Source organism: Myotis nattereri (assembly GCF_964212035.1).
Source record: "Myotis nattereri genome assembly, chromosome: 21".
Lineage (NCBI taxonomy): Eukaryota > Metazoa > Chordata > Mammalia > Chiroptera > Vespertilionidae > Myotis > Myotis nattereri.
This window is the reverse complement of record NC_138097.1, coordinates 9007143-9078135: the sequence shown is the minus strand read 5'-3', so window position 1 is coordinate 9078135 and position 70993 is coordinate 9007143. Positions and strand designations below refer to the sequence as shown.

General features: G+C 45.7%; 3 protein-coding genes across 4 annotated transcripts; 1 reads left to right on the top strand and 2 right to left on the bottom strand.

Moving 5' to 3' along the window:
• Positions 1 to 1389: 1389 nt before the first annotated feature.
• On the top strand, positions 1390 to 9877 carry RAMAC (RNA guanine-7 methyltransferase activating subunit). Of its 2 annotated transcripts, XM_081114810.1 has the most exons (3): positions 1390 to 1427; positions 7300 to 7478; positions 8415 to 9877. In XM_081114810.1, the coding sequence occupies exons 2-3, from the start codon at positions 7309 to 7311 to the stop codon at positions 8599 to 8601; spliced, it is 357 nt and encodes a 118-aa protein (XP_080970936.1). In that variant the 5' UTR covers positions 1390 to 1427; positions 7300 to 7308; the 3' UTR covers positions 8602 to 9877. The 2 variants fall into 2 exon arrangements, with proteins under 2 accessions (XP_080970936.1, XP_080970935.1); XM_081114809.1 differs by lacking the exon at positions 1390 to 1427 and having other exon boundaries at positions 7253 to 7478.
• Positions 9878 to 20913: 11036 nt separating this feature from the next.
• LOC308535824 (UPF0235 protein C15orf40 homolog) lies at positions 20914 to 30994 on the bottom strand. The gene is made up of 5 exons (XM_081114808.1): positions 30872 to 30994; positions 29827 to 29953; positions 26132 to 26259; positions 23793 to 23890; positions 20914 to 22841 (listed from the first exon to the last, which is right to left on the bottom strand). Exons 1-4 carry the CDS (start codon positions 30983 to 30985, stop codon positions 23795 to 23797), a joined length of 465 nt encoding a protein of 154 aa, XP_080970934.1. The 5' UTR covers positions 30986 to 30994; the 3' UTR covers positions 20914 to 22841; positions 23793 to 23794.
• Positions 30995 to 35006: 4012 nt separating this feature from the next.
• Positions 35007 to 68036, bottom strand: BTBD1 (BTB domain containing 1). Its single transcript, XM_081114807.1, has 8 exons — positions 67564 to 68036; positions 58870 to 59026; positions 52781 to 52886; positions 51769 to 51966; positions 47449 to 47641; positions 41905 to 41992; positions 37689 to 37835; positions 35007 to 36762 (listed from the first exon to the last, which is right to left on the bottom strand). Exons 1-8 carry the CDS (start codon positions 67968 to 67970, stop codon positions 36607 to 36609), a joined length of 1452 nt encoding a protein of 483 aa, XP_080970933.1. The 5' UTR covers positions 67971 to 68036; the 3' UTR covers positions 35007 to 36606.
• Positions 68037 to 70993: the final 2957 nt, after the last annotated feature.

Below are 70993 nucleotides of genomic sequence, written 5' to 3'. Positions count from 1 at the left end.
CGACGGGAACTCTGGTAGCGGTTCTCAACCTGTGGGTCGCGACCCCTTTGGCGGTCGAACGACCCTTTCACAGGGGTGGCCTAAGACCATCCTGCATATCAGCTATTTACATGACGATGCATCACAGTAGCAACATGATAGTTACGAAGTAGCCACGAAAACAATTTTATGGTTGGGTCACGACAAGGGGAACTGCATTTAAAGGGCCAGAAGGCTGAGAACCACTGGATTAGGGGGAAGCAGTGGGTAACGTGGATGAATGTGAGAACTGCTGGGGCAGAACCGACCAAATTTAGTCACTGACGGGGGCAAGAAAGGAAATAAATGGCAGCGGGTACTAACATTCATGTATCCACGCTGGAAACTGGTGCTAGTATTAACAAAAAGGGTGCACAGTCTGGACAACCATTGGGGAGGTAAGAGGCCCGGTCATGCCCTCGCTGGTGTGGCTCCGTGGATAAATCGTGGGCCTGCAGACTCAAGGGTCCGGGGTTCCATTCCGGCCAAGGGCACATGTCCGGGTTGCGGGCTCGATCCCCAGTAGGGGGCGTGCAGGAGGCAGCCGATCAACGTTTCTGTCTCTCTCTTCTCCCTTCCTCTCTGAAATCAAAAATATATATATATATATATAAATATATTTTATTGATTTTTTTACAGAGAGGAAGGGAGAGGCTCGGATAGTTAGAAACATTGATGAGAGAGAAACATCAATCAGCTGCCTCCTGCACACCCCCTACTGGGGATGTGTCCGTTAACCAAGGCACAGGCCCTTGACCGGAATCGAACCTGGGACCCTTCAGTCTATCCACTGAGCCAAACCGGTTAGGGATATATATATATAATTATTTTTTAAAGAGGCTAAATCATGTTTGGGGTATTCAGCGTGTATACATACACCTGCAGAACATTGGAGAAGAAACTGGCCAAGCCCCTTGGAGGCTGCTGGGTCCTGACGAATTAGGCTGAAGAGGGTGGGTATGGGGTGTTTGGGCAAAAACACCTACGAAAGGGACTATGAACTCTTACGGCCGAGGCCCAACCTGGCAGGAGGTGAAGGCACCGCGTCCCTGAAGCCACCCGCTCAGCCTGGCGTCCGGCCGGAAGCAGCCTTTCCCTCCCTTCTCTGCAGAGTTCCCATCCTCCGTCCCTACCCGCCACCGGCTCCCAGTCACGGGGACTTAATACCCGGCGACGTCTTTTCCTGCACGGCCGCCCGGCAGGCGCCGAGCGCACAGGTCCCATCATCGCGAGAGAGTCGCGTTCGGCCGTTGGCTCCGCCGACGGTTCCGCTGTGAAAACCGCCACACGCCGAGCCCCACCTATCGCGAGACTTGACAGGCGCGCCTGCGCGGAGCTCGCCGGAAGCGGAAGTCGGGGCTGTCGGATTCCGTCTGACAGGAGTGGCTCCGCTACCTCGGGGAGGTGAGGTGAGTGTGGAGTCGCTCTGACGCGTGGGGGGCCGGAGGTGGGTTTCCTGCGCGTTTCGCCCGCCGAGCTCGGCCCGAGCTGAGGCGACACCGCGCTGGGCGGGTGAGTTGCCGGTGTGGGCGCCGGGAAGGAGGGAGGCGGTCGAGCCGCGGTGTCCTCGGTCTGCGGTTCCGGGTCCGGGCGCTTTCGCCAGATCGGAAGCCCCTTGCCCTTCACGGCCAGTCGTTTCCTCCGCGCTGGACGTCCACGGTGCGCCCTTGGGAGACCGGTTCCGTTGGGCTTTGCGGGGGAGTGACCATCGCGGTGGTTTCCCGTCCTTACCTTCCTCTGCCTCACCTCCTGGGGCAGCGCAACCCCATTCTGCTGAGTCCTTTCCCAGGCAGCCGCCTGCAGCCGGAAGAGCTCGGTGTGGTTTTATTTGTGGTAAATAAACTAATGCTGGGGCACAGATCTGAAAGGCGGCGCGCTTGTATTTCATCGGGCAAGAACGTGAAGTTGTTGCTCGTGCTGGAGCTGGCTCATTGGCGTTGCAGGCCCCGAGGACACGCCTTCGTGTCATCATCAAGCAGCAGCTAGATTCTAGCTCTTCGCTCGCACTTGGTTGGTTTTGTTCATTCTCCCCCGAGGATTTGTTCCCGTTGACTTTTAGGGAGAGTGGGAGAGAGAGAGGGAAAGACAGAGAGAAACAGGATGGAGAGGAACACAGCCATTGGTTGCCTCCTGGTCGCGGGGGAGGAGCCTGCAGCCAAGGTACCTAACCTTGACCGGAATCGGAATCGAACCCGGGACCCTTTGGTCTGCGGGCCAGCGCTCTATCCGCCGAGCTAAACCCGCGAGGGCCTCGCTGGCTCTCGAGTTAGCGTTGGAAGGACTTGAGAGCGCATTTAATCCAACCCCTCAATTAACTGAAGCCCTTATGGCTCCTACCCACCGCTTTTGAGGGTTTCCTTGAGAGTCATGTGTATTTTTTTAAAAAAAAAATTTATTGACTTTTTACAGAGAGGAAGGGATAGAGAATCAGAAACACCAATGAGAGAGAAACATGGATCAGCTGCCTCCTGCACACCCCCTACTGGGGATGTGCCCGCAACCAAGGTGCATGCCCTTGACCGGAATCGAACCCGGGACCCTTCAGTCTGCAGGCCGAGGCTCTATCCACTGAGCCAAACCGGTTAGGGCGAGAGTCACGTTTTGTTTTGTGTTCCCTCCCACGGATCTAGACAACCTAAACATTAAACAGCACAGCCTCAAATCCCGGGGATAAGTAAAGCTTGGATCAATTGAAATTCTTTTTTTTTTTTAATCTTAATTAAATTTCTTGCGGTAACATTGGTAAATAACATCCTATTTAAATTTCATTCTCATGAGTAATGCTAAATATGCTTACTTATGGGAGAACATAAAAATAGAACGGCACATTTGCCTTGCCTTAGGGTTCTTACTGCCCATCTGGTTAGGTATGGGCCATCTTTCTGATGATTTCTGTGATCCCTATAGAAACTCAGACATGAATTTTAATTAGCGGAATTTATTCTAAATCATACATTGGATTTGAGATTTTGACAGCAGTTTGCCAATCCCAGACCCATGGAAAGTCTGGTGTTTAATAGGGATACTCTCTGAGTCAGCAGTAGCCTGAAAGGTAAAACATCTCTGTTTCTTGCATCCGAGCAATGATTTCATCCTAATTTTGTTGGGATGGGATGAAAGTAGTATTACAAATATTTGCATGTTTGGAGGGATTTGGGGGAAAAGACAAACTAATGAAGCAGCCATTTTCCAATATCACATCTCTTTGTCAAAGACTTTGTCATATACATTAAAATACAGGAAGAAAAATAAGTTTGGGGATGTCAGATAAGAGGGAGATGTTGGGTTCAAAGTTTTAGCACGGTGTCACAGGTGCCCCGAATCAGACAACAGGTTTTAGGAGTCTTGAGGCAAAGAGCAAAAGGATGGGTTTGGGTTGGGACAGGTAGAGGACGGGAATACTGACGCTGTTTGGTTGAAGAAGATGAGAGGTGAGGTCCACCTACAGAATCCTGCGAGGGCTGGCTTCCAGGACCTGCGTGAAGAGGAAAAGAAGTGAGCTCTTTGTCCCCTGGTTTTTCAAGAACTAGGCCTGTGCAGCCTAAGCCAAACCTTTTCTTAGATGCAGAGGGCTCTCTGAAAATGTGGGTTATTGAGTGAATCCGTAATTGTCCAGGAAAACCCAGCTGATACATATTGCAGGTGGTTTTTTTTAATATATATATATTTTTTTTAAATATATTTTATTGATTTTCTACAGAGAGGAAGGGAGAGAGATAGAGAGCTAGAAACATCGATGAGAGAGAAACATCGATCAGCTGCCTCCCGCACATCTCCCACTGGGGATATGCCCGCAACCCAGGTACATGCCCTTGACCGGAATCGAACCTGGGACCTTTCAGTCCACAGGCCGACGCTCTATCCACTGAGCCAAACCGGTTTTGGCTAATATATTTTTTTTATTGATTTCAAAGAGGAAGGGAGAGGGAGAGAGAGATAGGACATCAGTGATGAGAGAATCATTGATCAGCTGCCTCCTGCACGCCGCCTACTGGGGATGGAGCCCGCAACCTGGGGCATGTGCCTTTCCTTGATGGGAATCAAAACCGGGGCCCTTCAGTTCGCAGGCCTACGCTCTATCCACAGAGCCAAACCGGCCAGGCCAGATTGCAGTTCTTATAGCCATTAGACAACATCTATAGTAGTTACTTTTCATTCGTCAGCGAATCTGGGACAAGAATACGTTGGATAGCATCCTCAAATACCTACTCTAGATTTTGCATTTTTAAAAAATTAGCTCTTTTTTTCTCTTCCTTTAAATAATCTCGGGTATTTTATCCTGGGAGAAATAAGAGCTAGGCTTCCAGTAACCCCTTAACCATGACCCTGTCTTTTATTCCTTTTTTCAGTCAAGTTCCTGAAAGCTTAAGCCTATAATCAGTGTAGAGTTCTAATTCCTTACCTTCCAATTACTTCTCCATTAATTGTAATCCTCCTTCAATCTGTACTTCTCTAAAATAATCACCTCCTAATGGCTAAACCCAATTAATTTTCTCTTCCTGGTTCTGTCACTGTACTATTCAACACTGATGACCATTCACTTTTTATCCTCGCCTTCTGTGATCTCTTCTGGTTCTTATCTGTGTGTGTCTTTATCAGTGTACTAGAGGCCCGGTGCACAAAAATTTGTGCACTCGGGGTGGGGGGTGGGGGTCTCTCAGCCCGGCCTGTGCCCTCTCGCAGTCTGGAACCCCTCGGGGGATGACCACCTGCTGGCTTAGGCCCGCTCCCTGGGGGATCAGGCCAAGCTGGCAGTCAGACATCCCTCTGGCAGCCCGGGAGCCCTCAAGGGATGTCCACTTGCCTGCAGGGATCAGGCCTAAGCTGCAGTCAGACATCCTTAGCGCTGCTGAGGCGGCGGGAGAGGCTCCCACCACCACCACTGTACTGGCAGCCGTCAGCCTGGTTTGTGGCTGAGCAGAGCTCCCCCTGTGGGAGCACACTGACCACCAGGGGGCAGCTCCTGCATTGAGCGTCTGCCCCCTGGTGGTCAGTGTGTGTCATAATGACCAGTCATTCCCAGTCGTTCTGCTGTTAGGGTCAATTTGCATATCACCCTTCTATTATATAGGATGTTCTCCTATCCCTTCTTTATCTTCTACTGTGATGTTCTCCAGGATTCTGTTCTTTGGTATTCTTCTTATTCCTACTCCTGAGGAATCCATTCATTCTCACAGCATTAATCGCCAACAAATTTGCTGTTGTCCCCATATTCATCTTCAAACCAGTTCTCAGTCCCAAATAGTTAACTTTGAACTTACTCTCCCAAATGGATGTATGTACTTTTTTTTCTCTCATTATTTCAGAGAGGAAGGGAGAGGGAGCGCGAGAGAATCATTGATCAGCTGCCTCCTGCAGGCCCATTACTGGGCATCGAGCCCGCAATTTGGGCATGACCAGAATCAAAACCAGGACCCTTCAGTCCACAGGCCAACACTCTATCTATTGAGCCAAACCAGCTAGGGCGGGATGTATGTGCTTTAGCTAACTTCAAGTGTATATCTTCACCCATCCTTCTTTCTATAGTTCCTATGGCACCATAACCTATCCAATCATTTAGCCAGAAGCATGGGAGTTATCCTTTATTTCCTCTTCTCCTCCCAATATCTAGTCAGTGATTAATGCCTCCTGAAATTCTTTTAAAACTACTCTCACAGCCCCTGCCTCAGATTAAGCCCTCAGCATGTCTCCTGCATTATTGCAGTAATCTGCGTTTAGTCTAATCTCGCTAGTCTATCTCTACCCTCTTAGAAAAGTGATCTTTCTAAATAGTAAATTTGCTCTTGAGACTTCCCTGCTTAAACTACCTATGATTCCCCATTGCTACCAGAGAAAGTGCAAAGTTGTCTGGAATACGAAGTTTTTCACAATTTGACCACTGTCTACTTTTCCAATTTCATCTCTTCATATTCACTTCTCCCTTTATATTTACAACATATTTGTTTCTTCTACTAGACTAAAAGCCCTTTGGGGGCAGACTCCATGATATATTGTTCATCTTTGTATCCCACGATTCTGGTTAGCACAGTACCTGTATTATAATAATCAAGAAATACTCAATTGAATGTCTAGAATACCCTGTCTGAAATTGTTTACTTCTTGGTTTTTCCACTGGTAACATAGTGTTACTTTAAAAAAAAAAAACTCTAATAGAAACTTTTTTTTTTTTTCAAGAGATATATCAAAAGTGCTTTATTCAAAGTAATGTTCATCACTAGCTACACATTTCCCCCATCTTTCAGGTATTTGGTGAATACTGTCCCAATAGAACTTTTCTTGTTTTGAGGCAAACCATTCAGAGACCCAATTTTCCACATCTTTGTATGTTTTGAAGTGCTAAAGTATAATGAAATGCCATCGATTGGAAAAAGTGGTAATCTGAAGGAGCAAGGTCTGATGAATACAACGCATGCATTAATACTTCCCAGGCAAGATATTTTAAAGTGTCTTTAACTGGTTTTGAAATGTGTGATGGTGCGTTATCATGAAGCAAAATTACTTTGCTGTGTCTTCTAGAACATTCTGGTTGTATCATGATCAAAGCGTGGTTCAAATTGATTGTTGTCGGTAGCGATCAGTATTAAAGTTTTAACCTGGTTTTAGAAGCTCATAATACACCACACCTTCCTGATCCCACTAAACACAGAGCATTGTCTTCTTTCCGAAGAGATCTGGCCTTGCAGTCCATGTTCATGGTTGACCTGGATCAACCCATGATTTTGTGCATTTGGGATTCTCAAAGTAAATCCACTTTTCATTGCCAGTCACAACTTGATGCAAAAAAAGACTTTCTTTGGTGCCATCGAAGAAACATTTTACTGATGACTTTTCGGTTTTCCATTTGTCTTTCATTCAGTTGATGTGGCACCCATTTGCCTTCTTTTAAAATCTTTCCCATTGCTTGTAAATGACTGGAGATTGTTTGCTGAGCAATGTTTAATCTTTCTGCAAGTTGTTTTTGAGTTTGACACGCATCTTCACCCAATAATGCTTGTAATTGGTGGTTTTCAAACTTTTTTGGTTGACCTGGATGTTCTTTATCTTTCACATCGAAATAATTACTTTTAAAGCATTTAAACCAGCGTTCACAAGTATCTTGAGATGGAGCATATTCACCATAAGCTTCCCGAAGTGTACAATAACTTTCAGCAGCACTTTTCTTCAAAATAAAGCAATGAATTAAAATTGCCCACAAATGCTCTTCTTTTGGCATGAAATTTGACGTTTTTTAAGCATAAAAATATCTATGAAACTCTAATAGAAACATATTAAACACTACAGAATTTCAGAATGACTGATACTCCTGAAGCTGTTCCAAATTTTGAAGAGATGTTTGCCAGTAGATTCACAAACGATGACAAAGAATACCAGGAGTACCTGAAACGCCCTCCTGCGACCCCTCCAATTGTCGAGGACTGGAATAGCAGAGCTGGTGGGAGCCAAAGAAATAGAGGCAACTGGTATGTACTTCTTCAGAAGAGTGAATTGCAGATGGCTGATCCGAAGAGAATAGCTTTAATCTGCTAGTCCAGAAGACCACTGAGGGCAAGGACCAGTGGTTGTTTTTTTGTTTTGTTTTTTTTTTTTGTTTTTTTGTTTTTTAAATGTATATACTTTGATTTCAGAGAGGGAGGGCGGGAGAGAGAAATATCAACGATAGAAACAAAATCATTGATCGGCTGCCTCCTGCAAGCCCCACACTAGGGATGGAGCCCGCAACCGGGGCACATGCCCTGACCTGGAATTGAACTCTGACCTCTTGGTTCATAGGTCAACCCTCAACCATTGAACCATGCTGGCTGAGCAGACCAGTGGTTTTGTCCAGTATGATATACCTGGTGCCTGGCACTAATTAAGTGGCTGGTAAATATTTGCTTTAATATTTTATCAGCCCATGTATTTTTTCCTTAGGTTTCAATTGTGTGTCCCTATGTGTGTGAATGTTGTTTTTTAAAACATTCCTTCTGTGGACTAATATTTTATATGCAAATACACTTTAGAAACCTAGAGTCTTATACAAAACTTTGTGTACAATTCCATGAAAAGGTAATGTTTCTGGTTTCATTACAGTGGAAGTTACTTCTATTTAATAATTCAAAATAGATAAAAGGAATAAATTACCATACTTTGTTTTTTAAACAATTGAATAGTTTTTAGTTTGATTGAAAACTAGCCTGTTGTAGTCTGCCTGTTTCTCTGCAAAACACGTCCAATGTAACTAGGAGAATGATTTAAATCTTAAGAATGTTTTTAATAACTGGTGCTATAACATCCTATAGAGAAAAATGTTTCTTATTCTTTTGTTTATTAAGTATTCAATTGAGAAGTCAAATGCAACAGGACAGATTTGTCATGTGTTTTCTTAAAAGACAAGTATAATTTTGTTGTTGTTGTAGGTTGCAAGATAACAGACAGTTTAGAGGCAGGGACAGCAGACGGGGGTGGCCAAGCGACAATCGATCCAATCAATGGCATGGACGACCCTGGGGTAACAATTACCAGCAGCACAGACAAGAACCTTACCACCCTCACCAGTATGGAAACTACGGTTACAGCCAACGGCCTCCCTATGGCTATTACTGATAGAAATGTCCGCAGCTTTTAGTAAAACTGTTTCCTTTGTTAACAAGACAAACATTTGCGTGTATTTTCTGTTGGTCATCATTTGCATCTGATTTTAGAAAATGAATTAATTTTTTGGAACTTGAGACATTTTTAAGAAAATAAGATCTTTCTGGAGAGATGTGATGGTTGCTGGGAATAAACACTTCCCTAAAAAAGTTGTGGATATTACTTAACTTCTACCTCAGACTCTTCGTTTCATGACTTAATAGTACTTTGAACTTGGTATATCTTTTCCTTGTTTGACCTTCAGTTCTGTCTTTGTTTTACACAGAAATAAAATAGGAATTTTAAAATAGAAAATGCTTGCTTTTACTTTGTAATATAAGGAAGTATCCATGTACTTGGATGTGCTCATTCCTAAAATTTTGAGAGACTGGTAAAATGAACTAGTGAATGCACAGCTATCCTTCGTCGTAATGTGTTGTACATTAACTTCAGAAGTTGGAAGGTAAAGCAACTGTAGTTACATTTCTTTTTGGGGTCTTGTTATGTGACTATGGTACTTTCTAATTACTCTTTAGGTATGAGCTCCCCAATCATTTTGGTCTCTCTTTATTTTTAATCTTCACCTGAGGAGTAAGGATATTTTTTCCATTGAGTCTAGAGAGTGGTAGGGAAGGGGGAGGAAGAGAGAGGCGATTGGTTGCCTCCTGCACTCCCCCAACTGGGGGCAGGGATTGGACTTCCAACCCAGGCAGGTGCCCTTGACTGGGAATCAAACCAGCGACCCTGTGTGTGCAGGCCAGTGCTCTAATCATTGAGCAATGCCTGCCAGGGCTTGGTCTTTTTAAAGGAATATCAAGAATAAGACTGTAAAATGAGGAAGGAATCATTCTCAGTTTTAGTGTCTTGATCTAATGATCTAGGGTGGGATTAAGGCACAATCATTTTATACAAACTCTAAACCTAGTAGGTAAAAATGTATACATTATATAAAAGTGTGACAAAAACTCTGTAATATTCCCCTTCTTCTTCAATCTTGTGTAAAATAAGGTTGCATTATTTGACTTTACTTACTTTTATGGTACTTAACGTAGGTTGATTTTACAATGTTATAATCATTTTCAAATGTGCACCTTTCTGCATTCTCTTCTATAAACACTGTGATGCTGTAACGTCCTTTCAGGGTGATCATTATATTTCAAATAATTGTAATGGCCGTTACGTGGTTTTATTTAAATAAAATACTTAGATTAATCAATTTCTGTTTTGGCAGCTAGCCTACTCAATGTGGTGAGATGGGTTTTTGTCTTTATTACTCTGTCCTTCACGTCCACTGAAAACCGTTTATTTGGTTTAAAAATAATATTAAAAGTACAAGTTTCATCATAGGTCGAAGGAATTAAAAGGCGACTTCCTAAATCTGCCTTCTCCCTTAGCATTCTGCTCTCGGCCCTTGAGGCTGACTTCTCCAGGTATCGCTTCTCCATGCTCTGGATCCAACTCTCCCCCGTCTCCCTGGCTCCTGAAGAGCCATCCTCTCATGTAACTCATTTTTGGGACAGCTCTAATGAACCACATATTCACACTCAGTGTAAATAGAGGAGGGGTTTCCTCTGGCCCTCTCATCACATCGGTAGGCAGCAAGCCAGTGCTGCTTCATGATGGTAGGTCTTGACACTTCACCTATTTAGCCTAGAGAGTTAATGGCATGACTGTACCCCAGGATGTTCTCTAAAAGCAGATGGGTTATTAAAAACACTTATCAGCTGACACAGCCCAGTCACTCCCAACGGGAACAGCAGCTGAGCACAGCTTTAGAGCAGGATCCTGGAGGCCCTCTGCTGTGTCCGCTTTTGACACTAATTAGGGAGATCGAAGTGTGCACAGCAGGGTTGGAGGGAGAGGCACCTCAGACAGCGCAGAAGAAAGGTGATTTTCCAACAATATTTAAATATTTCAGCACTGATATAGTAGGGTATATATGACCTGACGACCAGCCCTGCTTGAAAATAGTTAGAATCTTCCCGATGAGTTATTTCTGCATTCTGCATGAGTTATCAACGTTATGTGCTGGCCGTTTTTCTTTTTTCTTTTATAAACGGCAGTCACCATCAGACTGCCCACTATGTGCTCAAAACCAGGAGAAATAAAAGACATGGTTTCTGCTTCCTGCATAGGTACAAAATAACATCAAAAAATGTAATGATACCTTAAGAGAATTAAAATAGTGTCAAATGGAATTAATCTCAAATAGAGTGTTGTCGCAGCATACAGCATTAAGCATAAGAAGTTCTGGCTTCTAGTCCTGCCCTTTCAAGGTATGTGACCTTGAGGAAATCACTTCAACCCTGAGCTGACTTGCTCACCTGTAAAAATGGGAATAATACCTACCCTGCCACTCTCAGTTATAAAAATAAACGACCAAACACAAGAGCTTGAGAACAGAAACTAGAACTTTGTGATCATTAAACCACCAGTGGCACATGACTGATGCTGCATAAACATTTGTTGAATCTATCAATGAGAGGAAAGTATTTGGTAAAATATAAAACGTAGTGTTCATTATAAAGGATGTAGAATAACTGACTGAGGAGGTAGGCAGACTTAAGAGTTGTTTTCCTTACAAGAATTAAAATATTAATTAGCATATGAATGAGGAGCTACGGATGCTGTCAGATTGCAAAAGTGGAGATGAGCTGTGGGTAATGCCCCTCAGGTTTTAACATTTACAGGATGGTATGGGAGGAGCAAGTTAACAAATCTTCCCTCAAAAGTACCCTGGCTTGGCTGCCCCCTTGCAGGATGAAGTGCAAGCACTTACATAGGTGCCCAATGTTCGCTTTGTGCTTCAGAAGCAGAGTGGGGTCTCTCTGGGCTGACACGGGTGCAAGGGCAGCTCTAAAATCTCCCACCAATGTCTCCATGGGCTGATGGGCTAATCCAGTTGGTGTGTTTGCCCCGTCCCTAAGGGCACAGAGACCCCCAAATGTGTTTTAATTACCAGTTAGATCTTCTCTGGGTTTCAGTGACTTCTCCAGCTTCAGGGTAGCATATGACGATCTCATGGTGTTCTTTCCCACTGCCAGTGCCTGTAACGCCCCCTAAAGGAGGTCCCCCGTCTTCGCCTGAATTAAGTAAAGCTGCTCAATTGCTAAAGGCCAAAGCTTTTTCTTTCCTGGGTGCTTTTTCTCATTTTAAAGTCCCTTCTCTACATGCATTTTGTGTGTATATAAATATTATAAAGTGAAACAATACAAACAGGAATAATCTGCACCCAACCGGTGATTATGGTCTGCTGTGTATGTGTCTCTCCCCATGCCCACACAATACAGAACCTCAGTTCTCGACTGTTCGAAAACCAAATCATTTTTTCCCATTAGAAATAATGTAAATTGAATTAATCCAGTCCAGTCCCCCAAATGTTTTCCTGTGTTAACCTTTCTTATATACAGTACATGTCTAATGTACTGCTTAATCTACAAACACTTTATAAACAAAAAGGACATAAAATGAGGTTTGACAGTAAACTGACTCACACTTTCACTCCTTTGTCGCCTGAGAGGGGTGTAACTGATCACACAGTTAATCAGCATGAAAGGGTTGAGAAGCGAATTGTTCAAGATGGGGACATTCGAGAACTGAGGTTTGACTTTACATCTAAATTTGATATACATAAACATTTTCCATTTACTAAAGTGAGATTATATATAAAAATACACGCACATATATGTATTATTCTTTGTTTTTACACAACAGAATATAACAAACAGGTCAGTAGTTATAGGTTAAAAACTAGTGCTTTAATTTTAATAACATTTTACAGTGTGTATTCACCACCGACAATGTAATTATCCTCCTATAGGTAGACAGGCTGTTTCCAGTTTTTTGCCCCTATAGTGCTACATTGCTTTTGTCCTTATATCCTTTGGTGCTTTTATATGTTCTGTGGGGTAGTCTCAAAAGTAAAATTGTTGGGTTAAAAGGACTGGTATTTTTTTATATATATATTTTATTGCTTTTTTACAGAGAGGAAGGGAGAGGGATAGAGAGTTAGAAACATCGATGAGAGAGAAACATCGACCAGCTGCCTCCCACACACTCCCCACTGGGGATGTGCCCGCAACCAAGGTACATGCCCTTGACCGGAATCGAACCTGGGACCCTTCAGTCTGCAGGCCGACGCTCTATCCACTGAGCCAAACTGGTTAGGGCAAAGGACTGGTATTTTTAATTTTAATAAAAGCTGCCTCATTTTATAAAGTACTGTAGCAATTTAGTCCTATCGGGAACACGTAAGTATGCATTTGTTTCTCTCCTTTCCCTCCCTAGGACTTCAACTTTTTGTGTAGGTGGCCACAGGCTTTTTTTAACTAGACGCCCAGTGCACGACATTCGTGCACTCGAGAAAGCGAGGTCCCTCAGCCCAGCCTGCGCCCTTCTGCAGTGCAGGAGCCGTCAGTTGGACATCCTTAATGCTGCTGCAGAGGCAGGAGAGGCTCCCGCCACCTCCGCTGCGCTCACCAGCCGTGAGCCATGCTTCTGGCTGAGCAGTGCTCCCCTTGTGGGAGTGCACCGACCACCAGGGGGCAGCTCCTGCATTGAGCGTCTGCCCCCTGGTGGTCAGTGTGTGCCATAGCAACCGGTTGTTCTGCTGTTTGGTCGATTTGCATATTAGCTTTTTATTATATAGGATCAGAGAACTGTACTAGGTTGTGTCTCATTGTTGATGATTCTTTGTCAGAGTTTCACCTGGGACACTGTGCCGTTCATTCTGTACATTTCTTATTTCTTCAGCATTTTCTTAATATCTTTAAATTTTTGTCTGTTCCATTTCTTTGGTTCTTAAGGGCTCCAATAATGATGTGCTGATATTTTACTTCCGTTCCTGTCATTTTCCTTTCTTTGCTCACCTTTCTGTCCTGCCCTCTAAATCACATGCCATGTTCAGCATCTTTGTTGTTCCCAACATGGCCTTTATTTTTAGGATACTTTTATTTTTAAATGTGATTAGCCACATGTCACGTGTTAAACAGCCACATGTGGCTGCCAGCTACAGTATGGGCAGCAAAGCACTAGAAGAAGACAAAAGGCTTGGAGTTTTACTGACTCAACTCACTTCCTTATTCTCCTCAGTGCTAATACCCAGGGCGTCACTGGAGAAACCTAAGGCTCCAAGACAGTTAGAAAGTCACTGCAACAGTAAAACCACATCATGGGTGAGATGAGTTTCATGTGGAAATGACCAGAGACTGTAACTGGTGCTGCGAAGTGTGGGTACCCCCTGCCCAAGCTCTAACAGCAAGGAGACTAGATGGGCACTGTGGCACACGGCTAGAATCTATATATATAAAAGCCCAGCGACCTTTACGGCAGAACGACCAGCACCACCGGTGGCTATGACGCGCACTGCGGCAGCCCACCAGCCTGATCCAGGCCCCTCACCCCCATCCCCCCACTCGCCCCCCCCCACCAGCCCAATCAGCCCCCAACAGGAGGAGGAGCTGAAGCAGGGAGCAGTTTGGCTGGAGTTGGGGCGCAGAGGCATGTACACTGCAGCTTCCCAAGCCCCAAGTCTAGGGGGGTGGGGGGTGCGGCGGGGGAGGGGGGGCAGCAGCAGGGAGCACTGGCCGGTCCAGCCACCACAGCTCCATCGCCCCAGCTGCCGTCACCGAGCCCGGGACCGCCAGTCATGGCCGCATCTCCTGAACCCCAAGAAGAGCTGCTGCCACTGGCCGGCCCCAGTAGTTTGGGGACCGGGAGGAAGGGGAGGACGAAACGGTGACACCGCAGGCAGGGGGTTCTGGCTAGGGACTGGCACAGGGGCTGGGGAAGCGGTGCCCTGGGAACTGGGCTTGAACCCCAACCAGCCGCTGCCTGTTGTCATGGAAACTGCATCCACAGGTAAAGTGGGCGGGCGCTGCAGCCCGCAAATGACGTCAGGGATCCGGGCCCCCAGACTGCCCCCTCCCTGCAGTGCACCTCTGCACCTTCCTGGCGCTCCCCACCTTGAGCACCAATCTGCCCCCAGCCCCCACACCCCCCCACTTCACCACAGGCAACTATAAATGTTAGCAGACCAGTTGAAAACCTGAATTTCATTTTCCCAAAGATTTGGAAGAAAACAAAACACTATTAATTCTTTTATTTAATGACTAGAGCCCAGCGCACACAAAATCATGCGCGGTTAGGGTCCCTAGGCCTAGCCTGGCCTCTGCCACCCTGCGACGCTACGTGAAGCTCCCTGCCCCAGGACACTGCGCGATGCTCATGGCTCCGCGAAACTCCCCCGCGAGGTCCCACCCGCCCCTGGACTACTCTGCAAAGCTCGCCGCCACCCCGCGAAGCTCGCCGCTGGACGCTGGGCAAAATTCCAATAAACTCCAATAAAACTCCCCCCACCCTGTGACTGCTCTGCTAAGCTCGCTGCTGTCCCGCTGCTGTCCCGGGAAGCAGCCTGCCGCCGCCACCACCGCCACTCAACAGTCCCCAGTCCTACCTGCCGCCGCCACCCCCCATGGCGAGCGGCTCAGGGGCTTGGGGGGGGGGGGGGCGGGACTGAGAGGTGCTCCATACCCTTCATGGTGACCGGTCGTCCGTTCAGTTTTGATGGCACCTGGCTCTTTATGTATTAGGATCATTATTGTTCTGGCTTCAGAGGCAAACGGCAGCACCTGGTGCTGGAGTGCCAAGTTTCTGCCTTCTGCCAAGGGCTGGGGCTGTAAAGGGCCTCTTGGCGGGTTGCAATGATTTTAGGGGGCGTGTTTGTGCACAGCGTGCGCGCCAGTGACCAGGCCGCCCACAACAAAGCAATGGGCAGGCCCGCTGCCCCTAACCCGGCTCTGTCCTAGGCAGAAAGGGGACTACCGGCCCTTACCCATTCCCTCCACAAATCGCCACCCCCTCCTCCCTCACAGTTCCCCACCCCCCATCCTCCATTTCTCCCTCTCCCCACGCAGGGAACAGAAATCCCAGGGAGTGTGTCTAACTCAGCAGGGACAGCGTTGCCAGAGGGCGGGGCGTTGCCTGATGCAGGGAGCACTGAAACTTGCAAGCCCTGCAGGGGGCCGGCCTGGCCGTGGTGTTACGGGACTTGGGTGGTGAGTGGGCGAGGTTCAGCTCGCCAGCAGTCTGGACTCCCTGGGCTTTTGAAAATTGCCCTGGGTTCAGCTTCCCTTCGCCTGACTCCCCCGCTTTCAAACCAGAGCACTGGGTGCCCAGAGGGTCCGAAGCGTCCCGGCCCGGGATTGCGGGAGGCACGTTTGGGGAGGAGCCGCCCGCCTGGTAGTGCCGTTTTTCTAGGGACTGGGGAAGAGGGTGCTGTGCGCTCCGAGAAAGCTTTGTTCTGGTGGGATGGGAGCCTGTGGTTCTGGAAATGCAGCTTTCCAAGGCCTGGGGTGGTGGGCGCTCCCAGCGGAGGGGAGAGGCGGCGGGACTGGCCTTCATGCTCTTGGTAGCTGCTTTAAGGGAACCCCTTTCTTAAGCCACCGCCTCTTACTGGCCATGCGGCGTGGCCTTCGGCAGCTGTAACTCTGCTCCAGTACAAGATCTGAGCTGAGAGAAAGAGGTCTGGGGAATGCACTGAATAAAACGGCAACATGCTGAAGGGAAGAGAAAAAGCAACTATCTCACAAGCAAAGAATGAAAAGACAAGACTTAAATCTGAAAAACCCACTTGTCCTACGTTAATTATGACAGGAGAGGGTGGGGGTGGGGGATGAGGGGAGAAGATGAGGCTAAGATGGCTGCCTAGCCTGTCTTTCAACTTCTTCATCTAAGTGAAAACAAAACTCTTTATCATTGCACATTAAGATGGCAAAAGATAACAGGTAAATAAAGGCACCTTTCTTTGTTGGGTTGCCATTACCATTCTTTGATAAGGGCAGCTCATGGTTCAGAACCTTTATCCACCATAATCAAAGTAAGTCATTTCTTTATAGACATGGCCTACCTCCCATTAGTGTCACCAAGGTCGGGTGGATTAGGGAAAGGAAGCCAAGTGCCCAGTGTTCAGTAATACTACCCACTAAAATGAGTTGCTATTTATACAATGTTTATAACAACTCTGGCTATCACAAAGCAGGCACTTGCAATTTTCAACATCATCATCATCACTGTAGAAATATTGTACTTTGTTAGCTGTCATAGAGGTTTCCTATCCTAAGCAACAAATCTATATCTACACTAATAGAAGAGAAAGATGCAAATTGACCATACCTCCATGATGCCCACCAGCCAATCAGTATCCAGTATGCAAATTAACCCAACAATGATGGGTTAATTTGCATACGCAGGTGCCATGCGGCCTGGGTCCTGGGGTTGGGCGCCACGCCCGCAGGGTCCCGGGACCATCGTGGCCCTGGGAGGTGAGGGTGTCCACGCCAAGCCATGCCCGCAGGCTCCTGGGACCTTCGCCGGCTGGGAGGCGAGGGCGGCCACACAGCTTGATGGCAGACAGCAGGGCCTGCTTGGCTGTCCCCATCAGCAGGCAAGCATGGCCCATAGGCAGCTCTCAGCACAGCCTGGTTGGCCATACTGCAGCCACCCAGGGAGCAGGCAAGTGGGCCCGCAGGCAGCTCCCAGCACAGCCCACTTGGCTGTAGCCATGGCGACCTGGGGGCAGGCAAGCAGGCCCTGCAGGCAGATCCCAGCACGGCCTGCTTTGCTGTTGCCAGGGGAACCAGGGAATTGGCAAGTGTGGCCAGCAGGCAGGGCCCAGCACAGCCTGCTTGGCCATCGCCGTGGCAACCTGGGAGCAGGGAAGCGCGGCCCACAGGCAGCACCCAGCACAGCCTGCTTGGCAGTCACCGTGGTGTAGAGCAGGCAGGCCCCGCAGAGAGCAGAGAACCATAGGGAGCGGGCCTAAGCCATCAGTAGGACACCCCCTGAGGGCTCCCAGATTGGAGAGGGTGCAGGTCAGGCTGAGGGACACCCCCCCCCCGTGCACAAATTTCATGCACTGGGCCGCTGGTGTGTGTGTGTGTGTGTGTATGCACCTAATATGCCAAGTGCCCTCTCAGGAGTTCAACCAACCAGGAGTTCGACCACCATGGGGTGGCGCAGAACTAAGAAAGGCCCCGGCCGGCAGCTGGAGAAAGGCCCTGATCAGCCCTGATCGCCAGCCAGGCCCAGGGACCCTACCCAGGCACGAATTTCATGCACTGGCCTCTAGTCTATCCTAATATATAAAGAGCCAGGGTCCGTAACATCCAAAACGACTGGAGGGACGACTGAACGTCAGGCTGTGTGTGCAGCAGGCACGGGTGGGCGGGGACTTGTGGCAGCGGGGATGGGGGAAGGGGAGGCGAGGCCCTGCGGAGGGCAGCCTGTACTCCCCAGATGGCAGTGGCGGCTGTGAGCGCTCCTGATGGCCTGCAGATGCTGCTTCAGCTTGGCCTGCAGGCTCCACTTGGTACCATTCACAGCCGCCGCCATATGCTGTGGCATAAAACAAACAGTGTAAGTTAACAGAAGCGTAGGTACCACCTCCATGCCACACCCTCACTTCCATCAGTCCCACCGGCCCTGAGGCACCCTCCTAAAGCTGTTTCCAGCGAGGCCAGTGGGAAGATCCCACCCTCAGAGCGCCTGCGGTGGCAGTGAATCCTGGTTTGCTGCAGTGCCCGCGGAGGCAGGGAGTTCTGGGTCGCTGCGGTGCCCGCAGCAGGAGGAGTGTGGGCCCCATGGCAGGAGGGGGCTGTGGGTCCTGGCCAGCTGGGGCACAGTGGAACTCTGGGTCTCCTGCGATCGGGTGCATGGCCGGCCTTCAAACCAGACCCTGACAGGAGGGAGGAGGGCAGGGGAGGGCAGCTGGGGGTGAGATCAGGCAGGCAGAGAGATTAGGGGTGATCAGGCAGGCAGGCAGATGGGTTGGGGCAATCAGGCAGGCAGACAGAGGCAGTTAGGGGCGATCAAGCTGGCAGGTGAGCGGTTAGGAGCCAGCAGTCCCAGGTTGCGAGAGGGATGTCCGACTGCTGGTTTGTCCGACAAACCGGCAGTCAGACATACACCAAGGGGTGCCCCATTGGAGAGGGTGCAGGCTGGGCTGAGGGAAACATGCCCCCCCCATGCATGAATTTCGTGCACCAGGCCTCTAGTATGTGTGTGTGTGTGTGTATGCCTAATATGCTAAGTACCTGACCGTTTGACCAATAGCTATGATGTGCACTGACCTCCAGAGGGCAGACGCTCAACGCAGGAGCTGCCCCCTGGTGGTCAGTGCACTCCTACAGTGGGAGCGCCACTCAGCTGACTGACCTGGCAAGCGCAGCTGTGGCAGCGTAAGCCTCTCCCATGGACACTCCCCCTGTGTGCCCCTCTCCCATCCTGACCAGGACTGGGACTGGAATCGGGACTGACCAGACGCGAGCCCGCAGTCACTTCTCGGTCATGGGTGCACTGTTATCGCCCTAGGATGGGTGCGCAGAGACTGCAGCAGAGCGGCAGCGAGCCTACTGAGTGGCGGCAGTAGCAGACGCAGCAGTACCAAGATGAGCAGGAATGGCCCGGCCCCAGGCTTGGGCTCCTCCCCAGCTGCCTGTCACTTTGCGCACTACTACAACCCTTGGGGGATGTTTGACTGCCAGTTTCAGCCTGATCCCTGCAGGCTAGGCCGAGGGACCCCACTAGTGCATTTGTGCACCAGGCCTCTAGTTTATATATATAAAAGCCTAAGCAACCATCCGACCGTTTGCCCGGTAGCTATGACATGCAATGACCACCAGGGGAAGGTGCTCCGACCAGTAGAGGAGGGTGCCTGATTCCTCACAGAATAGGCCGTGGGTTAGGTTGCTGCTGGAGCACTGTAGGCCCTGAATCTGCTTCACCTGCAACCTGGACTCATCCGGGGATGTCGGAGGCCTGGTGCACAGATTCGTGTACCAGTGGGGTCCCTTGGTCTGGCCTGTGCCCTCTCACAATCCAGGACCCCTCAGGCAATATTGGAGAACCGATTTTGGCCCAATCCCCGCAGGCCAGGCCGAAGGACCCCATCAGGGCATGAATCCATGCACCAGGCTGGTTTTGGCCCAATCCCCGCAGGCTAGGCCGAAGGACCTCATCGGTGCACGAATCCTTGCACCAGGTCTCTTAGTAGGGATTATAAAATGCTGGGGGAAAAAATCTTACCAACTGAATTATAAGGACAGTCTAGAGAAAGCCTATGTGGACAGAAGTAGGTGGGCTCCTCAAGCCTAGAAAAAGGGAGTTCCTATGCCATAAATCGTGAGGGCCCAGCATTGTCCCAGGAGAGGGGTTGATGGGATATAATGGGCCTATTCCTGCGGCAGAAAGGGGATAGTCATAGCTCCCTGACCCAGGTCCATAATTTCCTTGGCTCTGATCCCAAGATCTCTAAGTAGACTCCAAGTAACTGGCTTCCTATGAAATTTCCCAAAGGAACAGAATATACCCACTAAAGGATGCCAGTATGCAGTCTAATTGGCAGGTGTGTTCTTGAATCAAGTTAATAAATTTGGCATCTGGTTTAAGAAATTAGTTTCTGTCAATTGTCCAGCCCAATTCCATTTTCAAAAATGGCAACTAAAAGGGGTTTCTGAAAGCTGCAGAGTTGAGGGAGGCATTCGGGACCATGCTGACTCCACTATGGCAGTGACCCTGAACTTCTGAACACACATTTGGCCTGGGTTAACACCACACTCTGGCCTGAGCTAAACTCAAAGATATGAGGGGACCAAGCCTCAGGAGTACCTCTGAGAGGATGAGATAAAAAGGATTGCTGGTATCAGGCACTGCAGAAGTGATTTCCTAATAGTGCAGTTCAGTTCCTTCAAATTATGTGGCTGCTTTTGCATTATGGTGCCACCTCTTGGATGTAAATTGAAAATCTAGATTTTACATTTTATAGTCTCTAGGCACATTTTAAAAAATAATATGCCCTAGCCTGTAGATAGAGTGCCGGCCTGTGGACTGAAGGGTCCGAGGTTTGATTCCCGTCAAGAGCACATTCCCGGGTTGTGGGCTCAGTCCCTAGTGGGGGGCATGCAGGAGGCAGCAGATCAATGAGTCTCTCTCATTGATGCTTCTATCTCTCTCTCCCTCTCCTTTCCTTTCTGAAATCAATTTTTAAAAAAAATCTGAAGCGGGAGCCATGGTAGATTCCAAAATGTGTATTCTGCAATACAGTTAAAGGAACTACTTAACCCAATCCCTGAATTTGTAAGGGGGAAGGGGGACCCCACAGCCCAGAAAAGAACTGCCTCCAAAGTTGTGAGTTTTTAACTGTTTGGAATTTTGAATGCAAAGGTGTCACTTACACACTCTGGTTCTCTCTCCAACCCCTCGCTGGCGAAGGAGGAAAGGCCCACAGAATCAGGAGTCCAGGTTTTGCTTTCTCAGGCTCTGTCAATGGAGGCAAAACCATGTACATGCCTTAATTAAAAAGTACGTTATTGCTAAAAAATGCTAACCATCATCTGAGTCTTCAGGGAGTCGTAATCTTTTTGCTGGTGGAGAGTCTTGCTTCAATGTGAATAGCTGCTGACTGACCCGGGTGGTGGTGGCTGAAGGCTGGGGTGGCTGTGGGAATTTCTTAAAATAAGACAATGAACTTTGCCTCATCGACTGACTCTTCCTTGCATGGATGATTTTTCTGTAGCACGCGATGCTGTTTGATAGCATTCTACCCACAGTATAACTTCTTTCAAAATTGGCGTCGATCCGCTCAAAGCCTGCTGCTGCCTCATCAACTAAGTTTATGTAATATTCTAAATCCCTTGTGGTCATTTCAACGATCTTCACATCATCTTCACCAGGAGCAGACTCCATCTCAAGAAACCACTTCCTCTGCTCATCCATAAGCAGCAGCTCCTCATCCGTCAAAGAGCTATCATGAGATTGCAGCCATTCGGTCACATCTTCAGGCTCCACTTCTAATTCCAGTTCTCTTGCTATTGCCACCATATCTGCAGTCACTTCCTCCAATGAAACCCTGAACTCCTCAAACTCATCCGTGAGGGCTGGAATCAACTTCTTCCAAACTCCTGTTATGGTTGATGTTTTGACCTCATCCCACGAATCGCGGATGTTCTTAATGGCATCCAAAATGGTGAATCCTTTCCAGAAGGTTTTCAATTTACTTTGCCCAGATCCATCAGAGGAGTCACTATCTGTGGCAGCTATAGCCTTACAAAATATGTTTCTTAAATAATAAGACTTGAAAGTTGAAATTACTCCTTGACCCAGGGGCTGCAGAGTGGATGCTGTGTTAGCAGGTATGAAAATAACATTAATCTCATTGTACAACTCCTTCAGAGCTCTTGGGTGAACAGGTGTATTGTCAATAAGCAGTAATATTTTGAAAGGAATCTTTTTTTCTGAGCAGTAGGTCTCGACAGCGGGCTTAAAATATTCAGTAAACCATGATGTAAACAAATGTGCTGTCATCCAGGCTTTGTTGTTCCATTTATAGAGCACAGGCAGAGTAGCTTTAGCATAATTCTTAAGGGCGGTAGGATTTTCAGAATAATAAACGAGCATTGGCTTCAACTTAAAGTCACCAGCTGCATTAGCCCCTAACAAGAGAGTCAGCCTGTCCTTTGAAGCTTTGAAGCCAGGCATTGCCTTCTCCTCTCTGGCTATGAAAGTTCTAGATGGCATCTTCTTCCAATATAAGGCTGTTTCACCTACATTGAAAATCTGTTGTGTAGTGTAGCCACCTTCATTAATTATTTTAGCCAGATCTTCTGGGTCACGTGCTGCAGCTTCCACGTCGGCACCTGCGGCTTCACCTTGCACTTCTATGTCACAGAGTCGGCATCTTTCCTTAAACCGCATGAACCAACCTCGACTGGCCTCAAACTTTTCTTCTGCAGCTTCCTCACCTCTCTCAGCCTTTATAGAATTGAAAAGCGTTAAGGCCTTGGCCTGGATTAGACTCTGGCTTAAGGGAATGTTGTGGCTGGTTTGATCTTTTATCCAGACCACTAACACTTTCTCCATATCAGCAATCAGGCTGTTTTGTTTTCTTATCACTCGTGTGTTCATTGGAGTAGCACTTTTCATTTCCTTCAAGAACTTTTCCTTTGCATTCACAACTTGGCTAACTGTTTGTCTCAAGAGGCCTAGCTTTCGGCCTATCTCAGCTTTTGACATGCCTTCCTCACTAAGTTTAATCATTTCTAGCTTTTGATTTAAAGTGAGAGACGTGCGACTCTTCCTTTCACTTGAACACCTAAAGGCCATTGTAGGGTTATAAATTGGCCTAAATTCACTATTGTTGTATCTCGGAATAGGGAGGCCTGAGGAAAGGGAGAGAGAGAGGGGAACAGCTGGTGGGTAGTCAGAACACATACATGTTATCAAGTTCACCATCTTATATGAGTGTGGTTTGTGGTGCCACAGAACAATTACAATAGTATTATCAAAGATCACTGTTCACAGATCACCATAACAAATATAATAATAATGAAAAAGTTTGAAATATTGAGAGAATTGCCAAAATGTGTCACAAAGACACAAAATGAGCAAATGCTGTTGAAAGAATGGTACAGACAGACTTGCTCAACACAAGAGTGGCCATAAGCCAGCAATTTGTAAAACACCCTGTATCTGTGAAGTGCAATACAATGAGGTACACCTGTACAAGTCTTGGTTATTCTTTCTTACTTTTTCATAAAATGCTCAAGGGTTTCAAAAAGATGCAGAAAACATTTTTGCATAAAGATAAGCGTTTTATGATATAGAGTACAAAATATATTGGCAAGCTTTCCTGTCACTTGTAAACTGGGTTAGAAGGCAATCCCTAGAATTCCAGAAGTGTTGCGGAAATATTATCATTTTAATTTACAATCAGGATAGAGTGTATTCAAGTGGGAGTCAAGGGATCTGGGTTCTAGCTGTCATTCTGCACAGTGTGATCCTATCTCTCAACTCCGGGATATCAGAAGCACCATCACAAAATGAAAGGGGCTGAATCAGGCCATCTTGAATAGCCTACCCAGCTCTGTTATTCTGCAATGCCATGAAATCAGAGCACCATGTTCCAAGCCACCTGGGGTCAGGGATCTTAGAACCTATATTCAATGTGCAGTACCTTTAAAATTTCTACCTCTTTTTGGAGACCTGTTCTTATTTAAATACCTTTATTTTACATGTTCTTCTGTGCATTTAACTGCATTTTCCTATTTAGCAGCCTCTTCATCATTAGCAATAAAAAAAGTTTTTCAAGGACGTATTTTTTTCTTTCTTACTTTTATTTTTTTTCAACTTGCTTTTCCAATTTCTCCAAGACCTCCTCTGGAGTTGTGGAGGCCAAAAGCTTCACCACTTTTTCACGAGATTTACTGCCCTGGATTAAAAGGAAAAGACAGTGTGAGGATAACATACTAAACTGTCTAACACTATTAGAAACAGACCTCAGTTGTATGCATTGCGGACATTGTGGGGTTCTTACAGGTGACCTGCAACTTTCCTGACGGCTTCACTGCCACTTTCTCCTGGCCACTGTGATCTAACCAAAGACTATCTCTTAGATTCCACCTTATTATAAAATTTATAACTCTCCAGGGTTTTTACCTTCATATATCAATTTTTGTAATAATAAAAGCTGGGCATTAAAATTCTTTAATGAATATGGAATCCAGATGTATAGTATTCTGGTTTCCAGTAATTCTTTTGTTTAAATTAAAAGTGAAAATGAGCCCTAACTGGTTTGGCTCAGTGGATAGAGCATCGGCCTGCAGACTGAAGGGTCCCCGGTTTGATTCCAGTCAAGGGCATGTACCTTGGTTGTGGGCACATCCCCAGTAGGGGGTGTGCAGGAGGCAATTGATCGATATTTCTCTCTCATCGATGTTTCTAACTCTATCCCTCTCCCTTCCTCTCTGTAAAAAAATCAATAAAATATATTTTTTTAAAAAGAGTGAAAATTATTTTTTAAATTATCAAAACAAATATTGCAATTTCATATGAACTTTGTATAAAAATAATTCCAAGATCAACCAAAGGACTTGTATGCATGCGTATAGGCCTAACCAATGGACACAGACACCAGAGGGGTGAGGGCATGAGTGGGGGGATGGGGGGGCTATTGGGGGGGGGGATAAGGACACATATGTAATAACTTAATCAATAAAGAAAAAAATAATAAAAAATAATTCCAAAATACAGAACAAATTGTTACTCTCTATGCTGTTACACATTTCTGAAAATTAAAAAAAAAAAAAATTCACATATTAAGTGCTGTGATTCCATAACCACTTAAGGCAACTATTGAAAACCATTTGTTTTGAAACACATCCTTTAAAAAAGGTAAATCGAGGCAGGGATTTATCTGGTTGGGCAGAAGTTCTTAGGTAGAAGAGTGGGGAGTGCCTTACAAGCAAATAGCAGAGCATGCACACTGGCAGAAAACCAGAAATGACCTGCCAACTATTGTGGACAATGAGGGACCTGGTGTGTAATGGATTTTCAGGTGCAGCCTATTAATCAATGACTGAATGCCGGCTGGAACCTGGATGGGAGCTACAGAGTGTAACACTGGAAAACAAGTTGAGCTTTAAGAGATATAGACAGGGCCGGGTCTCACTACTGCAGATTCTATTTCAGTAATTCTAGGGCAGTGATGGCGAACCTATGACATGCGAACTCATTTTTTTGGTTGATTTTTCTTTGTTAAATGGCATTTAAATATAGAAAATAAATATCAAAAATATAAATCTTTTACTATGGTTGCAAATATCAAAAAATTTCTATATGTGACACGGCACCAGAGTTAAGTTAGGGTTTTTCAAAATGCTGACACGCCGAGCTCAAAAGGTTCGCCATCACTGGTCTAGGGCAGTGCCCAAGAACCTGAGTTTGAGAAATCATTCCCAGGTGGTCGTGATGTCTACCCCTAGTGGAAACCTGTGGTATGAATGACTTCATAGGAGCTTCTCCCCGTGAGCACGGATAACGTGCAGGACCAGAAACACTTGACGGACTCACTAATGGAGATGCCAACCATACGAACCATTTTAGATTGTTTATTACGGTGACTCGAAGGAAGAGAGGAACGAAATTAATCCGACAGAAAAGGTACAGGAGAAAGTGCTGGAAATGGTGGCCACTGAGGAATGTAAGAGGTGTGCATGGCCAGTCTTAATAAGGATTGATGCAGCAGAAATGAAGGAGATGCGATAGGAAGAATTCAGATTTTAGATTTTAGGGGTTAAATGAATATGACAATGAAAAACAACTAGTTTTTCAATTACTTGGAAAAGAAAAAAAAAATCAGTACTTTTTAAATAACTGAAGTGTAATAATCAAAGATATTTAGCCCTGGCCAGGTGGCTCAATTGGTTGTTGCGTCACCCTGTAAACCAAAAGGTTGTGGGTTCTATTCCTGATCAGGGTACATACCTAGGTTGCGGTTTCAATCCTTGGTCACGATGCCGTATGCGAGGCAATCAATCCATGTTTCTCTTTCTCTCTTTCTCTCTCTCTCTCTCTCTCTCCCCCCCCTCCCCCCCTCAAAAAATCTATAATAAAACATACCCTCAGGTGAGGATTTTAAAAAAAGATATAAAAGCGAGAAAGAGATACCTACCTTATCTAAAACCACATCACTCTTCCTGAGTTCTAAGACCTTGGAGAGATACCGACAGAGCTCAGCGTTAGCCTCTCCTTCCGATGGAGGTGCTGCAATGGCGACACTCACAGCTTCGGTTGTCAAATCTGGAAGGGAAGCAGCGTGGACTTTATCCTTGAGGAGTTCTTCTTTGGGAAGTGAGAGCATTTTGTAAAAGAATTTGCATTTGCCTGGCACACAGTAGGTTTTTACTGTTAGATGCAGAAATGAAGAATTAAACTAGTCAGATGTAAGGGGAACATAAACATGATAAATATGCCTTCACTAATACAGAAAACAAATTCAAAGAAGAAAAACTAGGTTGACGCTGACGAGGATGGGCCTAAAGAATCCTGGGCAGCATGGGGCGGTGAGGGCCTGGGGCGGGGGGTGGGAGCAGGCTTAGGGGGTCAATGAGGGGGAGGAAGGGGGATATATGTAATACTTCCAACAATAAGGATTTATTAAGAAAGAAAAACAGAAAAGCCTGGGCAGTATCCTGGATTTAGGCAACTGGAAAACACGCTTATCTGACAGGAAGTGCTCACGGAGGGAGTCAGGAGCTGGGGTGGAGGCCCAGCAAACACCCCTGAAGAAGGATGAACAGAGCAGCTCCCTGGGTTGTACAGGGTTGTTCAGTTTCCTCATCGGGACAACGAGAGCACGGGGCTACATTTGTCTCGTATGTGAAATGCCTCTCTAATGTTTTCAAACCGTAACGTGTAATAAATATTTACATAACACATACACTAATTTTCAGGGCACACAAACATGTTTGAAGGACTTGACAAATATGAACTTGTGTAATCCTCATAACAGCTTTATGAAGGTACGAATACCAGTATTATCTCCATTTTACAAATGAAATAGGAATCAAGATGAGTGACGTTGTGAATCAAAAATAAAGTTAAACCCATGCTGTGAAATCCAGGGACAATGAACGCTGCTTCGGAACAGACTCCCCCATCAATACTGCATTTACAAGAGCAGCCGGCCTGTTCTTTCTGAGAGAGAGAAGTACTTGCTCAAAGCAGTCTGCAAATGAGTTTGAGCTGGTCCTACACCTGGGGCTACGCAGGCATTTCCACACACTCACACCTTCCCTGTGTGAACAACCTGGCCACAGGATCCACAAGAATGAGGAAAAGCCCTCGCCCCGTGGTTGGCAAACTGCGGCTCGCGAGCCACATGCGGCTCTTTGGCCCCTTGAGTGTGGCTCTTCCACGCACGTACAGTGCGACTGAAACTTCGTGGCCCATGCGCAGAAGTCGGTATTTTGTGGAAGAGCCACACTCAAGGGGTCAACGAGCCACATGTGGCTCGCGAGCCGCGGTTTGCCGACCACTGTGCCGGTGTGGCTCAGTGGATAGAGCGTCGGCCTGCAGACTGAAGGGTCCCAGGTTCAATTCTGGTCAAGGGCACATGCCCAGGTTGAGGGCTCAATCCCCAGTAGGGGGCGTGCAGGAGGCAGCCGATGGATGAATCGCTCTCATCATTGATGTTTCTATTTCTCTCTCCCTCTCCCTTCCTCTCTGAAATCAGTAAAGAAATATATATATATATATAAAAAGAATGAGGTAAAACAACTGTCCTCTCCTGTTTCAGATTCTAAGGTGTACATTTTCTCACATTTTAAATAAAGTGTTTGATATAGATTTTGCCTTTCTTACTGGTGCATAAAATACTTGTGTACCTTGCAGTGGATGGCATCTTAGACCTAACGAAACCTGGTATTCCAACAGCAGACAGTGCCCACAGCAATACTTAGAAAACGCTGGCCAAGGCGGGTACGGCCAAGCGGGCATAGTCAATCACACAATCAGGCCTGGCACCCCAATTCTGAGGTCTAATTTTCACAATATATTTTAAAATTGGAATACAGAGCTGTAGAGGTAAAAAAGACCTTCAAGATAATTCAGACCGCCCTAACTGGTTTGGCTCAGTGGATAGAGCATTGGCCTGCGGAATGAAGGGTCCCAGGTTCAATTCTGGTCAAGGGCATGTACCTTGGTTGCAGGCACATCCCCAGGGGTGTGTGTGTGCAGGAAGCAGCTGATCAATGTTTCTCTCTGATCGATGTTTCTAACTCTCTATCCCTGTCCCTTCCTCTCTGTAAAAAAATCAATAAAATATATTTTTAAAAAAATTTCAGAAGATAATTCAGATCAATGGTTCTTAAACTTTTTCCCTCACTCAGAATTTCCTGCCCCCCCCCCCCCCGCCCAATATACCACACACACACACACACACACACACACACAGCAATTTCCCCTGAAATCCCATTTAAAACAGACGTAAACACAGCTTCTCAGAAACCCGGGCTGTTGGCTTCGCCCTTTTGCCCACCTTTTGGGCTCCAGGCAATAACTTAAAAGCTTTTAACTTAGTCCAATGATCCCATCAAACAGACGAAAGACCTGGACCCAGAAATGTTTTCTATCATTCTGATTTAAAACAAGTTCACAGGGGAGTTGATGAACTCTGCCTCCTTGGACCAATGATCCTTAAACTCCACCAAAATGTCTTCTTTCTTTCTCTGGCCAACGTCTCTAGTTCTGGAACAGGACAAACTACTAATAAGCGTCACATGTTTATGTGTCCTTTCTAAAACATTCTAATTTAAAAAAAAAGAAAAGATATGCCCTAACTCAGTGTTTCTCAACCTTCCTAATGCCGCGACCCTTTAATACAGTTCCTCGTATCGTGGTGACCCCCAACCATAAAATTATTTTCGTTGCTACTTCATAACTGTCATGTTGCTACTGTTATGAATCGTCATGTAAATATCTGACAGGCAGGATGTATTTTTATTGTTGCAAATTGAACATAATGAAAGCATAGTGATTCATCACAAAAACAATATGCAATTATATATGTGTTTTCCGATGGTCTTAGGCGACCCCTGTGAAAGGGTCGTTCAACCCCCAAAGGGGTCGAGACCCACAGGTTGCGAACCGCTGCCCTAACTGGTTTGGCTCAAGGGACAGAGCGTCAGCCTGCGGACTGAAGGGTCCCGGGTTCGATTCTGGTCAAGGGCACATGCCCACGGGTTGCGGGCTTGATCCCCAGTGCGTGGGGCGTGCAGGAGGCAGCCGATCCATGATTCTCTCTCATCATTAATGCTTCTACCTCTCTCCCTTTCTCCCTTCCTCTCTGAAATCAATAAAAATATATTTTTAGCCCTAGCTGGTTTGGCTCAGCGGATAGAGTGTCAGCCTGCGGACTGAAAGGTCCCAGGTTCGATTCCGGTCAAGGGCATGTACTTTAGTTGCAGGCACCTCCCCAGTAGGGGGTGTGCAAGAGGCAGCTGATGGATGTTTCTCTCTCATCGATGTTTCTTACTCTCTATCCCTCTTCCTTCCTCTATGTAAAAAATCAATAAAATGTATTTAAAAAAATATATATATATATATATATGTATGTATATATATATATATATATATTTTTTTTTAAAAGGAAAGTATACCACGGTTTGTTTGTTTTTTTCATCTTTTACACACTGGCTTTACAACTGTACATCAGAATTTAGCATCTGGAAATGAAAAGCCCTCTAACTGTCGATCTGGAGAACACACCTGCCTGGACAGGATAAACTCCCAATAACCAAGGCAGAGGGGAGGAGGGAGGAGGGGGCCTCGGCTCCCAGGGGCGCCCACCCCGGCGCTCGGCGGTACCTGTCACGGCATTGTGCTTAGCGCCCGGCTTGGCGTGGATGGCTATGGTGACACAGCCTTTGGCACCCACTGCCACGGGGCCTAAGGGAGGCAGCGCTTGCTCTGGCTCCTTGCTCTGGCTTTTACCCTAAAACGACAACAACAACCACCACACCACAACGTCACAGGTTGCAAAACATGTCCCCACACACGTGGTCCTTCCACCTCGAGCCAAGGCAACCCGTCGGCGCCCGCCCGGGGAATCCGGGCCACATGGCTCCAACCTCCTCATGGCTCCAACCTTCTTCAAGGCTCCAACCAAGGCCGTCCCATCAACCCCAGGCAGGCACTGTCCTCCCGACCTGATGGCCTGGCCCTGGCTCCGCACCTCAGCGCTGGCTCAGGGCCCCCGTCCGCTCGGTCCGCCCCGTCCCGCCGAGGCAGGGACCACGCGTGCGCCACGAGCTGATGAATGAATGAATGCGAACTAAACCCGGAAGCGCCTCTGTATGTGAATGTGGGGGGACCTTTCAAAGGCCTGCTGTGCAACATCAGTTGTTCTAGGACTTTTCGTCTGGCGCACACGGACTCTGCGCCGGGCAGCCTGCAGGCAAAGGCTGTGTGTCAAGGGGAGGAAGGCCCCCTGGCCCCGGCCCCGGCCCCCTGGGAGCTCGGGCTGCAGGGAGGCACCGCGCGCTGGGCGTCACTCCCGGAGGAGGAGGGCTGACCGGCCGGGGCACCCCGGCACCTCGCCGCGGGGTCTCGGAGACCGGCCGGAGTCCGCCCTGCAGAGGGGGCGCGGCGAGTCCCCGACAGGAGGGGTGCGGAGGGGGGGGCGCAGAACAAAGCCTCCGGGGTGGGGGAGCGCAGGCCGAAGGCGCCTCCCGACTCACACCCGCCCGGCGCGGGGGGCCGAGGCCGGCGCAGGCAGCAGACGCGGCCCAGGGAGCCCCCTGGCGGAGGCGGCCGGCGAGCGAGGCGGGAGCGGGCGGCCGGAGCCCCCCACCCGCGCGGCCCGCTCCTCTCCCGCGCCCACCCCTCCGCGGCCGCGGGACTCGCTACTGGCCTTGCTCGTCGCACCAGCTTTCTTCGGCATCTCGGCGCCCGCGGGGAGCCGGCCGGAGGCCCGAGCACCAGGTCCCGCCCCGAGCCGCCTGAGCGCGCAGCCGAGCCGGAGCATCCTCCCCGGGGAGGCGGCGGGGCGGGCGGCGGCGTCGGAAACGCCCTCTGCGCCTGCGCACACCGCGGGCGGGAGCGGCCTCGGGAGCTTTGCCCTCGGCTCCGGCGCGAGGGCGACACCTGTCGGTCGGCGGGAGCAAGACTTCGGGAGCCTCCAGAGCAGCAGTTCTCAACCTGTGGGTCGCGACCCCTTTGGGGGTCAAACGACCCTTTCATAGGGGACGCCTAAGACCATCGGCAAACACATAATATAATTACATATTGTTTTTGTGATGAATCACTATGCTTTAATTATGTCCAATTTGTAACAATGAAATTGGGGGTCACCACAACATGAGGAACTGTATTAAAGGGTCGCGGCATTAGGAAGGTTGAGAACCACTGCTCCAGAGCCTGCGCGGGTCCCTCTTGTCCTGGGATGTGGCCCAGGAAACCCAGAGATGGGAAGCACCCACCTGTGCCAGGAGCTTGGGCTCCCACAGTGTAAGGAGCGAAGGCTAACTGGTGTAGGGAATACTTTTTAAAATTTTTAATATGTTTTTATTGATTTCAGAGAGAGAGGAAGGAAGAGTCATCAATGATGAGAATCATCAACTGGCTGCCTCTAGCACGCCCCCTAGTGGGGATGGAGCCCGGCCATGTGCCCTGACTGACCTTCTGGTTCGTGGGTGGAGGCTCAACCACTGAGCCACACCGGTGGGGCAGGGAGTAATTTGACTTCACTGTGAAGGAGTTAACTGGTATCTGGAGGGGCACATGGCATTGACTTTTTGAAAAAACAAAACAAAAACCACAAAAAAACTGGATGGGAGTTAATAGGATAGGGATATCCTATCAGTGTTGATAGGAATGAAGCCAGGAGAGGGAGGGGAGGGTAAAACAGAGGCAGAGGGTGGGGTTCTGAGCACAACCCTTTTCTTCATAAACGGACAGCCTCGCTGCGCACGTAGGTGTGTTTGTAGGTTTGGTGTGGGGAGCTGGAGCTTCTTTCATCAGCTACAGGAGGGGAGGTGTTAGGAGTGTATAACAGATTTAAATACTCAGGGGAATGGCAAAGAGCTGACTACTGAACCCTCCCCTGGCTGCACCAATGATCTAGTTGAACTTGGAGACCATAAAATCATCACGGCCTCAATGTGTACACTATCATTTTCAACACTTTGGACCCAGCAGCCAGGAAGTTAAAGAGAAGGCGGACCATGGAATTCATCCAGGTGGGTGCGAGGGGGTTCTGGGTTGTTGATGAAGTAGTTAAAGTGATCAAAGGTCAAAAGTGGAGAAGGAAAAATGAAGAATCAAAGGTGGAGTCTAACCGGGTAGAAAATGAAGGTGTTTCATAGAACACAGCGAGAAGGGAACGACACTCTTAAGGTTCAGTAACGTAAGTGGGGTGCGGGGGAGACCTGGAGAGCATCGAGGTTGTGGTCGGAGAGGATGTCTGTACCTTTCAGAGGTCGTGCAATTCCACACAATAAGGCACACCGTGTGAGCCTGAGAAGTGGCTGGCGTGGAATGGTGGTGAAGGTACTGGAGGAGAGAAAGTGGAAAGCCAGGTTCGGATGGGTTGTCTACCCCACATGGATACTGAGGCCACTGAGTATGAAGGCTTTGGTAGTAGGAAGTGAATCAGGTGTCAAACCAGAGACATACTTTGTTTGAAATCAGTTAAGAAATGGGGCACAGCCCTAGCTGGTTTGACTCAGTGGATAGAGCGTTGACCTGCAGACTGAAGGGTCCCGGGTTCGATTCCGGTCAAGGGCATGTACCTCGGTTGCAGGCTCCTGGCCCTGGTCGGGGGTATGCAGGAGGCAACCAAACGATGTGTTTCTCTCACATCAATGTTCCTGTCTTTCCCTCTCTCTTCCACTCTCTCTAAAAATCAATGGAAAAATATTTTCGGGTGAGGATTAAAAAATACAAAAAAACACACAACAAGAATAGCAACAAAGAAACCAATTAAATTTAATATTCATTATACAAAAACATGAAAATAAAGGCCCAGTCTAACAATGTTAAAAAAGAAAAGAAAAAAGGAGCCCTAACCGGTTTGGCTCAGTGGATACAGCATCAGCCTGCGGACTGAAAGGTCCCAGGTTTGATTCCGGTCAAGGGCATGTACCTTGGTTGCGGGTACATCCCCAATACGGGGTGTCCAGGAGGCAGCTGATTGATATTTCTCTCTCATCCATGTTTCTAACTCTCTATCCATCTCCCTTCCTCTCTGTAAAAAATCAATTAAAAAAATATATATAAAAGGAAAGCGGGCACAAAAGCTGAATCTGTATTATATAAAATTGATTAAGTCATGACAGCCTCAATTAGAGCTTTGACAGTTATGATGGATATAAAAGGAGCACTTGCTATGGTGAATTATGAATGGTATCTGGCAGTTGTCTAGATGGTAAAGACAGAGGGTGGAGGAGTCCTAGAAAGAACCATTCAGGGGGCTCTTTGCCCCTCCCCACGTGGGAGTCTGTGCTGTGAAATTCTTTCCCCTTCCCCATGTGGGAGTCTCTACGTGTTCTTCAATACATTTCCACCTTTGCTATACAAAAAAATAAAATAAAAAATTCAGCCTTTCCTAAAGGTATCAGCTCCATCTGCCACGTAACCTGTTTCCCTGACTTGTTGCTTCTGGCCAAAATTTCGGCCTCTAGAGAGAAAAAGAGTGGGGTAGTGCCCAGTGGTGTGGGTAAGGACAGGGACTATAACCCAAATGGCAGGAAACCGATTGTAAATGTTTGTACTGACTCCTATTTTAACTTTTTTCAGTTCTTAGTGAAGTTCCATGTAACAACTCCATCCTGTGTCAACGGATACTACGCAGACCTAAAACAAAGAATACTTAATCATCTCAATTTGTGGGGTAGGTACCGGAATCATCACACTTTTTTTAAAAAAAAGAAAACCCTTTATATTCTATAGTAAATACAGGTTAGCCAGGTCCTATTGTGAAGTTGGAGAAAATGACGACATGTTACTTTGGGACCCAGAAAAATATTGCCCAACTCTGTAGCTTGGGAGATAGACCTGAGCTTAAATTCTGCCTCCCACCAGTTAATTTTTTTAAATGAGTTATAACATTTTTATTTTAAAAAATTTTAAATCCTCACTTGAGGATACTTTTCCACTGATTTTTAGAGAGTGGAAGAGAGAGGGAAAGACAGAAACATCGATGTGAGAGAAACACATCAATTGGTTGCTTCCTGCACAATCCCTGACTAGGGCCCGGGCTGGGGAGGAGCCTGCAACCGAGGTACATGCCCTTGACTGGAACTGAACCCGGGACCCTTTGGTCTGCAGGCCAATGCTCTATCCACTGAGCCAAACCCACTAGGGCAGTTAATAACCTTTTAAACATGAAGTCCTTTGCCTGTGAAGTGGGTATTACAGTAGCACTTACCTCATAGCGATGTTGTGAGAAACAAGTGAGAATGTGTGCTGAGTACTTAGTACAGAGGCTGGTGCACAGTAACCACTCCGGTAGCTGTTACTGACACTAACCACAGCGAGACAGCCATCACTGCCAGAGAGTAAGGAACCAGCCGTCTTCACTTCCTACCTCCTGAGATTAGACCGAGGCCACGAAAACCTCATCAAGAAACAGATGACAGATGTCATTGCTGCAGCTCCTATGACTTGCTTTACGACAGCAGCGAGGCATTCTTAATTTGTGTTGCATTACTTCTATAAATTAAGAAGTTAAACCTGCCCTAACTGGTTTGGCTCAGTGGATAGAGCATCAGCCTGCGGACTTAAGGGTCCCAGGTTCGATTCCAGTCAAGGGCACATGCCCGGGTTGCAGGCTCGATCCCCAGTAGGGACATGCAGGAGGCAGCCCATCAATGATTCTGTCATCACTGATGTTTCTCTCTCTCTCTCTCTCTCTCTCTCTCTCTGAAATCAATAAAAATATATTTAAAAGAAATAAAAAAGTTAAACATCAATTAACTAGAACTCTTGTGCCAAAATGGAATCTTTACACAAAACTTTTAGAAGAAAAAGACAAGTGACAAAAAAAATAAATGGATAATATTTATTTTTTAAAAATTCCAGGGATGCCCCATATCAGTAAACAATCCCGTTTCTTGTGCCTCCGCTATAGCTATCTTCAGTTACAATCACTGTTCAGTGCAACATACTGGAGGCATTTGGAACGCCTCCAACATTGGAAAACATGAACTTATCGCTAGTACACCATCCTGTTTAAGGCAGAAGTGTTTTCCACAGTGGCTGGTGCAGAGTGTTTGCTGGTTAACCAGGACCACACTTCCCACAGGTACTCCAGTTAACTCAGGTTTAGATCCATAAGGTCATGGAACCAGGGAGAGAAAAACGTCTCTTTTCTTCAGCAATGTCAAGGGACCACTGCCACATGCAACCTCACGACCTTCTTAAAAATATACAATGAAATACAATGAAAGAAATGTTACATACTCATTACTATTCTTTGAAAAAATGAATCCTATTTAAGTTGGTACTTTTTGACTTGTGATTTTTAACCATCTTCCACAACTTACACTTAATTTTACGTTTTTATAAGATAATCGTTTTCAAAAGAAAAAACAATGTTATTTATATAAAAATTTTCCTTTATAAAAAAGTGTATAAATATCATTCTGCCACATCTACTTCCTCTCCTTCCTAGTACGGCTGTTCCTGTGACATGTGTGAGGTCATGAATATTAAACATGTTTGACTTCTTGGATTAAGTGTGTAGGTGACAAAAGATGGTGTCACTTCAGCAGGAGTGGCGTGTGGACATCTTTAAAATTTCAAAGTAGTTGTTAGCAATGTTAGTATTTCATTCCATTTCGTGCCGTGTAAGCTTGTCACCCCAATGTTGACCTTGAGTGTGTTTACTCACTCACCACCATCACCACCCCCATCTCAACCTTGGGAACTCTAGGCAGCATCCTCCTACAGACAGACAGGTGTAATGGTGTGGTTCAGTGATAAAGAATCTAATCTTAGACTATACCTCAGATCCTTTATCACAGTATTGTGAATGTGTACAAATTCCATTTGTATTTTAAAACTCTACTATGTAGCACATTACTAAACTATTTCAAAATATCCTTTTCTGTAAAAGCATTGAAAATTTTTCTTGGGCATTTATTAGGCCTATTCCTAGCAATATTCCAAATGTTAACAAACAGGTATTTCAAAACTCCAAATATAAGGTCAGTTTTCTTAATGTCTGAAATTAGAGGAATAGGAATTCTATAGGAAAACTGACCCATGTCATCTCATGTAACCTTAAAAATAATTCAAACAAAACAAACCAGCTATATAACAAAAATCTTTCAATTATAAAACGGTTGAAAGACCATGAGTCAGTTGATCTATGAAATTATACAAGATAAAGCTGAAATAGCTGTGTTTTTTTAAACAAACCCAGTTTTCTTTTCCCCTAACTTTTTAAGAAAAATGGAAAATCTGCCTTTAAATTATGCAGAGATTTAAATAAACATTTATCTATCTCCTCTAAGAAACTAAAATGTTTCTCATCTTAAAATTATAAATATTCATAACACTCGAATTTTTTGTGTGGCCAGATTTTTATGCTGCTGAGATTAGACGGTATGGTACAATTTAGCCAAGATGTATTATAATGCTAAATTAGGTATAAAATATTATTTCTGGTATTTGTCCGTCTTCTATTGAAGTGCCATTATTATTGCCAGGTGAACTAAAAAATGAAAAAACAGTCTTGCTAGCAGATGTTTCATGCACTACTTTCTTCAATCCTTTTGTGCCATAGTGGGAATCTGGACCCTAAATGAGAACAAAAGGTTCATTAGTCATTTCCCTTTAATATACACTCAATTTAAGGTGGTGTTTATATTCGATTGATGATCTACTTACTCTGTTACCTTATAGCTCCTGTATAAAATTTTATGCCAAGTCACTTAATGAAAATGGTATTGTTGCTACAAAGCTAATTAATTATTAAAATTACTGAATAGAGAGCTCAGCTATTAGAGAATAGTGATATTGTTTTAAGAAAATAGTTAAGGCCCTAGCCTGTTTGGCTCAGTGGATAGAGCATCAGCCTGCAAACCAAAGGGTCCCAAGTTTGATTCGGGTCAAGGGCATGTACCTTGGTTGCGGGCTCCTCCCCGGCCCGGGCCCTGGCCAGGGCTCATGCAGGAAGCAACCAATCCATGTGTTTCTCTCACATCGATGTTTCTCTCTTCTTTCCCTCTCTCTTCCACTCTCTCTAAAAATCAATGGAAAATTATCCTCGGGTGAGGATTTTAAAAAAAAGAGAGAAAAGAAAATAGTTATGCCCTGGCTGGGTAGCCCAGTTGGTTATAGTGTCGTACTGAATCACCAAGGTTGCAGGCTCGATCTCCAGTCAAGGCACATACAAGAAGCAACCAATGAACGCATAAATAAGTGGAGCAACAAATCAATGTCTCTCTCCCCCTCTCTCTCCCCCCCTCCTCTATCTAAAAAATCAATAAAGTAAAATAAAATATCTTTAAAAGCTGTTTTACTTTATCTCTGCCAAACACTTTTTCTCCTGCTCAAAGAGCTACCCCCGATGAAGAACCATTTGTCAGAGCAGAGCTGTGCTGAGAGGCACTTCCTTGCCCAGACGTTCTCCCTCTTCCTGAGGGGCTCACTGTCACCAGCTGAGACACGCAGGAGGAACCCTGGGCCCCGACTTCCCCATCCAGGACACTCCGACGACTTACTTTGAGGGTCGCGCATGCGGTGTAGCACACGTTGGGCAGGATCTCGATGGGCTCTTTGAACATGACCCTGAATGTGCTCGCACTCCCATCACAGCTAAATCCAGTATCATTTTGTCCCAGGGTTTGTTTCTTTTCATATTCAATGATCTGTAATTTCAAAAAGAGAATTTCATTTAAGCTAAACCAACTACAACCAAGTCTCATAGGAAAGAATTGTATAAAGCCCTCAGGAACAGCATAGGCCTCTATAGCTGTGTGTTGTCATTTCTCTATACTCGCCTCTAACCGCCAAAAAGATGGCTTTAGACATTCTGTCAAGAAATGGCTATCACTCATGCAGCCAGGATGGGAGCGTGGCAGCAGGAGAAAGGAGCTTCCATTAAAGATATATGGCTTAGCAACAGGTTTTTTTGAATGTATGTATCTTATTTATTTTTTTAATACATTTTTATTGATTTCAGAGAGGAAGGGAGAGGGAGATAAGAGAAATCAATGATGAGAGAGAATCACTGATTGGCTGCCGCCTGCACACCCTACTGGGGATCGAGCCCACAACCCAGGCATATGCCCTTGATGGGAATCAAACCGGGGACTCTTCAATCCACAGGCTGACGCCAAACCACTAAGCCAAAGCAGCTAGGGTGAATGCATGGATTTGAGGTAGCTGAGGGAAATGAGCCTTTACTCCTTGCTAGCTTAAGTCTCATTCCTAGGAAATTACCATGGCATTTCCTATATCTAAATGTTATTTTACTGAAATTAAAATGACCTTAAATGCAGTATTCACATATATGGATATGAAAAATGTGAAAACTGCCCAGGCTGGGTGGCTAAGTTGGCTGCAGCATCATCCTATACACCTGTGGGTTCAATTCCTGGTCAGGGCACATACCCAGGTTCGATCCCGGTCAGGGAGCATATGAGAGGCAACCAATTCATGTTTCTCTCTCACATCTATGTTTCTCTCTCCCTTCCTCTCTCTCTAAAAATCAATAAAAACAGATCCTCGGGTGAGGATAAAAAAATAATAAAAATAAAAATGTGAAATTTTTGTCTTTTTTAGTTCCACAACCTGTGCCAGGCTCTGAGGGACACCCTCAAGGGGCTTCCGATCAGTGAAGACGTTACTATAAACAGTGCCTCAGCACAGGACCTGCCAGAGGAGGGCTATGCAAACGGTGAAGTGGCTGAACAGAGGAAAAGCAGATTTTGTTAGGAAGGGGTGAGGCTCCAGAGATGAGCTTTAAAAACTCAAGTCGGAACTCACTGGGTAACAAGAGGAAGGTCTCCCATGCAAGGGAACAGCATGTGCCAAGGCCAAGGATCACACAGCTGCCTTTTGCCCACATCAGATAAAACCAGTAACAGTAAACCAGACCAGACCACCGTGTCAGGACAGTGGTCACCTCTGCAGGGACAGTGTCTGGAAAAGACCACGAGGGGACACGTGGGGACTGTAATGCCCTGGTCCTCAATCTGGCTGCTAGCTACACAAGTGTGTCCAGTTTACAAAAAGTGAGCCATATGCATCACTGATACATATGTGCACTTTTCTGGATGTGTATCACAGTTCAGTACAGAATTTACAGCCCGGTGGGTGTGGCTCATGGTTGAGCATCGACCAATGAACCAGGAGGTCAAGGTTTAATTCCTGGTCAGGCCATAAGCCCCATTGTGAGCTCGATCCCCATTGTAGGGCATGCAGGAGGCAGCCACTCAATGATTCTCTCTCATCATTGATGTTTCTCTCTCTCTCCCTCGCCCTTCCTCTCTGAAAAAATAAAAACAAAAACAAACCAGGCATGTCTACTGGACAGTGCCTGAGATTAGCCATTGGGGTAAGAAAAAGTCCTATTTTTATTCATTTTACTCAGTGTTTATATTTTACTAGAAGCCCAGTGCACAAAATTCATGGACTTGGGGGGGTGTGTCCCTCGGCCCCGCCTGTACCTAGGAGCCCTCAGGGGATGTCCAACTGCTGTGGAGACAGGAGAGGCTCCTGCCACCACCGCTGCGCTCACCAGCCATGAGCCCAGCTCCTGCGTGGAGTGTCTGCCCCCTGGTGGTCAATGTACGTCATAGTGACCGGTCGTTCTGCTACTCGGTCAATTTGCATATCAGCCTTTTATTATATAGGAATATTGAACCCTGATGCCCTCCTCAGTTTGTCCACAAGGAGTCTGGTGACTTTGGTAATACATGAGGGACACTGAAGGAAGGGGCTCCACAATCCAAGAGGCTGACTGTGGGGCTCCTTCCCAGGACTGCAAACTATCCAGCCTGCTGAAATGGGTTTGTTGATCCTATTGCACGGAAACTTAATATTTATAAGGAAATAAAGTTAAATGGAGAGTGATCATGAAAATCTTTTATACCCTACAGAGATTTTCTATGGCTTTTCTGCACTCAAAAAAAAGTGGAAAAAAACTTTAACCGGCTTTAAAAATCTTTTAAAGAAACAAGTTCAGTGGGTTTTGAACCTATTTGTTAAAAATGTAACTTTTTAATTGGTTTGTAAGAAAGAAGGACAAATTGAGATGAGTGATATACATTTATCAAATAAATTTCACCATAAACCATAGCACATAGGATTAAAAAATGAGCAAGAGCCCCGCCAGCATGGCTCAGTGGTTGAGCATTGACCTATGAACCAGGAGGTCACAGTTCAATTCCCGGTCAGGGCACATGCCCGGGTTATGGGCTCGATCCCCAGTAGGGGTTGTGCAGAAGGCAGCCTATCATGATTCTCTCTCATCATTGATGTCTCTATCTCTTTCTCGCTCTCCCTTCCTCTCTGAAATTAATAAAAAAACAAAACAGTTTTTTAAAAATGAGCAAGATTTCACTAGTAGGTAATAATGCAGTTCTCCCATTTGGAGCAAGGGCTCTTTGAGGCAGTGAGGCATCTTTCAGCTGCCATTGAACCAGGTCTTTGAATTGCATATTTTGAAACCTAATGATGCAGTCTGATCACAAAGTTCACCAAGGTATTTACTATTAAAAAATACTATATAAATACGATTTTAGAGAGGGTAGTTTTTTCTGCTGATAAACAAAAGCTTGAAACATTAAATTTTTTATTTTTTGTTAATCCTCATCTGAGGATATTTTTCCATTAATTTTTAGAGAGAGTAGAAGGGAGGGGGAGAGACACAGAGAGAGAAACATTGATGTGAGAGAGGCCCATCAATTGGCTGCCTCCCACACAAGCCCTGACCAGGGCCAGGGATAGAGCCTGCAACCCAGGTACATGCCCTTGAGTGCAATCGAACCCAGGACCCTTCAGTCTGTGGGCCAATATTCTATCCACTGAGCCAAACAGGCTAGAGCGAAACATTGTTTAATTTTCTCATTTCTATTTTCTGTGTTTTAATTTATGTGTAATATATAAGTACGGTATTGCATATGCACAGTTTATAAATAAAAGTACATGTTGATGCGTTTCAAAAACAACTAAGTGGGGTGTGCAATAAAAAATGTGGGGAAGCCAAAACCGGTTTGGCTCAGTGGATAGAGCGTCGGCCTGCGGACTGAAGGGTCCCAGGTTCGATTCCGGTCAAGGGCATGTGCCTGGGTTGCGGGCACATCCCCAGTGGGAGATGTGCAGGAGGCAACTGATCGATGTTTCTCTCCCATCGATGTTTCTAACTCTCTATATCTCTACCTTCCTCTCTGTAAAAAATCAATAAAATATATTTTAAAAAAAATGTGGGGAACACCAGCTGATTGGAAGGAAACAGAGAGGTTCTTAACTTTCTTCTGGATGAAGTAACAGGGTCATATCTGTAAGTGAGGGGGGCGGGCCTGAGGAATGGGGCAGGGCAGTCAGACCATCAGAAACGAGAGGGTGTTCAGAGTAGTTAGAAGGAATGAGACTGTGTTAAGCCGTAGAGTTCAAAGTGCCGTGAGAAAAGCAGGGGGTGTGTTAAGACGGTCGGTGCACAGCAGGAAGGACTGCTGAACGGGCGTCCTGGAGGAAAGAAAGCTCCTTGCACACTGAAGCTGCCATGAAGAACCCCAGGACTCCCATTTTCTGAAACCAGAATTTTTAGATCAATTGTAAAACAGAACTCTCCAGGCTTAAAACGCCACTCAGAGGCTTTCTGATTCCTTTGATAATTATACCGAAATTTGGATTTTGTCAAAAACAATATCTTATGGTAAAATTACAGTTTGTTATATTTCAAGATGACATATAGTGAGGGGAAAAGTATACCTGTATGTTCACTTGATAATCCGTGGGACCATGAATAGATCCATATAAACCAAATCCGACTATAGAGATTCTTCTATTAACTGTGAACCTGAGAGAATGAACCAAATATAAAATAACATACGTAACTCAGTACAAATTCATATTCTAAAGCAGGGGTGGGGAACATCTGGCCCAAGGGCCACATAAGGCCGGAGATATCATTGGGTCTGGCCCTGCCAAGGTATTAGGGTGAGTTAATTAAATGTTTGACTAAATAGAGCAGGCCAATTTTTAAGTGAATGATTTTACATGGTCTATAAATGATGTTATAAATATCCAAATGACCTTGGCAGAAAAAAAAGGTTCCCCACCCCTGTTCTAAAGGCGTATAAACTTTTTAAAGTGTTACCCAGAATGTATAATTTTGCTCAGAAAAAAGGAAAACTATCACAAATTAGACATCCTTGGAAATACCATCTGTTTACAAAAATAAAAAACAAAAAAACTCTAGAGCAACGGTTGCCAACCGGTGGTCCGTGAGGTCCGAAAGGTTGGCGACCGCTGTTCTAGAGTAAATGTTAACTTAATGAAAACTGAAGTAGAACCTGTTTCCTTTGGTCAAAGGAATTTATTTAACCTAAATACCCACTCTTGTTGTAACAGTGATTTTTGTCCAAATATGTTTGTACATCTTCATGAACAGATGTATCGGTCACCAGGCCTGAACCACAGCACTCCGAACTACGACAAGCATTAGCACAATGAATATTACCTGAGGACGTCACATTGACAACCTGGCACTGGGAAATGATGGCCAACAAGGCAGTCTCTACCCCTACACTACGGCCTAATAAAGGACACTGATAATAAACAAATAAAGGAATAAATCATTATGAATGGTGATAAGAGCTGTGAAGGAAGCAAAGGGCTGGGGACAGCACCTAATTAACAGGTGAAGCCGAATGAGATTTCACACTACAACAATCAGCAGGTCCAGTTTGGTCCTAACAGTTAAAACCACCAGCTCAGAATACTTCCTGTGCTGGTTCTGAGCTTCAGTTCTTCACATGAGTTACTTCCTTTAATCATCGTAACAGCTCTACAAACTAAGTAACACGGGATTACTTTTATTATCCGCTGTTTTTATAGCTAAAGAAACGGGAGTTTAGAGAAACCAACTTGCCTGGATCAGAACCTGTGGCGGAGCTGGGACACAGATCCAGGCCTCCACTAAAGCCCATTTCTTACCACTATGTTAAACTCCCGGGACAGATGGGGACTACCTGGAACAACTCTTAATGTCTTATTTATACACTTTTTTCTTATTATAAAAAAACAATACAGTCTCTTTTTCAAAAAATAGAAAATGCAGTTAAATAAGCAAGAGGAAAAATTTAAAAGATCCCTGAATCCACCAGAGAGAACCCCCATTTACCCTTTGGCACATTCCCTTTTCACTCTTTTTTTAAATAGGAAAGATTCTTTTCTATGAATATATATGTACTAGAGGCCCGATACACAAAATGCATGCAAGAGTAGGCCTTCCTTCCCCTGGCTGCCAGCACCAGCTTCCCTCTGGCATCCAGGACCAGCCGGCACCAGGGACTCGGGCTTCCCTCACAGCCCCAGCTTCATCCAGCAGGTCGTCCAGAAGGATGTCCGGTCTAATTAGCATATCATGCTTTTATTATTATAGATTGTTTTAAAATCATGTCAGAATATACATATTTTTATATCTTCTTTTTCATATAAAGGTAAAAGATGAGTACCAATTCATTCTATTTAAATAACCCCGCTTGTTAGATAATCTAGCAGGGTCTGTTATTATGTAACAACTAGAGGCCCGGTGCATGAATTTGTGCATGGGTGGGGTCCAGCCAGCTTGCCCTGATCAGCCGATAGGGCCTATCCAGCCAGGGGGAGGGGACACAGGTGGTTGATGGGCCAGCCCTGCCCCCTGGTCAAACTCCCGAACTTCTGGTCAAGGGAACAATTTACATCTTAGCCTTTTATTATATAGGATGCCACAATGATCATTTTGTAGTCTTAATTATTTCCTGAGAATAAATTCCTGGAAATAGAAACACTGGGGAAAATGAAAGGCATATTCTTAAGGCACCAGCTAAACATTATCAAATTGATTACAACACCCTACATACACAAGAAATTAAAATCATTTCTACCTCTCTCTCAACAACCATGAGTATTTCCATTTCTTTTTGGTGTTGAGAAATTGATGATTAACACATTATATTCATATCGCTCTATTAATTGGAGTTGCTATATTTGCTCACATGCTTACTGTCTACTGGATTTTCTCTTTAATGAAATACTCATGTTCTTTTCCCATTTTTCTCTGAAAGACTATGTTATATAGTTACTTATGCTTTGTCAGTAATATCCATGACAAAAAGGTTCCCATTTATCATTTATCTCTTGACTTTATGGTGGTTTTGGACATAAAAATTTTTAATTCTTTGTAGCCAAATTATGATTTATGCCAAGATTATAGAGGCCTATCTCTTCTCATAATAAATAAACAGTCCCCTGTTCCAGCACTGCATGGCTTTGTATTTGTAATGTTAAAATTTTAATTTATACAATTATTGGTGGATGGAATCAGTAAGGATCTAACTTTATTTTCCCAGTGGTTAATCTTTCCCTCAGATGCTCTTTATGTTACACTAGTTTCTAAACTCCGTAGTATCTCCCATACAACTCTAACATACTATAGTTTTATGTTTGACCCATACCACTCTTCTTTAAAATGAACCACGTACTCTTCCAGATAACCATTAGGATAATTCTGCCAGGCCAGTCTTCCCCAACAAAAACATGTGACTTCTGATACGCTAGTTAGTTTGGAAAGACACTGTCTGCGTCCAGTCAAAGGTCTCCAGTTCTTTCTAAAGGTGCTATACTGTACATTTCTTATAGGATTTAATCCCATTACTTTGTTATATATTACTATTTTTAAAAAATATTTTTTTATTGATTTCAGAGAGGAAGGGAGGGGGAGAAAGACAGAAATATCAATGATGAGAGAAAATTATAGATTGGCTGCCTTCTGCACACCCCCTACTGGGGATCGAGCCTGTAACCCGGGCATGTGCCCTGACCAGGAATCGAACCATGATCTCCTGGATCGTAGGTCAACACTCAACCACTGAGCCAATCAGCCAGGCATTTGTTACTATTTTAAGTGGAATCTGTTTTTACTTAATATTGTAACTGAAAATGTAAGCACTTTAAATTTTTTTATTGTGGCAAAATATATAACAAAATATACCATCTTAACCATTTTACTGGTAAGTGTAGGATTCAGTGGCATTAAGTACATTCACATTGTTGTGAACCAAATCAACCATCCGTAACTGAATTTTGATGACATACAGGAATATCATTGGTTTCTGCATGCGTATTTTATAAGTGGTCACTATTCTTTTATTGGCTCTAATACATTTTTATTGATGCTGAGGCTGTTCAGATGGACCAGTTGTTCTCCAAAGCCACAAGGAGGCTTTGGCTTTTACAAAAGGGCACTGCTGGCGGGGCCGGGGACACCGGACTTACTGCAGTGCTTAGGACAGTCTCCCCAAACAAGTCCCAATCAGCATTCAAGTGTCCTGTCCGAATTCACGTGGTGAGACACGTGTTTATAGCCATGAGACTTGAACACTGCTGAAAACAGCAAGGTTAGCAAGCATCCTTTCTTGAGGTTTTAATAGTCTATCACAGGGGTGGGCAAACTTTTTGACTCGAGGGCCACAGTGGGTTCTTAAACTGGACCGGAGGGCCGGAACAAAAGCATGGATGGAGTGTTTGTGTGAACTAATATAAATTCAAAGTAAACATCATTAGATAAAAGGGTACGGTCTTTTTTTCCAATAGTTTTATTCATTTCAAACGGGCCGGATGCAGCCCGCGGGCTGTAGTTTGCCCACGGCTGGTCTATCATCTTAAAGCAGTGTTCTTTGAGACCTAGTATTAATGATTCTATGTGGAACAAAGGTGCAATTTTATCAAAAGTCTTTTTGACAACTACTGAAATCAGCAAACTGTTTTTCTTCTTTGATGTGCTACTGTGGTGGGTTATATTAATATATTCCCTAATGTTGAGCCATTCTTTCTATCTACAAATAAACTCTACTTGCTCACACAGTATTATTTTTCCAAGGTACTGTCAGAGTCAATATACTAATATTTTACACAGAATTTCTTCTTCTATGTAAGTGAGATTGGTCTACAAATTTTATGTCTTGTCAGATTCCTCTGTGAGGTTTATATTTCTTTCAATAATTAACCAATAAGCATTTTCTTCTTTTAATGCTCAAGGAAACAATTTGTTCCTTGAAGTTTTGATAAAACTCACCTGTAAAAACCACCTTGTGAAGGGACAGTTCTTTGATAACTTTTAATTCCTTCCATGGTAATGGGTCTATTCAGGCTTTCTTCTTCAGTCAATTTTGATAAATTATATTTGCCTATAAAATGATCCATTCCATCAAGACGTTCAATTTATTAGCACAGAGTAAACCCAGAATTAAAATTAAAATCTTCTCAGTATCTGATTATATTCCCATTATTTCTAAATGTACGCTTGTTTTCTTCACTACCTTTGCCAGAGGTTTATTTATTTTATTGGTCTTTTAAGGAACCAGCTAATGGTTTATCAATTCTATTATTTTTAATTCATTAATTTCTATATTTACCTATCTCCTTTCTCTCTTTTCTTTTTTTGCTATTCATTTTCTAGCTACTTGAATTGAATGCTTAAATGATTTCTACTATAATTTATTTAGTAAAAGTAGTTTTTATGACTTTCTTTTTGTGACACTGTCTACTTCGTCCTTTATTATGAGTTTCAGATACAGTATTCTCGTTGTGAATGATTGCTAAATAATCCACAAATGCGTTTTTAATTTCCATCTTATTCCAATTATTTACAAGGGTCCTCTCCCCCTGGGAGTCCCATATTTGACAAACTTGTTATGAGTTTCTAGTTTTATATAAAAGTGCTATTCAATAAGTGAAAATCCAAAGGCATGTTTTAGGAAAACTGGTACTTATTCAATTTTGACATTTAACCTAAAGAAACACAATAAAACAAAGATAACTTCCTAACAGGATTATACACCTGAATCTTTTAAGATTATTTTCCCTTTCAAAGCTTTTATAAATGTATACTGAGATATTTTCTTTTTTTTTTCTTCTTTTTTGCTACACTGAGATATTTCCCATGCAATGTCTGTGCAAAGAAAAAAACTCACACTAAACAGAGAAAATAAACTGTAGCCCTAAGACTGTAAACACAGTGTCTGACCAATTAATGTCTCGACCTCAGCTCACCCGCAGCGGCAAGCCAAGCAGAACTCATGTAACAGAAGGCCCGGCCCAACCCCTCCTTACATTACTTGTTTCCTCCTAATTCAGTGAGAAGACCATACGCCTCACTGCCTGTGTGATTCTTATAGGATAAAATAAGATGTTGGTTCATTATCTCCCACAATATGGGGATAAAAGCCACCCAGCCCACCATGGCGTCCGTAACAGTGTGACAGATACCTGATTCGATCGCTCGTCCCACTGTAGCCCCAACGGCTCTCTACTTGCTGGAATCTGTTGATGCAACATTCCTTTCCGCGGAGGCAGCATCTCGGTCGATCAATGTAGTCTACTCGGGGTTTGGGATTGACAGTAAAATGAAGAAAAAGATTTACCACTTCACGATCTGACAAAATTCCAGACTGAGCAGGACCTGTAGAAACACAAATAAAATCCATTTGAGGTTAACTTACATGTTAACCACATAAACATACATGTTAAAATCATTAATCAAAGCTTCGATGAAAGCCTGGATTTTTCTATCCACTCCCCTCCTCCGAGTACCACAGACTTTCGTTTACCAGAAAGAGTCATTCCCTATGGGTAGCCAGAGCCAATGTTACTTCTCTGTTCCCCACCTAGTACCTGTCTGAGGGTATAATCTGAACAATGGAATATATTTAGAAGTGGAAATAGGATAGTGCTTTCATTCTGGGGTTCAGAAATTAGCAGAGGGCAGGAGCTAAAATGGGAAGAGCTGGGGAAGCCGCATATCATACATCTTATGGTTTCCCCATACAATGTTTCTGAGAACAGAAAAATTCCAGTTTCAACTTATCCAAGAATAAACAAAGGCTACTCCTCATAAAAGAGGCCAGGAGATCCCTCCCAAGGCTGGTTAAAAACAATCTAAATGAGACTACAAAACTAAATTATAAATTTTTAAACTATAAAAAAAAAAAATTGATAAGCTAGAAATTTGGTTTAGGAAGCCATAAATTCAGATTTTAATGAAAAACCCTGATTTTTAAACATTACTAATATTCCCAAAGAACTAACAATAAGAAGATGTCATAATTCAAGACTTTAATAAAATTTCCTTTGTTGAAAAAAAGTCTTCAGATCATGAAAAAACATTCTCAGACATGTACCAGATACCTACCTAAAGAAAGTTATTGGAGACACAGGCTAGTTAACAGAGAGTGAGTCAAAATAAACAACTTAAGAAATTCTCTCCTAGAAGAACTGGTGATGGACACTAAAAGCAAAACAACCTAGAACGATGTCTAATATAGTAATTGTGTTATTGTAGTATGGAGAGAAAAAGAGTGGGAGAGAGAGAAAAGAGAGAGAGAGAGAGAGAGAGAGAGAGAAATCAGGTACCATAAAGTGGTTTGGAAAGGCTGAAAGGAAGAACACACCATCCTAACATTCTTGTTTTAAATAGGGAAGGTTAATAAATATTGTTTTATTATTAAATAGAGGCCCAGTGTATGAAATTCATGCATGGGGGCAGGAGGGTCCCCTCAGCCCAGCCTGCACCCTCTCCAATCCGGGACCCCTTGGGGGATGTCCACTGCTGGTTTAGGCCCGATCCGGCCTGATCCATTCTACAGGCTTCTTAATATTTTTAGTAGTCAAATAGTTCATTTCCCCAAATTATCTCTCTATTTCTAAAAATGTTTTTATGGAGAGTTTCCGGCAGTTCGACATCCCTCTCATAATCCTGGGCTGCTGGCTCTTAATCGCTCACCTGCCTGCCAGCCTGGTTGCCCCTAACTGCCCCCTCCTGCCAGCTTGATCGCCCTTGACTGCTTCTGTGTGCTGGCCTGGTCGCCGCTAACTGCCCTCCCTGCCGGCCTGGTCACTCCTAACTGCCACCCCCCCACTGGCCTGGTCACCCCTTACTGTCCCCCCTGCTGGCCTCATCGCCTCCAAATGCCCCCCTCTGCTGGCCTGGTTGCCCCCAACTTCCCACTCCCGCCGGCCTAGTCACCTCTCACTGCCCCCCCTCCCCCCGCCAGCCTAATTAACCCCAACTGCCCCCCTGCCGACCCGGTCACCCCTAACTGCCCCCCCACTGGCCTGGTCGCCTCTTACTGCCCTGCCCCGCTCCCTCGCCTGGTGGCCCCACACAGCCTGCTTGTTCAGTCGTTTGGTCGTCCCTCACTAACCCCCCTGCTGGCCTGGTCGTAGGCAGCCATCTTGTGAGGGTGTGAGGATTAATTTGCATATTACCTCTTTATTATATAGGATAGAAAATTGAGGTGGGGGGGGGTAAATGCAAAATGTGTAATTTCCAAATCTCTAGATAGAAAAGAAAGCATACACAATAGCAAAATAAAGAAAATAAAGGAAACTCTCCATAAAAACATTTTTAGAAATAGAGAGATAATTTGGGAAAATAAATTATTTGACTACTAAAAATATTAAGAAGCCTGTAGGATGGAACAACCTATGCCAGAGAACTATGGATAAAATACATACAATAGCTACTTCAAGTTAACAGAGAACTGAGGCTGTCAGTGCTTGAGAAGGGAAATATAGTGAGAAGCTCTGTACCTGTCACCACTTTCTCCCCATGGGATATTTGCTGGTTTGCTTCATGGGGCATAAGTGCCAAGGAGAAACTGGCAACCTAGAAACTATGGCAGGCCTCATTTGACTGAGGAGACAAAAATTGGAATTCAAACCAAATGATTTCATAGAAAGGATCAAATGGAGAGACAAGACCAACATTTTGTGCATAATTTCTGTATTTGCTGATTCCTAAGGTATGCACAAACAAGAGGAATCTGAGACAAAGAAACCAAGCAGGAAGAAGCTGCTAAGAGACTAAAGAGTTACACAGAGCCCAGCCAGCATACTCAGTGGTTGCGCACCAACCACGGTTCGATTCCCGGTCAGGGCACATGCCTGAATTGCAGGCTCGATCCCCAGTGTGGGGGGTGTGCAGGAGGCAGCCAAGAAATGATTCTCTCTCATCATTAATGTTTCCATCTCCCTCTTCCTCTCCCTTCCTCTCTGAAATAAATAAAAAAATATTTAAAAAAAATAGTTACACAGAAATTTCAGGTGTTTTAGAAGCATTATAACCTTGAGCAAAGTACTTAACCACTCTCAAGTTCAGTGGTCTAACCCATAAAACACATACATTTTAAATATATTATAAATATATGTAAAATTTAAGGCATATATCCTATCTAATAATAGACAAACATGGTAATTGACCGTACCTTTGCTAAACCTCCCATGGGCTAATCAGCACGATATGCAAAGTAACCGCCAACAAAGATGGCGGCTAATTTGATAGTGCAGGCAGGGCGGGACAGCGCCATCCCGCCTGCCCTGCCGCCATCTGGGCCTGCTATCTGCGACCTGGGGCGGCGGGCGTCCATGTGCAACCCAACCCGGGGTGGCCGGGCAGTGGAGCAGCGATCGGCCAGCCCGCTCGGCCTCCATCCGGACGTCCCATGTGCAACCCGAACCAGGGCGGCGCCCCAACCCCTGGACTGGCCCTGCCGTGTGCGCAACCTAGGGTGGCGCCCCAACCCCCGGATCGGCCCTGCCGTGTGCGCGACCCAGGGAGGCAGGATAGGCACCGAGGGATCGGGCCTGCCATCTGCCACCCGGGGAGCGGGCCTAAGCCAGCAGGTGGTTATCTCCTGAGGGGTCCCAGACTGTGAGAGGACACAAGTGGGGCTGAAGGACACTCCCCCACCCCCTTCCCTCGCCAGTGCACAAATTTTTGTGCACCGGGCCCCTAGTTTTTATAATAAAGGCCTAAGTGACTGTTACAGCTAACAAACAGAACGACCGGTCGCTATGATGCGCACTAACCACCAGGGGGCAGACGCTCAATGCAGGAGCTGCCCCCTGGTGGTCAGTGCGCTCCCACGGGGGGAGCACCACTCAGCCAGAAGCTGGGCTCACAGCTGGCGAGTGCCGCGGCGGTGGCGGGAACCTCTCCCGTCTCTATGGCAGCACTAAGGAGCAGTAAGCCGAATGGTAAGGAGCAGCGAGCAGGTGGGCAGTAAGGAGCGAGGGGTCCCGGACTGTGAGAGGCAAGTCAGACATCCCCTGAAGGCTCCTGGACTGCGAGAGGGTGCAGGCCAGGCTGAGGGACCCCCCCACCCCTCGGTGCACCGGGCCTCTAGTAATCTATAATATTATCTTAATGGACTATTAGGAGAATTACATAAAATTATAAACACGGACACACATACATATATCATGTAACTAGAAGAGTGACCAGTCCTCAGTAATTAATAGCTTATTTTCCTCTCACACAGGGAGACTGGCTGACTAACCACTGAAACAGTTTCTAATAGAGTTTATCACCGGGCTTGTTTGGCTCAGTGGATAGAGTGCTAGCCTGCAGACTGAAGGGTCCCAGATTCAACTCTGGTCAAGGGCACATGCCAGGGTTGCGGGCTCAATCCCCAGTGAGGGGGTTTGCAGGAAGCAGCCAATCAATGATTCTTTCTCCCTCTACCTTCCTCTCTGAAATCAATAAAAACATATTTTAAAAAATTAGACTTTGGTCAAGTTATGCCTTACCCGCTGCAAACTCCTCAATGGTCATCAGTGGGAACCGGATCAAGGACAGAGCTTTTCCTAGAACTTTCTGTTTGTTTTCAAAACTCACAGGCAACTGTTGTCTTTGACATTCTGCTTCTGACCATCGTACAATCGCTCCAAAAAGCCGACTTTCTCTAATACTAAGTGTGTCTCTTTCCAGAACTGCGCAGAGTGTGTCTACAGATAAAAAAAAAACCATAAAAATAAATGAGGAATATCTTGCTCTATAACAAAACAATACAGACCAACTTGCTTATATTAAGTTGTCAAATCTCAATAAAAATAGGTGATACTTAAAACTACAGACTCTATACTTTCTTTTTTTAAATTATATTCTGCAATGATCTATGCATTCATTGTAGATCCAAGTATTTGTTTAACATAACCTGCCTTGCCTTTCCCGTCCTTTACACATGTCTTCATGTGGTACTTCTTGCCTCTCATGCCCTCCCCTCTTCCTTATACAGTCATTATCAGGACCTCCTCGGTCAAGATTTTCCTAACTCTACTCCAGTTTGAGGTAACCTCTTCATGTTTTGAATGTCCATTGTAATTATTTTCTATATATCTAGTTAAAGAAAGGCAAAAAAAAAAAAATCACATTTTGTCCTTTGCCATCTTTTCTATTAATGTCTTAAATCTTAACGTTCACATATTTGTTTCCTTGATTCTCCAATTAGATGATAGTTTTCTTAAGAAAAATTGTATCTTACCTGTCTTTGTAATTCTTTTTTTTTTACAGGACCCTAGTATAATGTCATGCACATGTGAACAGTCAATGAACATTTATTTGCTTTGACATCTTTTAAAAGGCAATGGGGTACTTAAGACTTTTAGGAATATCTCACCAAAATAAAGAAAGTAAAATTCTTAAGGGGTAGACATAAATCATTTGGAAAAAAACACCTAATCAAAAAACAGCTCGTCCACCAAGGCTGACTGGTAAGGCATTAAGTACTTACAGGTAAAATTTAATTCCCTGTGAACTTACCTATATCGATATCAGTAAATCCTTCCGCACTTATCGCATCCATCGTGCTTTTGTCTATTGTATCTAGACAAAGACTAGCAAGCTGAGGTTCATCAAATAGTCGCGCCTAAACACATAAAACCACAATTATTTTGTTTCCATAATTTCTTTATCTTCAGGCTGTGCATATTCAAAGTTAATACTATAAACAGTTGTAATTGCTGATTATGTAAAAACACCTACTTAAAATATAGTTACAACATCTATATATTCTTAAAACTTTTCATTCCATGATTAGAAATGAAAAGCTAAAAGAACAAGTGTCTTGCTGAGATAACAAATTCACATCACCACTCCCAGCCCTGTTATCTGTATTTTCATATGCTTATGTATACACTGCCTACTTTCTTATGCACTACTTATTTTAATCCTTAATGAACGCCCTATGCCACATAAGGGAGACATTTTTATCCCATCTGCCAGATGAGGACGCAGAGGCTCAGAGGGGTGTTCTTACTTGCCTTGTAAATATGAAGTTAGTTATGTTGCAAAGCTAATATGTAAAGCCACATTTCTAAAAAAATATTTTTTATTGATTTCAGAGAAGGAGAAAGAGGGAGAAAGAGATAGAAACATTAATGATGAGAGTGAATCATCGATTGCCTGCCTCCTGCACGCCCCCCACTGGGGATCTAGCCCACAACCCGGGCATGTGCCCTTGACAGAATCGAACCTGGGATCCGTCAGTCTGCAGGCTGACACTCTATCCACTGAGCCAAACCAGCTAGGGCTAAAGCCACATTTTTTATGATCTTTTCACTAAACAGTAATATCAACTTTGGTCAAGCATACTGGTACAAACAGACCAGATTTCCCCGCCCCCCCCTTTTCTCGTTTTGATTAGTGGAAGAGAATAAAGTACAAGAGTTTTAGAGCATGGAAGCTCTGGGAACCTGAGTGGAGGCCAAGGGGTCAATGGGGAAGGGAATGGGGACATCTGTAATACTTTCAACAATAAAGAAACAACAACAGACCTAATAACAGAAGAGCAAGTAAATGAATTCACATACTTTAATGATGGAATTTATACGAGAATAAAAAGCTACAACTTCTCATAACAATATGACTGAATCCCACAAACTTAATGATAAAAGAAGCCACAATATATATTGAACAAAACAGTAGACTGCATGATTCCAGCAAAGCTAATCTAGTCTTTAAGAAGTCAGAAGTTGCCCTAGTTGGCTCAGTGGCTAGAGTGTCGGCCTGCAGACTAAAGGGTCCTGGGTTCAATTCTGGTCAAGGGCACATGCCCGGCGTTGTGGGCTTGATCCCCAGTGGGAGGCATGCAGGAGGCAGCCAATGAGTGATTCTCTCTCATCATTGATGTTTCTCTCTCTCCCTTTCCCTTCCTCTCTGAAATCAATAAAAATATACTTAAAAAAAAGTCAGAAGTCAAGATTTATCAGGATGTGTTTTATCAGGATGCATATTAAACATTTTTTTTAAAGTTAAAAAGCTGGAGGGACAGGGAGTGAAATCTAAACTCAAGTAATATTTTTAAAAGCCGTAACACTGAAAAAGGACATGTGATGATTGTATGCCAGTCTTTCATCCTGACCTAGCGTCAGCTGTTTAATTGAACAGCATGGACAAACACCAGATGCTCAGAGGTGCTCATGCTGGATGATGCAGAAACCTGCTGAGAAGTCTGCCAATTAGTTAGCCACACCATAAATGACACCATTATTTGGTGTAGCTGATGACTCTTCATTTAATTTTAAAGTAAAATTCATTTTCAAAGGATTCAATAACTCAGATGCTACTGAACAAATGAATCACATCTCTAAACTAAAAAGTTATCTGTGTTGCCCTGACTGATTTGGCTCAGCGGATAGAGCGTCGGCCTGCAGACTAAAGGGTCCCAGGTTCAATTCCAGTCAAGGGCATGTACCTTGGTTGCGGGCACATCCCCAGTAAGGGGGCGTGCAAGAGGCAGCTGATCAATGTTTCTCTCATCGATGTTTCTAGCTCTCTATCCCTCTCCCCTCCTCTCTGTAAAAAATCAATAAAATATATTTTAAAAAAAAAAGTTATCTGTGTTTTAAGGGGCAGAAATGAATACATTAAACACACTGGCTTAAATTTTAAATATATCTCTAATATATGATTCATAATTTTATTTACAGTGGGGCCTTGACTTACGAGTGTCCCGACTAACGAGTTTTTTCAAGATACGAGCTGTCTCTCGGCCGATTTTATGTTTTGAGTTGCGAGCTAAAATTCGGGTTACATACAAGCCAGCTTCAGATGCCCCACAGCTAGTTGGCACAGCGAACGTCACAGTGATTTGACATACGAGTAATTTGAGTTACGAGCTCCATCACGGAACGAATTAAACTCGTAAGTCAAGGCCCCACTGTATATAAATATAAACATATATTTTTAATCAGTAGAACATTTCTTGAAGTTATAGAATATTCAAATATGTTTATAAATCATCTTCTTAGATTACATACCAAGTCTGTTTACATTAATCTGCTTCGTCGAAGTTTTTTTTTTTTTTTTTAAATATATTTTATTGATTTTTTACAGAGAGGAAGGGAGAGAGATAGAGAGTCAGAAACATCAATGAGAGAGAAACATCGATCAGCTGCCTCCTGCACACCTCCCACTGGGGATGTGCCCGCAACCAAGGCACATGCCCTTGACCGGAATCGAACCTGGGACCCTTCAGTCCGCAGGCCGACGCTCTATCCACTGAGCCAAACCGGTTTCGGCATAGTTTTAATAAATTTTAGCCCTAAATAGAAACACAAATATGTATAATAAAATAAATTATGTATATGTGTATACATACATGGGATGATGATAATGTCTACCTTATGTAACCTAGAGGGTTCATTAATGATCAAAATAAGTAATGTATTAGAAAGGAGGCTATGTATATTACATATACGTGTATGTTTATACATAAGGGGGGGGGGGTGTCTGGCCCATCTATATATATAAAAGCCATTAATATGCTAAGTGTCCTACCAATCAGTCGACCATTTGGTCGACCACTTGACCAGTCGCTATGATGCGCACTGACCACGAGGGGGCAGATGTTCCAACTGGTAGGTAGGTTAGTTTGCTGCTGGGGTCCGGCCAATCGGGACTGGGCGAGTGGGCCAGACATGCCCTGGAGCCCTCCTGCGGCCCCTATCGGCCTGATCGGGATTGGGCGAGACAGCCCCAAATTTGTGCAGCAGGCCTCTAGTTTTATAATAAATTACATGCATCATAACTCTTACCCTTAAACACATCATGTGTATTTCCTAAGAATAAGGATATTCTGTTATTAGTGCTAACTTTGGTAAATAACAATACAATATTTTTATCCTACTACCTGTATCATTTTTTGTCAACTGACCCAGTGATCTTTTTTTACAACACTTTTCTTTCTAGTGTCGAATCCTGCCTTAGGATCACAGTTCATGTATTTAAAAATATATATAAAAAAAAAAACACAGTACATTTTTAACAATTAAAATTCTAATATGAGCAAATATTTTAAATGGTGAACTCAACTGTATTTTCAGTGTTCATGTAAAAATTCATCTTTCACTCTAGGAAAAACAAGTTTTTGTAAAAATTACTTTAACTAGAATAGCAATACTTCAGCCACTCAGATTATACAGGCAGCATCAATTTCCTAGGGAATCCATTACTGCTACTTAAGAGTCTGGCATGATCTCTGGGAAACATCACTGTGATCCTATCACTTCATCATAAGTGTGTTCCCTGTGCCAACCACGCTGGCACAGTACACTGGCCTTTTGTGTTGGAGCGAAGCTGGGTCTTTTCCAGTAAATGAACCGGCTCAGTTCAAATGACTCACTTGGCAGGAACAAGAGGCTCACATGACAGTTTGCTGGATAATTCACATGACCCCACCAATGAAAAATGTGGGTAACATTGGGCTCTCAGACAAACAAGGCACTGAAAAGTTCCTTTTCTGTCCTGCGGCAATCTTGGTCAGCCCTTGCTGCTCAAAGTGTGGTCCAGAGACACTAGCATCATCCGGAAGCTGTTAGAAACACAGGCTCTCAGGCCCCACCTCTGAGAGTCTGCTGAAAATAAATGCAATTTACTTCCTACTGTATTTACTGAACTAGCAAGTCTGTTTTAATTATCGAAGTTTAATTGATTGGTTTCTGAACTTTATGATTGAAGTTTTAAAATAAAGAAGTTAAGTGATCATCTCTACACATAAAAACCTTTGGACCCACCAAAACCGGTTTGGCTCAGTGGATAGAGCGTCGGCCTGCGGACTGAAAGGTCCCAGGTTCGATTCCGGTCAAGGGCATGTACCTGGGTTGCGGGCACATCCCCAGTAGGAGATGTGCAGGAGGCAGCTGATCGATGTTTCTCTCTCATCGATGTTTCTAGCTCTCTATCTCTCTCCCTTCCTCTCTGTAAAAAATCAATAAAATATATTAAAAAAGAAAAAAAAAAAAGACTGAAATCTCTTAAAAAAAAAACACAAACCTTTGGACCCAACAAAAATTTAGATGTCCAAAAAACTCTCTCACCCACAGCTGGAGCCACGCCGGAACTTAATCTCAACCCCAGTCCTGAAGAGCTACATAACTTTGAGTCACAGCACCCTATACTCACGATAAGGCTTCAGTTTCTTTCTTTCTCTCTTTTTCTTAAATGTTTTTATTTTTATTGATTTCAGAGAGGAAGAGAGAGGGAAAGAGAGATAGAAACATCAATGATAAGAGAATCATTGATTGGCTGCCTCCTGCACACCCCCTACTGGGGGTCGAGCCCAAAACCCGGGCATGTGCCCTTGACTGGAATCGAACCTGGGACCCTTCAGTCCACAGGCCGACACTCTACCCACTGAGCCAAACCAGCTAGGGAGGCTTCAGTTTCTTTACCTATATGTTACTGTATTAACTCTAATTGCTTTTCTATTGTGAAATCATATAAATCTGCTATATTTCCCTGAATGGTAATATAAGAACAATTACATATACTTTAAGATAATGATCTAGAGCCCAGTGGGTGTGGCTCATGGTTGAGCATTGACCTATGAAACAGAAGGTCAAGGTTTAATTCCTGGTCAGGGCATAAGCCCCATTGTGAGCTCGATCCCCATTGTGGGGCATGCAGGAGGCAGCCGATCAATGATTCTCTCTCATCATTGATGTTTCTATCTCTCTCTCCCTCTCTGAAATCAATAAAAAAATATTTTTAAAAATAATGATCTAGAACTAATTCATCAGGGAATACTAAATATTCACATACAGTCAAACCTCGTTTTTCAAACCTCTCCCATCTCAAACCATTCAGTTCTCAACCAAGTTGTTCAGACAAAAATGTCTCAGTTGTCGACCAAAACTTCAGTTTTTGACCTGACAACCCTTTCATGCTGATACCTCAGCAGGACAAAAAGCGTCTAGCAGGCAACAAGCAAAGGAGAGGTTGCTTTCGTTGCTGGCGATTAGCACAATCTTAAAACATAAAGAGGCCATCCAGAGTGCTAATGTTGCTAAGGGTGTGAAAATGCTCACAAAACAACAATCACACAGGCACTTCAATAGCTAGAAAAACTGTTGTTGATTGGGTAAATGAAAAGCAGTGCATTTCTGAGGCAGTGATCGATGAAAAATTCCTTTAAGGCTGTGGTTCGATAAATTTAAAAAGTGTTTACTTATAAACTAGAGGCCCAGTGCACAAAATTCATGCAAGGGGCTCAACCCTTGAAGCCCTGGCTGCCTCGGCCTTCGCAGCCTTGGCTTTGTCTGGAAGGTCATCTGGACGGTCATTCTGCTGTTCGGTCTAATTAGCATATCAGATCTTTATTATATAGGATTAAACAGCACATTAGACATGTACTGTATATAAGAAAGGTTGAAAAGGAATCATCTGGGGGCCTGGAACGGATTAATTCAATTTACATTATTTCTAAGGGGAAAAAATGATTCTGTTTTTGAACAAATCGCTTCTCGAACAGCCTTCTGAAATGAATTCAGTTTGAGAAATGAGGTTCCACTGTATAGTTACACTCAATTTTTCAAGCTCCAACGGTACATCCCTTAGTCACGTGGACTTACCTGAGTAAGTAACATGAAGGCATTATCTGCTCTAAGGTGTTTGGTGAGAAATTCCACGCAGTGTGCTTCCAAGGCTGGGACTGCGTATTTCTTAGCAGTATACAGAGTGGTCATAACGGTTTCCGGGCCGATCTGAACTTCGTCTGAATACAGAAATCTGGAAAGCAAGGGGAAATTGCAGAGCTGGTCAGTTAGGTCTTCGATAAGCAACCCACCAACCTTAAGCCTCTGAGGAATAGGTTTAAAAGACGATGAGCAAACTGGAAACCTGAAACGTGCATCAGACTTTACAGGGCTACAGGGCCCTTGCACACACATCGTCTCCTTTATTCTTACCCAATCCTGAGTGGCAGGGCGTCTCCCCAAATCCTGAGACAGACCCCTATCTCTAAGCCAGATTTTCAGTTAACACCTCACAGCAGCTTTGGGTGACGTGATTCACTTATTCCTCCTTCATCAAAGTGTGTTCACTTAAGCAAATCTACAGAGAGCGGAAGTTCACATCTCTAAATGTCAAAACAATCGTTTCCAGATTGTGGTGTTTTCTTATTCTGGGCATCTTCTAACCTTTCCTTTTTATCCCAGAGTTAGCATTATGACCAAGACTAGAGTCCTGGGGCTTTGGAGGAATAAAACAATTTAATAATATCTTAAATATTGCTAGGTGCTGGTGGATATTTAGGTCCAATTTCCTCTCAAAATACAATCAGACCAATACTGCCTTCCTCCCAGTTTGCTGCCTGTAAAGGCTAGGTCACTAAATAAATCAGCTATAGCCCTAGCCGATTTGGATCAGTGGATAGAACGTCGGCCCTCAGACTGAAGAGTCCTGTGTTCAATTCTGGTCAAGGGCACACACCTTGGTTGAAGGCTCGATCCAATCCCTGGCCCTGGTCAGGGCACATGCGGAAGGCAAACAATAGATATGTCTCTCTCACATCGGTTTCTCTCTCTCCCTTCCAGTCTCTCTCTCTAAAAAAACACACAAAACAAAAACAAACAAAAAAAACAATGGAAAAATATCCTCGGGTGAGGATTAACAAAAATAAAAAAATAAAGTAAAATCAGCTCTATAGAACTGAGGATAAATGTAAGAGTCTCAGGGAAGGCCTGGTGGTTCTTGCTGAGGCTATCTGAGCTTCTACATTTGAACTTCCGGCCCCCTCTGTGGCTCCTCAGAGCGCCCCGTGCTGACTGTCAGTTCTCAGCTACACTCAGAATAGCTGGGGCTGCTGGGGGAGAATGGCATTCAGAACTAGTGTTTCACTGGAGTGACACTAAAGGCTTACAACACTTACTAGACCTGTACTCCCCGGACCCAAGTCATAAAGCATGTGTTTAAGAAACCCATCCTTTCAGAGCAGTCTATTACCGTGAAGGCGTGAGGAAAGTTAAGTTCTATTTCATGTCCCTGTCCCCTCTACCTTTCAATTTCCTCTACTTTTATTCCTGTGGCCGTAATCACCACCCAAGATGAAACCCTCGCCAGGTCCATCCCCTAACTTCTCACCCTAACCAAATGTTGGCATTTCTCTAATAATACCACATCCTTATAACAGAGAGTGGAGGCTGCTCATTCTCACGCTCCCCTATATCTCAAGTTCAAAAGGGAAAGTTACTGTTTTTCAGGATTACACTGTTTCCAAAGCCTCCTTGTAGAGACTCAAGTCAGCCATCCATATCACCATCCTAACACTCACCTAACGTCACTGCCACACTCTGGGATGAGGACGGGAATTAAAAACCAAGCAAGGCACAGCCACTCACAGCCAGGGACAAAGAGATGGATAAAAAGAGAGGAAATTAGTCCTAGTCCATTTGCTCAGTGGATAGAGCGTCGGCCTGCGGACTGAAGGGTCCCAGATTTGATTCCGGTCTAGGGCACATGCCCAGGTTGTGGGTTCGATCCCCAGTGGAGGGCGTGCAGGAGGCAGCCCAATCAATGATTCTCTCTCATCACTGATGTTTCTATCTCTCTCTCCCTCTCCCTTCCTCTCTGAAATCAATAAAAATATGTTAAAAAAAAAAAAGATAACATTCTATCCTAAGCTCCTTGTCTATGGGTTCCTATTGGGGGGATGGGGCAGTAGGGGGGGTGGCAGGGTTCCATCCAGCTTGTCACCCCCTGCCCACCCCCGACATGCAGACCTCCCTTCTCTGAGCTCCACTGCTCATGACACAGATCTGCCAGGACAATATAAGGAACTGGCCAACGGCATGTGGATTTCCTCTTTCCAGGACTTTTTTTAAAAAGCAAGTCACTCACACACACAAAAAAAGCAAATCACTGCGTGGCCTTCCCTGTAATGCCAGAATCCATCAATTGAGAGAACCTTCATGACTGGTCCAAAAGGATAAGAAACAGGCGGACCAGACTGGAACCAAACGACAGCTCGGATCCAACCCCACTTGAGTGAATCCCCAACTGACCCACTGAGCAAAAATATGTGATTGTTTTTTTAAGCCCCTAAGTTTTGGGGTACTTTATAGAGTTAGAGACAAAAGCTGGCTAACATACAATAAAAGCCCAGCGACCACAACGGCGTAACAACCTGAACGACCAGTCGCTGTGAGATGCATTGACTAACTCTTGGTCCCTCCCCCCGGGCCCACAGGCTCGGATTGCCAGATGGCGAACAGGGAACCACAGGGAACCGAACAGGGAACCACAGGGAACCAGGGTACGTGGCTGCAGGGCAGGACTGGGGACTGGTGAGGGGAACCGGGTGGGTGGCAGCAGTGGGGAGGGACTGGGGACTGGCGAGCGCGAAAGGAAGAAGAGAGTGAAGACAAGATCCTGAAGAAGAGCTACCCCAGGTCTCCTTCCAGCCACCACTCCATTTTTCTGTTCCTCTTTGCAACAAAACTCCTTGAGAGGATTATTTATCTAGATGTCAACAGTTTCTCACCTCCCATATTCTCCCCAATCCACTCTACTCAGTTTGCTGCGATCATTTTTGCCAGGGTTCTCAACAGCCTCCATTTCGTCAAAATCAGAAATCAATTCAATGTCTTCATTTTGTCCAATTCTCAGCAGCATTTAACATAGTTGCCAATTCCTTCTTTATTGGAAACTTTCTTTTTGTTTGTTTTATTTTGTTAATCCTCACCTGAGGGTATTTTTCCATTGAATTTTAGAGAGAGTGGGAGGGGGAGAGACATAGAGAGAAACATTGATTGGTTGCCTCATGCACATGCCCTGACCAGGGCGGGGATCAAACCTGCAACCCAGGTATGTGCCCTTGATCAGGATTCGAACCCGGGACCCTTCAGTCCACAGGCTGCCGATCTATCCTGAGCCAAACCGGCTAGGGCTATTGGAAACTTTCTTGAACTCAAGATACCACCTCCTTGCCTCCCCTCTCATGGTCTCTTCCGAGCTGGCCAACCTCCCACGTCCCTCCCTAGCCCCAACTGTGCACCACCTGGCACCATACATAGTTATTGCCTCCCTTCTCGTGCCGCTGACAGCTGTCCCTCAGCCTCATTTTATGCTCCTGAGCCCCTGCTGCGCCCCCGCAGGCTGGAGACCCCAGGCTCACCCTGTGCCTCTTTCCTCTTAACAGTCTACATTCCCTGCCTAGGAAGTCTCATTTGTTCTCAGGGTTTCACTCTTAACTTTCGAATTTGTGTTCAGGAAGAAGCTCTTCCTTAAATTCCAGGTCATTATTTCTGTCTACTCTTACATCCCTCCTTGGAAGTCTTAGAAAGTTTATTGATTCTACCTTCCATATCTATGCAGGCTCTGGCTGGTTTGGCTCAGTGGAAAGAGAGTGTCAGCCTTCGGACTGAAGGGTCCCGGGTGCGATTCTGGTCAAGGGCACATGCCTGGGTTGTGGGCTCGATCCCCAGTGTAGGGTGTGCAGGAGGCGGCCGATTCATGATTCTCTCTCATCATTGATGTTTCTATCTCTCTCCCTCTCTGAAATCAATAAAAATATATATATTTTAAAAATCTATGCAGAATTTGACCGCTTCTCATCAGATCCATCCATCTCTACCACCCTGGTAGGGCCCACCATCATCTCTTGCCTGGACTACTGCAGAAACCTCTCCATTCAACTCCCTGCTGCCCATCTGACACCTCTCTGGTCTAATTTAATTTCTAAGCAGCTGCCAGAGTGAGTTTCTAAAAATGTAAATCAGATCAGAGCACTCCCTCTCTCAAAGCTTTTCACCACACACCAGATGAAACTCAAAGTCCGCACACAGGCTCGGTGGCCCCGCAGGTCCTGGCCGGCCATCTTTTTCACCTCACCTCCCACCACTTTCCCTGTTGTTCATTCTGCTCAAATCGCACTGCTTCACTCTGCTGCTCTCCAACAGGAGACATTTAGAGCCTTCCCTTGCTTGGCAAGCTCCTTCCCTAGTGGCTTGGTCACTTTTTCTTCAAAACACTTATTAGTGGTTGACATGTGTCTTTGCTTCTCCCTAGTGGAGTACAAGCTCCACGAGGGCAGGACTTCTGCTTGCTCACTGCTGTATCCCACATCTAAAACAGTGACCGGCCCAGGGCAGGCACACAGTATTTCCCAAATGAACAACTGAAAAACATCACTGACAGGGGTCAGGCAGATCAAACTGAGCAGTTTCTTCAAGTGCTCCAAACTCAAGTTCCAAAGCCTTCAATGTTAGCTAATTCAAGCTGTAAACATAATAAAAAAGTGTGCTCAAGCTAACCTGCTGGCCAGGGCGAGGGGCCATGGGCAGTTAGTTGGCTGGCCGGCCTGGCCCCCTGGTCGAACTCCCGGTCAAAGGAACAATTTGCATATTAGGCTTTAATTATATAGGACTAGAGGCCCGGTGCACAAAAATTTGTGCACTCGGGGTGGTCCCTCAGTCTGGCCTATGCCCTCTTGCAGTCTGGGACCCCTCGGAGGATGTCCACCTGCTGGCTTAGGCCCGCTCCCTGGGGGATCGGGCCCAAGCTGGCAGTCAGACATCCCTCTGGCAGCCCGGCAGCCCTCAGGGGATGTCCACTTACCAGCAGGGAGCAGACTTAAGCTGCAGTCGGACATCCTTAGTGCTGCTGAGGAGGCAGAAGAGGCTCCGGCCACCACCGCTGTGCTGGTAGCCATTAGCCTGGCTTGTGGCTGAGCAGAGCTCCCCCTGTGGGAGCCCACTGACCACCAAGGGACAGCTCCTACATTGAGCATCTGCCCCCTGGTGGTCAGTGTGTATCATAGTGACCAGCCATTCCCAGTCGTTCTGCTGTTAGGGTCAATTTGCATATTACCCTTTTATTATATAGGATACTTTACATGTTAATGTTATTACCTAGTCTTCATAAGTATTATATGGTAGCTGCACTAGTTCTGTTAAATGAACCTATTAGCTATGCATTCCCTCCAGTTGACTACTTCCTCAGTACTCTAAATAATCCTGCTGTAAATATTTCAGTACAGAACATTTTTTCAGCACTTCAATACTTCCTAGGTGTGGGAGAAGAATCTACAGTGCCAAACTTTTACCACCAGCTTTGTCTGAGAGGGTTCCTCCAATGTTGTATTTTTAAAATTTGGGGGTTTATGGGAGGTTGGGTGAAAAAAGTGACGGGATTAAAAAGTACAGCTGGTTTGGCTCAGTGGATAGAGCGTTGGCTTGCGAAACAAAGGGTCCTGGGTTCAATTCTGGTCAAGGGCACGTACCTTGGTTTCAGGCTCCTCCCCAGCCAGTCAGGGGCCCTGTTCAGGGCACCCAGGGCCCATGCAGGAGGCAAGCAATCAATGTGTTTCTCTCCCATCAATAATTCTCTCTGTCTTCCCCTCTCTCTTCCACTCTCTCTCTAAAAATCGATGGAAAAATATCCTCAGTTGAGGATTAAAAATAAGTTAAAAATAAAAAAGTACAGATTGGCAGTTACAAAATAATCACAGGGATGTAAAGCACAGCACAGGGAATCCTATATAATAAAAGTGTAATATGCAAATCGACCGAACGGTGGAACGACCAGTGGGTGGGGGGCGGGGCCAGTGAGCAGGCGGTGCCAGGCCAGCCCAGGCACATGCCAGTGGGCAGAGGGAGGGAATGGTGATGGGGGGGGGCCGGCACCATCCCCTGATCAGCCCGTCCGGTTGCCTCCTGCAGAGGGAGGCCAGACTGCGGCTAAACTGTCAGTAGCACATCTCCTGAGGACTCCCGGACTGTGAGAGGATGCAGGCCGGGCTGAGGGACAGCCCCCACAGTGCATGAATTTTCATGCACCGGGACTCTAGTTCTATATAATAAAAGCCTAATATGCCAAGTGTCTGGTTGTTTGTTCAACCAATCAAAGTGTAATATGCTAATGATATGCTAAGGCCGCTCAACTGCTCGCTATGACATGCACTGACCACCAGGGGGGAGATGCTCCAACTGGTAGGTTAGCTTGCTGCTGGGGTCTGACCAATCGAGACTGAGCAAGATGGGCCAGACACACCCTGGACCCCTCTCATGGTCCCTCCCGAGCTGGCCAACCTCCCACGTCCCTCCCTAGCCCCAATTGTGCACTGGTGGGGTCCCTCGGCCTGGCCTGCGCCCTCTCGCAATCCGGGACCCCTCAGGGGGTCACATTGACTGTCAGGTAGTTCCATCTATATAATACAAGCCTAAGCAACTGTTACAGCAGAACAACTGGAACAACCAATCACTATGATGCTCACTAACCACCAGGGGGCAGATGCTCAATGCAGGAGCTGCCCCTCGTGGTCAGTGCGCTCCCACAGGGGGAACACCACTCAGCCAGAAGCTGGGCTCACGGCTGACAAGAGTAGCAGCGGTGGTGGGAGCCTCTCCTGCCTCCACAGCAGCGCTAAGGAGCAGCGAGCCAAGCAGTAAGGAGCGAGGGGACCAGGACTGTGAGAGGGCGCAGGCTGGGCTGAGGGAAGCCCCCATCCCCTCCAGTGCACGAATTTCGTGCACCAGGCCTCTAGTATAGACAATAATATTGTAATAACTATGTATGGTGCCAGGTGGGTACTAGAGTTACCCTGGGATCATTTCATAAATTATATAATTATCTAGCCACTACGCTGTATACCCAAAACTAAGACAATATTGAATGTCAACTGTAATTGAAAAATAAAGTGTTTGAAAAATTAAAATTTGGGGGTTTAAGAGGCAAAGTACTTCACTTCTAGTCTGCACTTCTTTAATTACTAACGAAGTTAAGCGTTCTTTGCTAATTAGTTGTGTTGTTTTTCTTCCCCTAAGTCACCTATCCTGTCCTCTACCCATTGGCATCGATCTTCCTGATTGGGTTGTGTGCCTTCGGGACTATCCATCTGTCTTGGAACTTTATATGTAATTGAACCTAGTTACAAAAAACGAAGAAAAGAAGAAAACAGAAGGGACTATCACTTCTCGCCACTCCAGCACAACTTTGCCTGGGTACCACGCAAGACTCGGCTGCTTTCATCACAACTCACGGGACTCGGGCAGCCAAAGTGAGCTCAGTATCAGGAAACCCACCTGGTCCCAGGCGGGCGCTCGCCCTGCCACCTCCAGCCAGTGACTTGCCTGCGCTGGACCTCCGCCCCTTTGTAAAAGGATGCCAAAGCAATCCCTATACCTCCCTCCTTGTCAAGAAAAGATCAATACTGCCACACTAGCAGCTCCCTTCCATTACACAGAATTAACCAAAAGTCACTCCAACTAACCTCCAACAAGACAAGAGCAAAAAACCAATGCCCTCCAATGGACACAAACAGGGGGATGAGAGCATGAGTAGGGGGGTTGGGAGGTTGGGGGTTAATGGGGGAATGAGGACACATTTGTAATACCTTAACCCTTAAAGAAATTAAAGATAAAAAAATAAATAAAATTGTGATCCTAAAAAAACAACGATGGCCTTTTTTTAAAAAATTTTTACGGAGAAGGGAGAGGGATAGAGAGTTAGAAACATCAGTGAGAGAGAAACATCGATCAGCTGCCTCCTGCACACCTCCCACTGGGGATGTGCCCGCAACCAAGGAACCTGCCCATGACCGGAATCGAACCCGGGACCCTTGAGTCCGCAGGCCGACGCTCTATCCACTGAGCCACACCGGTTAGGGCCTCAGTGGTTCTCAACCTTCCTAATGCCGCGACCCTTTCATACAGTTCCTCATGTTGTGGTGACCCCCAATTTCATGGTTACAAATGGAACATAATGAAAGCATCGTGATTCATCACAAAAACAATATGTAATGATATATGTGTTTTCCGATGGTCTTAGGCGACCCCTGTGAAAGGGTCATTCGGCCCCCAAAGGGGTCGCGACCCACAGGTTGAGAACCGCTGAGTTAGCGCAAACCGATGCCTTTTCAAGCCAATGTGACCTCGTCTGCAGCAACGCACCTGGGCAGGTGAGCGCCGCGGCCTTCTTGGGGCGCTCGCTCCGCGGGGTCCTGACCACGAGCACTCAGCGCTAAGGAGGAAGGGGTCGGGGTTTTTTGTTGGAAAAGAAAAAAAAATGGCCATGTAGTCGGGGATCGAGCAAGCCTTTCAACCAGTCGCCTCCCTACAACCCAGACACGGAACCAGGCACAGGGGCCCGTCGGGACCACGCGCGGCTGGAACGCGAGACGAGGGCGCCTTTCCACGTCGAGGTCCCCGCCGACAGGCCCGGCCCCCGAAGGCCCCGATCGCGCCGACGGGCCGGACGGCGCCCTTCCCGCGTCGCCGAGCCGGGCGGGGGGCCCGGCCAAGGTCACCCCTGGGCCGCGGACCGCTCACCTCAGCAGCGCCAGGAAGGCGGCGGGCTCCACGTCGGGCAGCTCGATCTCGGCGGACGTGGTGGCCATGCCGCCGTTGAACATGGCGTCGAAGACGGCGCTGCCGGCCGCCAGCACGAAGCGGTGCGCGGGGATGCGCTGGGGGCCCCCGGCGGCGGCGGCGGCGCCGGCGCGGCCCTTGCCCAGCACGAAGCGCACGTCGCTCAGCAGCTCCGAGTTGAAGAGGAAGGCGAAGCGCTCCTTGAGCGACGCCTTGGTCGCCTGCCAGTTGTACAGCGGCTCCCGCTGCAGGGGGAGCAGGGGTCCCAGCGCCGACGACGCTGGCGGCGGCGGCGGCCCCGCGGCGCCCGCCTCCGCCTCGGACCCCGGGCCCTGCTCGCCCGGATCGGCCGGCCCGAGCGAAGCCATCGTCCCGCGGCGCCGCTGCCCCGGCTACGGAGAGCGCTCCCGCCGCCGCCGCCGCCTCCCGACTCCGCGGAGCCGCCCACCGGCCCCGCCCCCAACGCTTCCGGGAAGGCGCTTCCGGGACGCGCGCCCCCGCCGGCTGGGGAGCGCGCACGCGCGGGCCCGGCCCCAGGCGCCGCCGTTCATCCGGGCGCGCGCCGCTCGGCCTCTCTGCCCGCCCTTGGGCCCGATTCGCCGGCCGCCGCGTCCGCCCGCGTGGACCTGGGCCGGGTCCCCGGGCGGTTCCCCGGGGAGCTCCTCGCCTGGCAGGGGAGGGGTCGGAGGGCGAGGCCAAGGCAGACGCCTCTGCCCCCTGTGCACCTGCCCGCCGACCTCCCCTAACCCAGCGCCTTCCCTTCGCCTCTTTCTTGCTCTCTTTTGTTCTGATTTTGAGTGTCCGTGGGGACTTATGGACCCTTTTTTCCCCTGTTTGTTTAATGTGTTATAATCCATTTGCCAATAGATAACGGTATGTTAAAGCTCAAAGAAACCCCAAATGTATCAGAACAAGAACAGCGCAGCCCTGCCTGCAGCGTGGCTCAGTGGTTGAGCGTCCACCTAGGAACCGGGAGGTCACGGTTCGATTCCCGGTCAGGGCACATGCCTGGGTTGCGGGCTCCATCCCCAGTCGGGGGCGTGCAGGAGGCAGCGGATCCATGATTCTCTCTCATCGTTGATTTTTCTCTCTCCCTCCCGCTCCCTTTCTATCTGACATCAATAAAAATATATATTAAAAAATTGATAAGCCTGTAGCTAGATAGACTTGGGGGGGGGCGGGGAAGAGAGAAGACTCAAATTACTAACATCAGAAAGGAAAGTGTAGACTTTCCCACCTATGCAACAGAAATAAAAGGGTCAGGTTATAAGAGAGTACTATGAACAACTGTACGCCCAAAAAATTGGGTAACCTAGCTGAAATGGACAAATTCCTAGAAACACATTCACAGTATAACTATCGAAGACAAGTCAGTATAAGATGTCCACATTGAAACACAGAGAGGGAAAAAAAAGACAGAAAATACAGAAAGGACTGTATGTCTGTTAATTATATGAGACAAAATTAAAAGGACGAATGGCCAGCAGTTCTCAACTTGTGGGTCGCGACCCCTTTGGCGGTCGAACGACCCTTTCACAGGGGTCGCCTAAGACCATCCTGCATATCAGATATTTACATGACGATTTCATCACAGTAGCAACATGACAGTTATGAAGTAGCCACGAAAATAATTTTATGGTTGGGTCACTACATGAGGAACTGTATTTAAAGGGCCAGGAGGTTGAGAACCACTGGCTCACTAACCCGTGTGTAATGGAGTGCTAGCTAGACAGAGAGGAAGAACAGTTAAGGAAACACTGGCTGGGAATTGCCCACAGCAATTGTCTCAAGAAAACCAGGGGGAGCTGCACAGCTTTTCGGATCTAGCCTTGGAACTCATGCAAGGTCATAGCCACTGAATTCTATGGGTTACCAATGAGTCACTGAGACCAGACTAGCCCTTGCGTGTTTGGCTCAGTGGATAGAGTGTTGGCCTGTGGACTGAAAGGTCCCAGGGATTCTGGTCAAGGGCACATGCCTGGGTTTCGGGCTCGATCCCCAGTGGGGGGGTGTGCAGGAGGCAGCCAACCAATGATCTCTCTCATCATTGATGTTTCTATCTCTCTCTTTGCCTCTCCTTTCCTCTTGGAAATCAATAAAAAGATATTGCTTTTAAAATGTTAAAAAACAAAAGACCAGCCCAGATTCAAAGTCCCCCACCTCTTAATGGAGTGGTATCAAAGAATTTGTCAACGTGTTTTAAAACGCCACATTACTTAGGCGAAATATACCCATATCCTATGACCCAGCCATTCTACTCCTGGTACACATCCAACAGAAACTAGTACTCACACCAAAGGGAAGTACATGTATGTACATAGCAGCTTTATTGATAATAAATGGCCAAATGGTCCTAGCCAGTTTGGCCCAGTGGATAGAGCATTGGCCTATAGACCACAGGGTCCCGGGTTCGAGTCCAGTCAAGGGCACCTACCTCAGTTGGAGGTTCCTCTCCAGCCCAGGCCCTGGTTGGGGCTTGTGCAGGAAGCAACCAATCGATGTGTTTCTCTCACATCAATATTTCTCTCTGTCTCTCTGTCATCCACTCTTTCTAAAACTCAATGGAAAAATATCTTCGGGTGAGGATTAAAAATAAATAAATAAATAAATACATACATACATAAATAAATAGATGGCCAAATGATTATCAATAGTAGAATGGGCCGAAGCCGGTTTGGCTCAGTGGATAGAGCGTCGGCCTGCGGACTGAAGGGTCCCGGGTTCGATTCCGGTCGGGGGCATGTACCTGGGTTGCGGGCACATCCCCAGTAGGAGATGTGCAGGAGGCAGCTGATTGATGCTTCTCTCTCATCGATATTTCTAACTCTCTATCTCTCTCCCTTCCTCTCTGTAAAAAAAATCAATAAAATATATTTAAAAAAATAGTAGAATGGATAAATGGTGGTGTATTCATACAATGGATGAAAAAGAACAAACCCTAATACTGCAACAATATGAACGTTCATAAATTTGCTGAGCAAACGAAGCCAGACACAATGAATACATCATGACTCCATTTACATGAAACCTCACAATAGGCAAAACTAGTATGCGGTGCGAGATGTCAGTATAGCAGTCATGTTTCCAGGAGTTGTTGACAGGGAGGATACATACAGGATCCTTCGAGTTCGGATAACCGAAATGTCCTGCCCAGCAGGCATGGCTCAGTGGTTGAGCGTTGACCTAGGAACCAGAAGGTCACGGTTTGATTCCCAGTTAGGGCACATGCCTGAGTTGTGGGCTCCCTCCCCAGGGTGGGGCTTGCAGGAGGCAGCCGATCAATGGTTCTCATCATGGATGTTTCTATCTCTCTCTCCCTCTCCCTTCCTCTCTGAAATCAATAAAATATATATATATATATATATATATATATATATATATATATATATAT

Excerpts from the sequence above, each read along its gene's own strand:
- RAMAC (XM_081114810.1), top strand. The coding sequence starts at position 7,309 with ATGACTGATACTCCTGAAGCTGTTCCAAATTTTGAAGAGATGTTTGCC. Across the intron at positions 7,479-8,414 it reads CAAAGAAATAGAGGCAACTG|GTTGCAAGATAACAGACAGT; the intron begins GTATGTACTTCT and ends TTGTTGTTGTAG.
- LOC308535824 (XM_081114808.1), bottom strand. The coding sequence starts at position 30,985 with ATGCTCCGGCTCGGCTGCGCGCTCAGGCGGCTCGGGGCGGGACCTGGT. Across the intron at positions 26,260-29,826 it reads TAAGCACAATGCCGTGACAG|ATTTGACAACCGAAGCTGTG; the intron begins GTACCGCCGAGC and ends CTTCCCTTCCAG. Across the intron at positions 23,891-26,131 it reads GTGATGTGGTTTTAGATAAG|GGCAGTAAATCTCGTGAAAA; the intron begins GTAGGTATCTCT and ends CTTTTAATCCAG.
- BTBD1 (XM_081114807.1), bottom strand. The coding sequence starts at position 67,970 with ATGGCTTCGCTCGGGCCGGCCGATCCGGGCGAGCAGGGCCCGGGGTCC. Across the intron at positions 52,887-58,869 it reads CCTTCATGTTACTTACTCAG|GCGCGACTATTTGATGAACC; the intron begins GTAAGTCCACGT and ends TTATGTGTTTAG. Across the intron at positions 41,993-47,448 it reads GGGACGAGCGATCGAATCAG|GTTCACAGTTAATAGAAGAA; the intron begins GTATCTGTCACA and ends TCATTCTCTCAG.